Consider the following 72089-nt stretch of genomic DNA (forward strand, 5'->3'; position numbering starts at 1 on the left):
TATTTTCATCTTTTAATTTGTATTTATTAAATACAGTATGCAATCAGACCAATTTGCAAAATATAAAAACATACATAATTCAATTGACTGAAAACAAGCTGAACAACTTCATTTGTCACACTGCATCATTTGAATGCTGCTCCTTCAGGTTTGCCCGCCTTGGCCACCTGAGCGTAGTATAAGACAGACAGACGGACGTACTGTGAGACGCTATTGTGAATCTCGCAATCCTTGCGTCTTTGCAGCAGCCAATCATATTCCAGTGAGTCCTGCCTAGAACAGTGGGATTCATAATATCGTCTCCACCCCGCTCTGAGCTTATCAGTACGGCACTAATATTGGTCATTATACGCAGAAGATAAAGAATACATCACTGTGAGTACTATATTGTCTGTCTACATGTTGTTGCTGAACCTAAGGGACAAAGTATTTCGGGGATGAATAAAGTATCAAGCTATCTGTCTATCAATCATAGATGCTAATTAGCACTAAGCTCTCCAGCCTTTCAGCACTTCAACACTGTTATCCGTTTGAATGATCTCCGTCAGTTAAATGTGGAGAGGGCGCAGGCACGTTGTGTCCCAGTAAAACACATCTGGCTACTTCCTGGAACTTTGCTGGCTATACCGTGCATCTCACTGTGACCCACATTACAACTACTGCTTCCAGTAACAATAAAAAGTATTCCAAGCTTGGAATGCTGTATCTGTGCCTCTATCTTTTCCAGACAATAACCTCTGAGACTGAGAGTGCGGTCGGTCCCCTGTACCGTATATGATGCGTCAAGTAAAAGGCAGTAAAACAGGGAGCCCTCCTCGCTAAGTGGCTTTCGTAAACATGCAGGGCCTCAAGCTGTTTTTGCTGAGAAGAGCTAGTTGGCTTCTTTAACACTTACATAAGCTACTGAAAAAATACTGACAAACTAAACATCAAATTAAGATCATTAAAGGTTGGGTATTTCAAATAACCACATATCTTTGCCTTAAAGTCTAATGACTTAATGTTAACGCATAGTGGGGAACCCAATAGACTAATAGGCTAATGAATAGCATGAGTGTAGCGGTGAAATATCCCTTCAACAAATGGCTATTTAAACACAATCAAACAGAGGGAGCAGCACGATTGAATTGAAGCAAAGAATGTTGCAAAAACTGTTTAATTTCTTTACTTTGTATTCAATTGTCATTAAGTTATGTTTTTTTACAAGTACAATATGAGAGAGTGCTGTTTTTTTGTACAAAGAAAAACACAGGGAGCCTGAAATGGATTAATAGCACGTCACTTCATTTTAAGGGGGAAAGATGATTCGAGTTACTAAAGCCACACAATACAGATCTTTTCAAAATGTATTCATAACCTGTCTAACGCAAATGATTAATCCTTAATCAATGTTTCAGAAAAAAGGTAAAGTAGTTATTTTTTGAATGAGTAAGTTCTACACCAATCATTTATGGATAAAAGCATCCACTCTCAACAGTGATTATTTATTTCCTATTTTAAACAACAGCCATGATGATTATGATATTCTTTCACTGTTGTGAGTTTTCCAGATGACCCTTCAAAGACCAACAGATTCATGTTTCTGGAGAAACCTATGCAAATGTGGTGGAACACAGACAGTTCTCTGGATTGTTTCAAGCCCACTCTTGAACACTGTTACCATTGTCATATGAAAAATACAGTTCACACATTTATGACATGAACAGTTTCAAGATTCCCATACCACCATCTTTTTTTCTTGTCAGAATCAATCCGTCAACTTTTTTTTTCACTTTTTTCCCCACGCCATATGGAGACTTTTGCCCTCTTTTGTACATACCTTTTATATATATATATATATATATATATATATATATATATATATATATATATATATATATATATATATTTTTTTTTATTATTGCTGTCAAATGTCAGAATTAGGGCTGAACGATTAATCAAATTCAAAATGACATTGCAATGAGGCGAATGCAATTTCCAAATCACAGAGTCTGCAATTTGGAAAAAAACGACTTCTGCTTCATTTCGATTGGTTGGTATAGGATTTTTTTTTTTTCTTAAAATATGTGTATTTTATTTATTTGTATACTGTCTAGATAAGTTCAGTGCTGAAGAAATTGAAATCTAATATATTTCATCATGTTTATTGTTATTTACAGATTAATTTATCGCATGTTTGTAAAAATGTGTTTTTAAAAAAAACATGGGAAAAGGACCTTGAAAAAATAATCACATATTAACTCTCGTAATATTGAAGGGAAAACAAAATGCAGTTAGCTTATCCATCAAAATCGTTCAGCCCCAGTCCGAATGGGTCAAATTTTGACCCAAACACGATGTAGGGGTGAAAATAGGTTGATTGGCTGAGAAAGGAGGATTCATGTGGCGTCCCTTCTGAAAGTGTGGATGCTTCCCACATGAGTTGGAGATCAGCACTTTTCAGCTTACATTACGCGGCACGCGCCAAGTGGTGATGTTTCTGCGCACATCTGCTGACAGAGTGGAAAAAAAAGAGGCCGTTTCTGCACATTTATGGAACACAGACCTTGCCGAGCGTGCCGAGCAGCGTCTGTCCAGGGCCCCCCCTTGAATTGCGACGGCTGGCAAAGGATCAAACGTGGGAACACCTCTGCCTCCTCCCCATGAGAGCTTTGCGTTTTAAAGACGCTTCCTGTTCTCCTGAGGTACCAAAGTCTGCCCGCCTATCAGCTAAGAACTTTTGCTAAGAAGACATTTGGACTCCTGATCTTTGATACCTACCATGCAGCATATCATACACTGCTGTGGCTATTCCATTTGATGTAATACTGCAAAGCGGAAGGATATTTAGCCAGCATAGCATCCCAATTTTTTCCATATCGACATAATATGCACTGACTATTGCAGCCTAAATGCAGCCAATCGTCAGTGTTGCTAATTTAGGGTCAAACTCATTGATGCAAGAATATACTTACTGTACAGTGCCTGAAGGACAAAGACAGTCATTGTGCCTTTTATCCTCTTCCTGATCTGACAGCATAGTGCTCTTATTTTTCGGCATATTTTTGTACGCCTCGGGTCAAAATCAGTTAGTTTTCCAAAACAAGCTGGTCATGACCAGCTGTACAAGAAGATGGATTTTTAAAAACACATTTAGCCACATCTGGTACAGGAATGATGATATATGGAAGAATGTCGTGTTGAAGAGCTGCGGTCTCCATGTTGTGTGCTAGTGTCAACATCAGCAGTAGATTTATGAAAATATAAGTTAACAACTGTGGAGCCACAAAGTGTGAAGAGGTCAGCTTTATTATTCAGGAAAAAAAAATGCAGTGATAATGAGTGGCTTGTATAATTGGTAGAATAAATTGACCGCCATGCGCAGGTTCAATGGTGAAATGTTATACCACAGAAGAGATTAAACCGCCAACTGAGCAGAGTACAGGAAATCAAAGCGGTTAGTAATGGCAAGAAGTTGCGTTTTTGTGTATTTATGCTCCTTTGCTGGCTGCAGTGGTGGGACATAAAGTACAACTACGTTTTACTAAAAGAAATTCTGAATGTAGCCTCACTTCGAATCCCCTTCCTCGAGTCTCTGACTAAAGCCGCACCCCTCACTAACGCAGATCAAACATGGCCGTTTATAACGCCAAGCGACTATTAACGTGCATAGTAATGATAAAAAAGTCACAGAGAAAACCCTCGCAATACTAAGTGAGAATATGCCAGAGGGAGGGCTGTGCCACTGTGGGAGTGGTCACAGCTGACCTAAACCGTGGCCAATCAAAGCGGCTCCTATCATTCCCTTTAAATGCAAAACGGTCTATCTGATGGCCTAAAATGGAGTCTGAGGGTGACGTTGGCTGCCCAAAACCAATTTTCATGGCGTCATACAAAGACAGAAAAGGCTTTTTCTATCGTGTTCGCTTCTATTCTTGTCAAGTCAGGTCTACGCATTCAAATGTAAAACCGCATCACCTGCCAAATGATGCCGGTAGTGAAAAAAGGGCAGAGAATTTGGTGAAGGGTGTGATTTTTGGTGATTGACTTGGCGGCTCACATCAGAGAAGCCCCGCTGGGCGGGAGGAAAGGAAGGGAGAGCAGGAACGGGACGAGCGGGAGGAAGGCGGTATAAAGGCAGACACCAACCGCTGTTTGCCGCCCTCTAATCTCTGCCTGCGTAATCAGAAACACATGGCCCCCATAATGGCCACACTGTGTGGTGGTGTAGAGACGTAGAAGCTGACGTCGACGCGAGGCCCCGTCATGTAAATATACAGCACACAATTCCTACCAACAGCGATGGGATGTAATGAAGTACAAATACTTGGTTACTTTCTGCACTTAACTCATTCACTACCATTGACGAATTTACGTGTCTTTTCATAGTCCAGCCATTCAATCCCAAGAATTTATTCATATTTTTTTTTTTTTTTTTTTTGAACGTTAGGGTAAAAGAGGGTCGGAAAATGTCTGGCAGTGAATGAGTTAAGTAGATTATTTTATGAGTGAAGAATGAGTCAAAATAGCACTCATATTATTGTTCTGTATAAAAACATATGGTGGTGTGATTTGAATGGATTTTTTTTAAGAATGATTTTGTCACTGTATGAATTGAATGGTCATAGTGCTGCTCTTTCCGGTGGACGCACCTTGGCCACATGGGGGAAGTATGAGACAGCCAGACGATATACTGTGCATTGAGACGTGTCAAATCCTATCAGTCGTTCTTTGCCGAGGATAAAGAATGTATGACTTATACAGTTATATAGTCTGCTTCTTTTTAACATAAGCATTAAGGTAGCGGAGGCTCAGAGAAGTGTTTTTTTTTTTTTTGAAGCAAACTTCAAATGAGTGTTTCACATACAGTGACTAGGCTTTTCCTTCTTTGGTGATCTCATTTCTGCTCTTCTTCTTTCGGACTTAATGTCGGTTGGTAAAATAGTGCATATTTGCATTTATCATCAACAAATGGGCAAAAGGTGGAGCAGAAGTTTGCCAGTAACAAAAAATATTAAAATATTTCAGAATAATTAAAAAAAAAAAAAACTGTCAAATTTACTGGTTGCACATGTCAAATTTTTGAACAAAATGCAACCATTTAGGGGCAGCCTGGATTCTTGCAGTCTTTTATTGCACAAGTATCTGTAGTTTTACTTTTTGACATGATCCACAAACAATTATAATAAGCGAGCGGGGAAAAAAATAGCTTGTAGCATATTTCTTTGAGAGAGCCTTTTCCTGTTCCATCCGGCAAAGAACGGAAGAAAAAAAAGTTGTGTCAGCCTGTGGGACAATGTGAAAGCTGAAACCTCAAGCCACATTAAGTCGTACGCCTACTTAAGTGTACAGCTAGCAGATGGATGGTGGTGCGAGGAAATAACACACACAAGCACAGGATGGGCAAAGTTGTGAAAGAAAAGAGCAAAAAAAAAAAAAAAAAAAAAGCAAGCATTTTACACAGACACCTAAAAATAACGGTTTGCTGTTACTTTTCTTCCTATTGTTTCATGTACGTACGTTTGGCTGGTGAACCATCCAGGGCGGCGGCGTACATCCATTTTCGATCACGCTTGTCCTCAGGGTCACTAGTGAGCTGGAGCCTACACCAGCTGACTTCGGTTAGACAATTACAGGGCACACCAACCAATACGCTTACATTCACATCTATCGACAACTATTAGAAATCCAACTGTGATCATTCAAGTACCACTAGAGGGATCCCACGTACCAGTAGTGGGACACATTGAGAACAATTGGGTTAAGGTGTTAAAAATCTGTATGTCTGTACCCTGCTTAACATGGCACGATGGAGCCGTCTGCCATTTTAAGGACACATTTTCACCAAGAATTATGTCAATTCAGGATAGTGTGATAGCAAGGCTGTTTGAAGCTAGGCATCTTTTATAGCTTTTACAACACTTACCTTTTTTAAGATCTTTATAGGGGAAACCAACCCAAACAGGCCCACTAGTTGAAACACGGCATTCTGATTAATATTGTGTTTGTGGAATATTATTTAAGCAGCAAATCCACCCCTTTTTAGCCATCTCATGGGTCGGCCATTTTGTCACTTCAGTCGACTGAAAATGACATCACAACTGCTCAGGGCTCAAGTAACGACCAATCACGGCTCAGCTTCAGAAAGCTGAGGCGGCACAGGTAGGCTACTCAAACTGTGAATAGTATTTAAATTGAAGTAAAGTTTTCGAAGTAACATTATTTCATTAAAAATAGTTCCCCTCTTTTATTATCTTAAGGAGTATATGTGCTGAGAAGAAGAAGAAAAAAACAGGAAAACAGGTGGATTAACTCTTGTTCCACAAACGCAATATATATCAGAATGCCTTGTTTCAACTAGTGGGCTTGCATAGAACATATTCTTGAAAAAAAATCTGTTTGGGTTGACTTCTCCTTCAAAGCACTTTCAATACAACAATATTTTCCAAACTAAGAAAGTTGACTTATGATCTCATAATATACACCAATAATCGTGCCAAGAGATATAAATTATAAAATGAAACTAAACCTGTCACTTTCTCTAGGCATAAAAAGCAGGATTACAGAGGACGACGTTTGATAATTTTCTCCAAAAACTAGGTTGTGCTGAAATACTTCCTGTTTTCACTCTTCTTCTTTCAAAGCTACACCACCTCCAACTAAATACTGTGCAATCTAATGGTTGATAGTTGAATTACACCCAAATTAGATGAGAATTAGACCAAAATAGAGTTATGCAAAAAATCTGCAAAATAGTGGGAGGGCAAACCAGGAGCCTATCATGGTGGCGGGGTTACCATGGTAGCAAACACACACGATTCAGCTTCATCTTGGTCAAATGCACTCACAATAGTGCACAGGATAGGAATCTTAGGTTCATCCAGACAGCAATGCAATTCTAACATTAAACAACAAAACCTCAGAGGAAATGTTTAAGCCACAAACTTTTGACCTACAAATGCTTGTAATATACAACAGTAAACATTTCAGTGGTTGCATTTATGCATAAGAAAGGAAAGTCCCAAGCCATCTTTGTGAGACAAACTAAAAGGGACTTTTTTCAGACCTGAATCCAGCCCAAAATGAGGCTCCTTGTGGCCGAGTGTCACTACATCATTACTCGTCTGAGCGCCCGTTTGGGAGGTCGGCCCGCTGTGCGGTTTCCCTTCATTTGTGCCATCAAGTGCAGCCGATTTTAGCCCGCTGCCGCTGCAAGGGGGTTTGGGGTCTACGGTAATGACAGTGTGCAGTAAGTGGATGTGACTGTGAATGTAAATAAACACGCACACATTTATTGCTGGCATCCATTCAGAAGTTTTGGCTTGGGAGAAGAAGTAGCTCCCTTTTCCAGTAAATAACAGTTCAGACTTACTTCATTTCCAGCAGAGGTGGCACAAGTAGTCAAACTGTGAATAGCATTTAAATTGAAGTAAAGTTTTTGAAGTAACATGATTTCATTAAAAATGGTTACCCTCTTTTATTATCTTAAGGAGTATATGTGCTGAGAAGAAGAAGAAAAACAAATCTTAACCAAGATATGCACTCTTGCATGGCTAGACATTTAAGATATCAAAACAGTGTGCTCCTGTAACTTTGCTAATGTTGTTGTTACCAAAAATGCTAAATTAGCTAATGATGACAACTGAAAAAATGCACCTCACTTGTACATTGGTGCCTTTAGGTATGAGACCCAATAAAATGTTTGTAATTTTTTAGAGGTGATGTAGTGGAAGACAAAGGAAATGGTGTTTCGTGCTTAAGCAATAATGTTATTCCATTTTCAAATATGTGAAATGTCTCTATCTCCTCTTAGCACCACACATAGTTATATAGCATCTTTGTACATTATTTAGCGATGTGACGGTGTTATTAAGAGGTGGATTAGGCCACTTACTCACATGTACAAAATTGTAGGTACCCCGCTGTAAATGAAATGAAAAAAAAACAGTGGTCACAGAAATATAAAGCGTCACAGGTGTCGTCAAACTTGTAATCAGTTCACTTATTAAAAGGGGAAGTCAACCCAAACATATTTTTTTCAAGAATATGTTCTATGCAAGCCCACTAGTAGAAACAAGGCATTCTGATAAATATTACGTTTGTGGAATAAGAATGACTCCACCCGTTTTTAGCCATCTCTGGGGGCAGCCATTTTGTCACCTGTCGACTGAAAATGACATCACAACGGCTCAGGGCTCAGGTAACGACCAATGACGGCTGACCTGTTTTCTAAAGCTGAGCCGTGATTAGTCGTTACCTGAGCCCTGAGCAGTAGTGATGTCATTTTCAGTCGACAGGTGACAAAATGGCTGCCCCCGGAGATGGCTAAAAACGTGTGGATTCATTCTTATTCCACAAACGCAATATTTATCAGAATGCCTTGTTTTAAATAGTGGGCATGCTTGGAACATATTCTTGAAAAAAATATGTTTGGGTTGATTTGCTCTTTAAAGGGTGACAAGTAGTCACTGTACTGTTTGGTGACATGGTGTGTACCACACTAAACACGGACCAGAGGAAACTTTATCCTATATTTGTATTTATTACATAAATACGCACTGAAGGCCCAGGTGGGAAACTCACCGCCCGCCACTGGAGATCAGTAACTCAAGACCATGCTTGACTTGACATATCTCCATTTACATCTATTTTACGTGTCCTCTCCACGGAGGTTTGAAAAAAGTAAAAAGTGTTAAGAAAGTAAAGAGTAGATCTAGTATCTGTTCTTCGATACTCCTCACCACTGTGAGAAGATGATCTAAATGTGCGAGGGCTGCAATTAGAGCACATTTATGTCTTTCAAAGACACTGACAGGAGATAAAAACACACCTCCTCTGCTGGTATCTGATCTAAGGACATGACGGCATAGCAGGAAATGACGACGCATTCATATCTGATAGGCAGTCGCATAATCAACAATGAAATCATTCCTACTGTCAGAAAGTGGGAAGAAACTCTTCTGTGAATCTCTAAAGTTTCTTCCGCTTGCACAAGTTTGACTAAAGCCTCATCAATCATCGACTCTCAAACTCAAATGAATATTTTCAACTGCTTTCAAGTGTAACTCGACGCCGCTTTCTTTCTGCTTTGCATTGCAGAAAATATTTGTCTTTTTCCCCCTCGCTCATAAATTTCTTTCTTCCTCTCCTCGCGGGGACTCAAATGGCTGCCAGATGTGGTTGCAATCGACTCCGGTTGCTATGGAAACGCTGGGACTGGAATAGGTTTTTCTGGGTCCGGAGCGTTTTTGGCTGACTCATCGGTGGCTGCGTTTTTTAGGCGCTGCTGTTTCTATAGGCCTGGCGCGCTCCTTGTCATGTTTGGACTGGCAGACAACATGTCACTGAGCCCCCCGTTCCCACATGTCTAACCACAACTGTTTGACCACACTTTGCCTTGCTGCTTATAGTCGCTCCTTTGTGTGCTGTTGGGTTGCAGAGCCAAAACAATTACACAGAGCCTAGTATTAAAAAAAACCTGACAGACGAGATTGATTTGGTGATAATCAAATTCAGAGCTGGGACAGAGAAAGGAAAGATTGTACGTACTGTATGTGCCAGTGGTGGGTGGTCAGGGCCAGTAAGACCCTCTCCACTTGCCTTAACTAAAAGCACTGACCTACATTTACAACTAAAATTCAAATGCAGTGGTGCCTGGACTGGGTTTAATTTGTTCAACAATCTTGATCCATTAAAACTAATGTAAATGTCAATAACGCATTCCAGTTCCCAAATAAGAACCAGCGAAAAAAAAAAAAAAAAGGAAAATGGTTTTTAATACGAAAAAAGAAAAGCACTCTACAGTATTGAAATTAATAAAAACATACTGAAGTGACACAATGAAATATAATTTCAAGAAATAGTTTGTGCATCATCATAATACACTGGGCATTGTGCTGCTCATTCCGGTGTGCACTCCTTGGCCACCGGGGGCATTATAATACGTACGGACATACCACACGTAAATTTGATTATGGGCCACTGAAGGAGACCATCACAAATAAACTGCAATAATATTCATAGTTTCTCGCAGAGGACAAAAAACATATGCCTGTGATTCTTGTTTTGTTGTCTTCAATGTGTTGCTTTTGCTTGCGTTTTTATCCAATCAGATTTCAGCCTCTGTGTTGCCATGTTACTCTAATCCGCCCAGGCCCTTCAGTACCAGCATTGGTGTCTGATGTAACTCAAACTATATTAGCAATGGGACTGTTTCTCTAACCAATCGGATTTCAAAACTGTCCTCACGAGGCCAGCGAACTGCCTCTGAATGATGTCAGCATTTTTCCATCCTCTAATTGGTTGGTTAGAGCAAAACTTGCTAAAGCAAACCTGGACAAGAAAAACACCTCTGTGGCCATTCCACAAATGAATACATTAAATAATCAGCATTTCTGGAGTATTGAATATTTTATTAACTGTTGTAATGTTTTTGTCATATGGAGTTTCATTTCACCAGGCTCACGTCAATGAAGTCGTTTCGCGTGTTAGGTTTAAAAAAAAAGAAGAGAGGAAACATTTTAAATGTGCCTTTCATTAGTGATGTTTCCACTATGTTGTACATGTTCACTCAAGCTTGCCAGTTTTGAAACAGTAGGGAGCCGTTTGCTCAAGAACATTTTTAACTGATGGCTTGATAGTTTTGGCTAGCAGTTTACATGACAACAACATTTTGGACCATGAAACAAACACTTGAAAAATGAAAACAGCGCTCAAACTGGAGGTTTTATTGACATAACAACATTGCGGGCAACACATCAGATCTATGACTGGCCTCATAACACTGTGTCTAAACTGAAATGCAATAAATGTATTTATGTTTCACCCTGCATTGGGTTATGAGAAATTTCAACCAATAAACTAATGGATAAGTAGTTTTAAAATAAGAAGTCAAGTAAAAATAGTGGCACACCAACAAGTGACGCTGACTTGGTTTCCAGGTTGCCTTGAATGGAAAAAAAACAACGTTTTTTTCTTTCTTTCTTGTTTGTCCTTCATAAAAAGTGAAACTGTGTTAAAATGCAGATTTCAAACTATAAACAAGATGACTTGTCAAGTCATGTAGTTCAAGTCGAGCCACTTAAATACCAAGTCAAGTCAAGTGGTTCCCAAGTTTTGGCAAGCAAGGCACAAGAATGTCTATATTTGGCACTGGTTGCTAATGCTAAGCTACAGAACAGGAAGTAGCTTGGTGCCTTTCGCCGCTGGTTTGGATGTGAAGTAGTTACAACAGAAAGGCTTTTTTTGCTTATACTGTAGGAGGAAGGTGAAGCGCTATTTTATTTTAAGATACTGCTACGCTACTATATTTCAATGTTGGTAAGGATGTTAATACTTGAAGACCTAAGTATTTTTTTTTGTGGTGCTTCTTGCTGTAAAAAGTGAGAGAACCACTGCGCTAATGAAACAACAAAATAAAGAACACAACACGGTCACATTGACACTTGGCTATTTATTTGAGATCCTGTGTTTGTTTATCCCATTCCAATCTGTGGAAGTGATAATTTTCAGTCGACCCATCAATAAACAACTTTGCGTACAAAGTGCCAAAGGGTGTAGAGAAATGTTCAGTCCTTAACTGTTAAGTGCCTTGAACAACTTTTGACAGTAAAGATCAAGCAGAAATAAATGCAAACAGTATCGAATTGTTGGTGCAAACAAGCAAAGTTTGGGGAAAAATTCAAACTTTACATAACTGCTATAGTAGCCTTGAAACTCTTGGAAAATTTGTAAAAAGCTGAATCAAAACATGATTTAGATTGGAAAATATGTCTTTAAGCCATAGCGATTAACTCTCTGGGCATTAGTTTTAGTTTTGGGTGTTAAGAAAGACATGCAAAGAGAATAAGAACAACATACACAGGACATAATGTGAGGTATAATTTAAGACGAAGGTACAGTAAGTCTTGTAAGTAAGTCGTTGCGCTCCGCTTAATCAAACAAACAAGCAAACAAACAGAAAATAAAATATTTCTGTGCACGTCGACCGGTGGTTGGGGATCAGTGGTTTAAAACACATCCCATGTAAAATCCCTTTGTTCTATATTTAGTTTGACAGTAAACTTCAACTGGGCATGGCATTAAACAGCTTGAAGTGTCTTTTTGAAAAATGGTTCACTATTTACCAAAGCGAGTGAGTTGACTGCCAGCATTACGGCACAGCTGTATTTCTATTTCGCATTAATTCCTCTGAGGAAAATTGTTTTGCCTTGGTTGGTTCTCAAATTTGCTCGGTTTCATGCATAAAAAAAAAATACAGATAAAGGGTAAACAAAGCCGCTTTGCCTTCTGGCTCCAATTACCAAGCACATGACTTCTGCATCCATTCTTATATGTATCCTCTTCCTTCAGTGTCTTCACAGCCTTGGCTATGTCGCTCTAAGCAGGACATACATGCAGCGCGTGATAGCGTCCCATTACAGACCTTCCACTGTTTCCACTGTGAAAGAAGCTCTTGTCCCCCATTCCGGTGTGATCCAAACTAACAGTTCCCTGGTTTCCTCGGCCTCTTTGAAGGGCCGCCGCCGACCTCGGGACCCCGTGGCCCGGACCCACAGGAAAGGGTCACATATCAAGGATAAAAGACAATCGGACTTTTATTGGATTATGAGTCAATATGTACTTTTTTTTTTCCCCACAGTACAGATGTTCCAGCTGAGTGCTGTTTGTAATAATAGCTGTCTCGAAGCTGAATGTGGGTCACGCATCCATGAGAAGGCCACAATAAATTATCTGATGATTCAAAACGGATTCAATAAGCAGATAATGAAACAGCGACACAGCGTCTATAGGCTGGTCCGCCTCTAATTTTAAACGGCCGTCCGTCGGCGGGTCCGAATAAACTTTCACTCGCGCAAGCTCTGCGTATTAGTAATAAGTAATCTGATATTGTTTGTTCATTAGAAAAAAAAATACATGGGAAGAGGACCTTAAAAAAAATCCCTTATTAAATCGCAATCGCAATGTTGAGGGGAAAAATGACAATTTGATTATTTTTTTTAAAAATCATTCGGCCCTACCTTCTTGAAAGACATCACATGGTTTAGCTATCAAAATATGTTCTCAAATATGTTCCTGTGCTCTACAGAAAGCTCCAGTTGATCTCACAATAGTGACATTGTATTTCTTTTTTGTTTTTATTCCAGGTAAGTAAATGAGAACACCGACTTAATGACCATACACAAATATGCTTAAAAACAAACCACAAAGGACATACACACCCAAAAACAAACACATGGCAGCTGGTAACAGTGTTGAAGCATTTGAGGCCCTTCTGTACACAAATGCAAGCCTGTCAAAAAAACAGGCAGGGGCCAGTCAGATTGAAAAAAAAAACTTGCCACGTCATCATTACACCTCATGGTTTTGTGTATGCAACGGTTAGGTCAGTGGTATCATCGTATTGTACAATCGTTTCTGTAATATGTTCGCTGTATGAAAAAGGGCAAGTTGGGGGTTACAGTTTTCCTGTTCAGCTGTTAATGCCATACAATTGTACTCTACATCATACAGTTACGTGTTTCACAAACAATAACATCAACAGAGCACAACATTGTGAACTTTACAGGATGGAATTAAAAAAAAAAAAAAAGTTTTAAAAAAAAGCAACATAGTACAAAGGAGTATTAGGTCAACACTGAAAAGAAATGGTTGAACTTGGGGCTTCGGGCGCTCATTTGCAGTCTGGACGCAGAGTGGTCAAAAAGTACATCAAAAGTAAAAAGGTAAGCATAGATCAGCTAAAATTAGCTTCCGATAAATAGCGTTTACTTGATTTTTTTTCCCTAACATCTTTTAACGGTTTTAAATTGTTACAAAATTTCTCTTTTATGTTCGCTAAACAATGAAACGTGATTAAATGTGATTGTGCAAACGTTTTTGTGCTTCTGAGAAAGAACGAAACACACTTGAAATCACCTCTTTTCTTGGTTTTCATGAACGAGAAATGTTGTAAGAATATACGCAATGACTCTACACCCATAAAGAAAGCAGCTGTTAGCTTAAGTTTGTGTGGCTACTTTTTCCTCATAAATTTTGCAATGTTTCTTTTCAGCGTGGACCTCATTCTTCGGAGCATACAACATGAAAGCCAGTTCATTGACACACACACATAGAAAAAACACAGAAGGTCATATAAGCACAGCTTACAAAGATAAGTAAAAAGTACACAATGTATACACGTTGAAAAAAGTTGCAAAAGTAACATAGGAACTTGTACCTTAAAAAGACAAACTTTCAACGTAGCTATCCAACAACACCCTGAACAAAGAACCGTTTCCTCTTGAAAAACAAAAATCATTCCAGTTTAAGTACCTGTGATTACACCTTTTTGCTTAAAACCAACACAAACAATGGAGACTAGCTAACAAGCTTCTGTTGCTTAAACTGATCCACAGTTGAGGCACCCTTCAAAACGCTACCGTTAAGTTTCATCCCAAAAAGCAGCTTGTTTCTTCAGCATTAAATTGCAATATGATCCTTGCGGCCAAAACACTTGATTCTTTTTGGATTTTTTAAAGTCTTTATTATAACCTGATGATGACACAAACAGACAACGGAAAAGGTTCTGATCACATTCATTGATCTGTTTTCGAGAAAACAGTCGTTACTTGACACGTGCGTTGGTAGACAAAACATTAGACTGAGGCTATGTTTTATTAAATGCAGCTTGCGCGAACTCCAGATGACTGTGGTTTGGAAAATGGACGGTTTAAAGTGTTTTATAAGCATGATGAAAAGTTCACACAGCCCAACGGTGGCTTAGGATTTCAGCTTAATATGTTGATTTCTGACCCGAGAGCAACATTCTGGTGATTTGGTGCTGATCCAGGCACTCAAAATGGAGAAAATGTGCTCTGGATCTGCTGACGACTTTGTAAACTTGGAGTTTTTTTGTACTTGGTTGGACTTGTTTTCACAGTTAGGAACAAGTGAAACATTATACATCACGAGAAAGCATGCAGGCTTTCTGTTTATAGGTCAGGAGTGTCTGGACGGCAAACATGACTGTAAATTTCGCACAAGTACACAAATCTATGTTTTCTTTTTTTTGCAAACTGATGAGGTTTACTGACCCCATTTATAAAATCTCATTTATTTGGCTATGAAAGGTAAAAAAAAAAAAGTTTTGCTTTTTTCTTAATCGTGGTTTCTGGTCCGCAGAAATGTGAGGATTGTTTGTAATCTTCGAAGGAACACGTACGTTTAGTATCTGTCAAGAGTATTTATCAACGGAATGATACTAGTTTGACTAATGCTGCATTCCAGACAACTAGGAAGTCGCATATTTCTCCAACTCCAGCCAGGAAAAGTGCAACCTTGAGCTTGGGGAACAAGATATATTCAGGCAAGATATTGTCATTTCTCATGTCTGACACTTGTGCTGGAAGAGATGAGAGTGCATCGGATTGAACCGAATCGTTCCACTTTAAAATATAACGATATATGTATTGAATCGTATTTTATTGGAGAGATATAACTTTGAAGGAAATGCCAAATTCATAGGACTGACAAGTTCATTCATACGTATGTATGTAAAATGACAAGAAACGCATTGCATTATACCTACTTGGACTGAGTTGTACCATATCGAATGGAATCGTAATCCCACTGAGTCGAATCGTTCCACTCTAAAATCAAACTGTCCTTGAATCGTATTGCAGCCCATGTATCGAATCGTCTTTCATTGAAGATATGCACACTCCGTCTACTAGTTGATCACAGTCGGCAGCTTTGTTTTTTGACTTTGCCAAGAATGAAGCCGGACCAAGGTCCCAGTTTTCTTAAATGCAGCATTAACCACAGGTTGTGGTTTGAAATCGATACAGATCTTTGGTTGAAAACTTTCTTCACTCTTGGTAGGCCCTGGTGTCAGTTTCCTTGAAATCTATTTTTAGACTTTTCGCATACAAACGCTGCCAATTTGTGAAATAAGCACACTTACTTGACTATCTGGGGTGGCATGATAGCTGTCTTTTGCTGTGGTGTTTTGCTCTCTGGTGTATCCAAAGTAGCCTCCTTGCCTTTCTTCCTCGGAGGCTTTTTAATGGGAGTCTTCTTGGGTGTAGCATCCGCCGCCAGGTCCCCCGCCCTCGAGCCGTTCAAGTCCTGCTTTTCCGGGCTCTTGGTCTCAGGGGTCCCGTGGTCAGTGGTGATGGGTGCCACCATCTTCTGGAGGCTGCTGGAGGTGGGAAGCATTGGCTTAGTGGATCCCTGCTGGCTCAAGCCGGTGGAAGGGGTCCTCTTGGCTTTCTGCGGAGGTGTGGGCCTCTCCCGGGTTCCCTTGGGCGTCGATAGTCCGTTGGTCTTTGTCAGGCCCGACCCCTCGTTCCTGTTGATGCTTTGGGTTTTCTCCTTGAGCTGAGCGGCCAGGAGGGTTGCAGCCTCAGAGTTCATGTGGGGATGGATGACCTTGGGGCTTTTAGGGGGTTCCTTGAGGGTCTCCTTTGAAGTATCGGCACTCTTCTTCTCGGACGAAGAGCTGTGGAAGCTACTAATCTTCCTGAGGGCGTTCTGAACCACGCCGTTGATGTGCTCCATGTGACTGGGACTGCTGCGCTCATCCCCAGACTTCTTGCCTCGCAGAAGTTTGTGTTTACTGGGTGAGCCGTTAGTGTCACCCTCCTGCTTCCTTTGCTGGTCACTGCTCTTCTCACTCTTGGCTGAGACATCACTGGAGCTGCGTTTTTTCTCTTTCGGAACGGCAAGTGCTTTCATGCCTCCCTGCGCTTGCTGGTCCGGTTGGGGAGTGCTTCCGTGGATCCACGATACCTTTGGCTTGGTCGAAGGGTCTGGCGGTCGTGGCTTGGGCTTACCAGGTGACGGTGGTGGTTTTCCATTGCGCTTGTATTCAGGGTTTGGTAAGTCCCCGTCTTTGCCGCTATTTTCGTCCTCCTTGGACTGCTTGGAGAGGCGGGCAATGCGGGCGTAAAGGGTTGCAGCTGCGTACTCAGAACCGCTGGTAGAGCCTTCACTGTCCGAGGACTTCATCGCGGGTTGATCACCACCTTCTGGTTTAATGATACTGCTATCCTTTAAGGAGGTGTACTCTCCTGCATCCTCATCAGTGGGGGCAGTTTCTGGCTTCTCAGTTTCCGGACTGTGGCTGGGCTTCTCCTTGCTTTCATTCACAGATTCTGCGGCACATCAACAGGAATTTGCATTACTTTACTAAACAAACACATTGGTGATGAGATTCTGGGGTGGTGACTTGATCGTGCTCTCTTGAGATGCCATCAATGTCTGATCCTGATGTTTATTTTTAGGGGAGCGTAATTTCATTTCTCATGCAATTACACCTCAGCAAACACAAACTGAAGAAGCTGGATCATGTGCAGAAAAGCAATGATTATAGCTGTTAAATGCTAATATTGTCAGGGTCTTACCCAAACTGGTAATGTTCTTTTTAATTAATTGATACATATTTGTCAATGTTATGGAAATACATGTTGTCTCGAGTAAGTTTGGGTCCTGGGGGAGGAACTAAATATTTTATTTAGGTTGGTTGAATTCTGTTTTAAGATATTCCTGACTTCAACACAAATAATGATTTGTTGCCATGCAGACACATACATACAGATGAGACGTGGAAAAGATTTGACCCGGACAGATATTATCAGTCCTGTAATTCTTCAGAAAACCTTTATGTTGGAAAGAATAAGAAAACTTGAGCGCGCTAAATCCAACAAATCCACCACTTCCTGCATAGAAAGCGATGGAAAGTGTTTTTTTTCCGCCAAAAATCAAGAAGTACTCTTTGGATTTCAGTCACATGCTGACTTGACCAAACTGTTTCCTGTTTAGACTCGTCTTGCTCTCAAAGTAAGACACAGATGGCACATGATGAGAGGCACGGCTCACATAATGAGATTTGCAGAAGTGAATGAGTCACCGCATCCGTGGGGATCTTCACAAACCTTATGTGTCAGCAGCATGTGTGTGTGAGGGAAGACGCTTCTCATGCCAACAACACATTAGGCATGTATACGTGTGTCAGTGCAGATAACCAATGTGTTTGTTTATTCCCCGTGATGACTCACCTTCATGGGGCACGCAGTAAACTGGGCCCTCGTCGCCGCTCTCAAAGGAGGAGAAGGACTCCTGGGAGGACCAGGAGGAGGGGGAGGGCTGCTCGGCCACAGTTGGGGGCTCGATGAAGCTGCAGTTGAAGTTGTGCTCGGGGTCGTGGTGGGCTACTGAGAACACAAAGCAAACGCAGAAGCCCAGAGGTCAGCGAGAGGGTATTGTACCATGTTACAAGAACAACAGTCTGCTCTCCCAACGGCTGCCGAGTTGTAGGAAAGAGACTTGGTATTGGTTTTACATGTCAGTTAACAGAGTGAGTGTGATTTTCAGGATTTGGTGTGTGGGGGGGGGGTTAACGGTGATTGATGCCACATGTCATCAGTACGTTGGCAGATGACTATGAATCAACGACTTTTGGACACAAGAGTGAGACTGAAATATTAAGTGCCACCCAGAACACAAAGACGACCACAAAGACGACACTCTTTGAACTCTTTTTCTTCATTTCTCTTTTTTCCGAGCCCCAAGTCAACGCGAGCATGTCAAATGTGTTGCGTGCTTGTGTTGTGGGGACGTTGTGTGTACTCATTTGTGAGCAGAGGGGAATGAATGTGAGAGATTCCTTGTTCAGGGTCATCACTTAGTAGCCAATCCGCAGGAGCTGAGGAATGCATGCCGAGCAGCTCCTCTATGCAAGCGCCGCATTTATGATAGTCAACAAGACAACACATGGACAATTTGCAACATGATCGAATGCTGCTTCTCTTCAAATGAGGTCACGCACAGTCGCACACCCTCGATCCTGAGGGGCGCATTATTCTGCAGACTGGACACCGTTGGGATCCTTGGTCACATTAAAGGGCATTACTGACACGTCGCAGCTGCAAAGCTCAACCACACAGTTGCTCGGTGGGGGAAGGAGGGGTCAATTTTGCAGACATGGAGCTAAAGCGGGAGTTTAATGCAAGGGTACGCAAACTTTTTGGGTCCAGGAACCCGTTACAGGGGGGAAACTTTTTTTTCTCAAGAATCTCTTAAACACAACCACCCTGTTTACCCCTAAATGGCAAAGGTTTAAAAAAAAGATGATTATTTTCCAGGAGTCTCATATGGTTTTACCTTATCCAGATTCATGCATGGACAGTAAATCTTGAAGTCGTCTAACGTAATCGATAATCACGTGTTTTTGGCACTCACTCTTCCAATCGGAGGTCTTTCGATTTAGCCGCCCGCAACCTTCACCGGACTATAACACACAGTGGAGCAGCGGAATGTCGGACGCTTGCGCGGGTTTGAGAGTAAAATAATAAGCCGTTTGTGGAAGGACATAACGGTTAGCCTAACTAGCTATAGCTATTTCGATTGCTGCTAGTCTTAAAAGATTAATAACAGTGTGGGACAAAGGCAGCGGCGCAACGTGATACGCCATATTGGTCGCCAAAATGGTATTGTATGTCTAATGATGCACAGACGACAACTGTGTGCTAACGAAACTTAGACTAGGACAACATCGCAATACTTCAGTGTATATGGCTGTAGGGACGCTACAAGCGTGTGGAAATATTTTACCGTGGAAATATTTTACCGTAGCAAATCCATCCTGAAATACAATAAAAGCAAAAAGTGAAATAGAACGAGTTGAACAGAGAAGTGCTTCATTTGTTGGGAGCCTGGCTGAAATGTTCCATTTTATAACATGCTACGCTACAGAACACAAAACAGACCTGTTTGTTGAAAAAAAATATGTGGGGCTCCCACTACTTGCTACTACTAACTACAATTAGTGTAATGGTGAGTTGTATTTTTCATTTTTTCATTTGTCTCTATGCCCGTTCATCTCTCTAAGTCAAACTTATCCATCGACCAAAAAAAATGCTGAAAATATATCAGTGACCTCATCGATTCATTGACTTTGACTCAACTTTCATCACATTATAGATGATTACAAAAAGATTTTAGGCGTTCAGCCGTTGGTAGTTATGCATTTTTTTTAACCAATTTTAGAACGACAGTTTTCAAGTCTTTATCTTGGTTTTCAAATATTTCTGATATTTATTCCTTCAATAGCACAACCAACGCCAGTCGAGTCTGAGCATTGACTCGAAAGAGGGAGCACGTCTTAAGGGTGCGAGAATGTTTTCGGCTCAGTTTATTGGCCAATTAAGGGGCTGAATGTGAAGAGGAATGTTGCTAGAAACGCACACATCTGCAATCCCGGTCAAGTGTCCTGGGATTAATCCAGCTGCAGAAAAAAAAAAAAAAAAAGCAACAAAAAAAAAAAAACGGGTGGTGCTCCACTCTAGCACTCATCCGTGAGGAAACATTTGGACGCAAAAGGATGCGAGGAATGCTCCGCAGACGTGAAAGTGGAGGGCGTGGGGTAAATATACTTCCAGTGGAATGCCAAAAAGGAACGCCAACACATGTTTGGTGATGCCAGGCGGGGGCTAGGTGACACGCTGTAGTGTTCCCCTTGCAAGTAAGTAAAACGTCGCCCCTCCACCCTCCCTTTTCCTTTTTCATTCTACATTGCCACATCTGTTGCCACTGGCCCTGGCGGGGATAAATCACAGCTCTGACACGGGCTGGGGTAAATTTGACCACTTCCTGTTTCCAGCCCCGTCGGGCCCCCTCTGGAATGTGTGTGTGTGTGTGTGTGTGTGTGTGTGTGCAGGACTGCGTAGCCTCAGTCAAGAGTTTCTAAATGCTGGCAGCCATGCTGGCCCAAAATTATGCATAGCACAAACCAGGAAGTACAATAAAGTATAATCTTTGCATTTGGTAGCATTTAGGGAGACTGTGCATATTTCTTTAATTGTACTGTAAACGCTACATAGCATTTTTTTGTAGAGAACAGACTACTTGGAGAGGGAATGGGTCTTCTCCTTTTCCTGACTTATATGGTAGAGAGACACGGTCCTCTAAAAACAAGCGTTTTGATATCCAACATTGTGATGACAAAGACATGCCTGTCTCGGCGCAGAACAAGGTCACAATGGAGTCAGACTGGAGCTTAAATAATCAGCTGGATCACTTAGGAAGCACATGCTGCTCAGACGTGGAAAAGAAACCAGGTCAACGTCTTTTAACTCTTTCATCACTCACTTGGAGTTTTTGCGGTATCAAATGTAGGCCACAGTCAGGGAAGCGCTGCACTGACTTTCTGGCTGCTCGATCAACTAGTTGTGAACGCGCAAATGCCGTTCGTTACCATTGTGTCAAGATTATAAATTGGTATATTTTTTCCAAGTAAAAAAGACAAAATAGATTTAGGTTAGGAAGTTGCCACTGAGGTCGTGCAGTCTGGAATTTGACCAATGTTTTCTGGAAACATTCATTCACGGCCAGACCCCCCCCAGTTAGCATGGAAATGTGACATCTATCAATGACGGGGAAAGTCGCACAAACATTCTGAATTTGAACAGCTATCATACTGAATATGATTTTTTTTTTTTTTTAGCACTTTTTACTCAAACGTGAGAAGAGGAGAAGAATATAAACTTGATGTTTTATGAATTAAGAGGACTATCTTTCCAAGCGGTTAGAGTCCAGCCTCACCACACAATCCATCATGTGTCATTGAGGTTAATTTAGAGTGTTTGCTTGTGTTAAAAAGTGAGTTGAGTGAGGTGAACCCGTGATCTGAATCACCTTCGTATTCCAAATTCCTTTTATAAATTTTTTTGATCAGGAAAATGAAAAGAGTTGTCATTTTCTATTTAATCAATACATTTGGGAAAAATTAGGAAATAAGTGACTCCATGAATAACGCCCCTTGTTAATGAGGAGAATGGCCGCTCCCCCTTCCGTTCTATCCTTGTTCGGTCGGAGTCACTGAGTTTCACAGACATACACATATTGGCACGGATAAAAATGTGCATCTTGTGCCGTTGTGGGTGTGAGCACAGCAGACATTGATTTGTCGTCAGTAGAAGCAATTCCATTGGTCGGGCTTTAATAGTAAATGTTTTATTGTGTTTGTTTGGCCATCTCACTGTCCCAGTGATGCTATAGTGACTCAAAAACAGTGATAATAAATTCCGGTATCTTATCCAGATCCTTATTGTGTTTCACTGTATATTTTTTGCATAGTCCTACTGACCTATTGGGACAAAATAAGCATTGTTGATTGTTGAGATGGTGAATTTTGAAAAAGGTCATTAGAATAACAAATAAAAGACATCTGCATGGTTCAGTTCATAGAAACTAACACAGTCAAACACAACCTCCTGCCTTTTGCATACGAGGTGTTTATAATATTTTGATGACCTACTAAGACCATTCATTGTGATACAGTGGTACACTAAACTCGTCTCTGGCACAATACAAGAACATCTTAACTACAAGCTGAACTGCTCGTTAGAGTTGAACAGATCAGCATCTGTTGACATCCTGGAATATCTGAGAACGAGGCCAGAGACGGATCTGTCACAGACCACAAGAACCTCCACATGGACCTGCAGAGTCCACACAAACACTGCGGCCTTTGATGGCTCGTCTCTCAGCACTAAGCACCAGCAGGCATCAACCTCTGCGCGACAACCGCCGGCCTTCTTTTAATAACGCGCACGCAACCTCAGACCCTTTGCTCGGTGAACGACGGATGCAGCGTACAGAAACCGGGAGAAGGGGAGAAAAAAAAGAGCGGCAGTTTGGGGCTGGATTTACACGAACACATGGTCGTTGGAGGGCGCCAAGAACAATAAGGGTCTCTAAAATCGGTGCATTCCTCTTAAATGAAAGCCCATATTTGTCTGGCAGTTAGCACACTTCTCAATCATCATCCGCTAAGACACAATGAGATTGCAAAGAGTACAGGAAAATGAAGTGATTGTACAATGTGGCTGTGCTAAATTGGTGACTTAGGTGGGTGTTCAATCCAGTCTAGCAATAATTGTCTACAGTTGAAAATGTGAATTTCCAACTACAATGTCAGCTCTGAAATCAAACATTCCCTGAATATGTCGCAAAAGTCACGCAAATCTTCAGACTTAAAAAGTTAGCCATGACGTCACCTTTGACGTCAGTTTACCGCACAGAATATGAGTGTAAAACCTCTAAAAAAGCTAACGGGCGTCGCAGGATTGACTCACTGTGTGTGTTTTGCTTTTTCTTTGGCTTTTTTCTTCCATCTAAATATATACAGTATACCCAAAGTTACGGTCAGCAGTAAGACTCCAGTCATATCAAGACTTCAGGACTGCTGAAACGTTACCGAAAACTTTATTTGTACGGTTAATAGAGGTGTAAAAAAACAATTAAAAAAAATAAAAATGTGTAAAAATCGGCCTTGGAATTGTTCTACTTTAAGATGTAGCATCGCACTTTAAGATGTAGCATCGCACACCATGTATTGAGATGCATATCGATTTGACCTTTATTGGAGTGATGCAAACACCTAATGCTGCAACCTAATATATATATATATATATATATATATATATATATATATATATATATTATATATATATATATATATATATATATATATATATATATATATATATATATATATATATATATACATATATTATAATTAATATACATTAACTTAATATATACATATACTGTACATACATACATATACAGACATATATATATATATATATATATATATATATATATATATATATATATAGGTATCGGCACTCAGTACCGGTGAGTACTCCAATAGTGAATACATGTACTGTTATTGGTCTTTATCTTTTTAGCTTTCAAACAGTTGTGTATAACAATTTTTTAATTACATATGTTTCTTTATTTGTAGCTTTACTCTGCACTGCTATAGGATTTGAAGTTCCCCTCTGGGGATAAACTGAGGGGGTTTAAGGATTATCTTATCTTAAATTGGAGATCAACTAGCATCTCGAAACAGACAGCATTTGTGTTTGTTTCCGCTGTACGCCCTAGAAAGGACTAAAAGTAAAACGTAATTTAAAACTCTGCTACTGTTGAAGTCTTCAGTTTTGAACAAAGTAAAAAGATCCAAAAGACGTGAATTTTTAGCACCAGAAAGCATAGTTGCAAAAAGACAGGCAACGTCTGGCGGCTCAGTGTGGGATATGAAAGAAAGTTTTGGGGCTTACCAACTACTTTTGGCAGTTTCTGTCTCCTCAGTGGAATACGGGGAAGTTTAGTGCTGATTCGGCTAAATCGTCCGCACAGGATCCGCTTGGCTTTTTTGCTGTTGGAAGAGTAGCCTGGGTTAGATCTGAAGTAGGATGACAGCATGGAAATCTAAATGAATCATTTAAAAGAGGGTTTATTAGACTTGGCCCTGTGTTGAGGCTTGCTCACACTGCTTCCTACGCAGTATTATCGACACGTAAAACACTTGGATTGCACTTTACATGTATTTAGCCCCTAATAAGCGGCTACCTGGTGAGACAATAACTATCCCAAATCCATTTTCTTTCAAAACTGTTTTAATAACAGGCTACTGGGAGTCAAATTTGAGCTGAAGACACCTATGCGTCACTCACTTGTGGTCGTCTTTGTGTCGACAGAGGCAGCAGCAGCACAGCAGAGAGAGCAGGACGATCAGCAAAAAGGAGACGAGCGTCCCAGCCGCAATCACACCCATTCGCTGGTTAGGCTCTGCAAAAAAACAAAAGTAGATTTTGGGCCAGGTGGTACTCCAGCTTCCTCCAACATCCCCAAAACACACGTTAGATCCACTTAAGACTTTAGCTGTCCAAAGTGGTTGTTTTCCTATGTGACCTATTCCAGGGTATAGACCAAAAGTCAGCTGTGACCCTTTTGAGAACAAGCTCTATCAAAATGAATGGGTGTGGATATATGGACATCAGTGTGTAGATTCAACATATCGCTACATCATCACTCGCCAAAAACTTTTGTTTTATTGACATGGTTTGCCCAATGTCCAAATCGTCGGAATTTCAGCCTCAGTATGTATTCTCAGATTGGTATGGTCATCCATGAAAGGACACTGATGATCTGTTTGTTTTTTTCAAAATATGACATTGACAAAAATCGGATTTTACTGGAAATCTGGAAACAATCATCAAAATGTATGTCATTTCTGACATGTTACAGACCAAACCAGTAACTGAATCATAATGAAATTATGTTTGTGCACTTTCTGCATTGTCAATTTAAAATGATGTCCTGCTTGGGAATAAAGAGACATATATTATTATTATTTAAAAAATCCAATTCACTGAATAATTGACAAAATAATTATCTTTTAAACTAATAATCGTTAGTTGCAGGCAGAATTACCCCTAATGCGAGTGTTACATAACACAACAGGGGAGGTGTCCCATAAGGATGGGCAAAATTGTTGATTGATCAAATAAGCTTTTATTTAGTTTTGATTGTTGCTTACTTGTGTCAGGAGCCTCTCCCCACCCATTAAAATAATACTTGACGGACAGCTAAAGTAACTGATTTGCAGGGCCGCCGTAATGGCAGAGATGCTATTCCGCTAGCACTGCCAGTATACATTGCGATCAAGTTCCACATAGCGGCTTTAATAGCTAACTTGTGCTGTCCCTTGGGCTGTTACATGTCTCATAACGATAAGATGAATTGTTGTGGCGTGTGGTCACTGGTGGTTATTCACATTCGGGGAATAAAGGACAGGAAGAGACTTGAGGGCGTCCACCAGGTCTGAGTTGATCACAGCTAGCTTGCCGCTGCTGCGACTCTTGAGCCTTTTTCAACTGTGTTCTTCCTGGCTTCTGCCATTTTGACTAATTATAAAACTGCCCGCTCATCCTTCTTTTTTCCTCTTCCCTTTTTCCCCCATCCCTTTCCTTCCTATTGCTGTGACTGGACGGGAACGGCGCCAAAAAAACACAGCGCACCGGGACACCAGTCTGGAAAAGCTATCAAGGCCTCTGCTGCGTAACTTCTCCCACTAGTACACAGAAGGCTGCAGAAATTGTTTGTTGGTACTGTGTGTACAGCCAACTGTTAGTCACTTAAGAGTCAGTCAGATCGAGGGGCTTACGGCATTTAGGACATATGAAGGAAATGTGCTTTTTGTCTCAATCACAAAAACACACGCTAGCATGCGGTTGGAAACAAATCACATTTTCTTACGAAGATAGCAGGCACCAGAAACGGGGTCGCAGTTCTTGTCATGGCAAGAGCAGGTTTGGTTGCAGTTCACTCCATATTGTCCAGGTTGACAGGTCATATTGCAGCTGTAGAGGATGTAACACAAGCGTTGTTTGATATTGACTTTTCAGACACCTTTTACTATATCAAGTTCAAGTGTTTTAATCATCAGCAGGAAAAGAGGTTTTTCTTTTTCACGTGTATCTCTATTATTTTGCTGTATTTTATGTCAGAAAAGCAAACTCCTTGTAAAAGGCAGTAGCCGAGCTATGGCAGCATTGTTTTTCTTTCTTCCAATTATGTATTTTACAATGAATACAGAATAGCGATTTAACTGCAAAATGACTATGTTATGATTATCTTAGAATGTTAAAGTGATACATTTGGAGTTGTTTCCAGCCAAGTGAGTGTCACAACCTATGTTTTTCAATGGTAGCTAGCAACAAGCTATATCTAGCTAATCATAAATTAAGAAAACAACATCCCTTGAAAGCAATGATTACACCTAAAGACAAGCAATTTATAACACGTATTTAAAAAAATGTCAGCATTTCTCAAACGTTTAACCCTCCTGACATGTTCTGGGGAAAACTAACCCATTTGAAAGTCAAAGTAAATGTTGAAAGTACAGGGTGACAGCCCCCCCCCCCCAAAAAAAATTCTTTCTTTCGGGGGTCCATTTTTTTGGGTCCCCCCCCCCAAAAAAAATTCTTTCTTTCGGGGGTCCATTTTTTTGGGTCGGGGGGGGGGGTAACCCTGTACTTGGCTTATTATGTAGAATCAACACAATTTTTAAAAATGTGTTTTTCTTACTGTGAGAGAAAATGTTCATTGAATTTTTGGTGATGGTGTTATTGCGAGATTAAAAGCAATGTTGACAATTTTAAAATGTATCAAACTTCTTTGATAATCAAGCAAAACCCAGGTCAAAATGACACTGGAATATTATTGCTGTTCCTGAGAAGCAAGAAAAAATCTTTCATAAGAATGCAAATTAAGTATTGACTTTTGTTAGTTAGCGACATTACACCCGCGAAAAAATACATGTTTTTGATACTTTTGGACAACTACTCATCGGGTCAGATTGACCCAGGATGTTATTACTGTTCTAGACAAACAAATGTAACACGCAGGTTGAACAAACAAATAAAGAGTTTATGACACTTTTGGATAATTAAACAAGCCTCTGGGTCATATTGACGCAGAGACATTATTGCTGTTCCTCAGAAATAAAATAACAAACTGGTTAAAACAAAGTACTGAATTTGGATTACACACTTTTCTGACACATTTTAATGACTAAACACGCCCGGGTCAAGCTGAATCAGGGGCATTATTGCTGTCAAACAAACAGGAGTTTAAAAAAAAAATCTATGAAATCGATCCCCTGTGATTAGATAGATGCTTGGGAATCGTCTCACTCTTTTTGATGATCGCGACTTACTAAATTCCGTAAAATCCTCGGTCACACAGGCACTCTCCGGTGACGCCGTGACAGTTTCCGTTGAAACAGTGACTGCAGTTGTTCTCACAATTCTCACCGTACGTGCCGTTGGGGCATCGCACCTCGCACCTATCACACAAAACAAGAATGCAACCACGGCGGTCATTACCGAGCTCAGCGGCGTGAGTCACAGTGTGTTATCACAGCGTGTACACTAGTATTACTGCAGCTACTAGTTAAAGTCATCGTCTTTATTTGTTTAAACTGTAGTGGGAAGAACTTCTGTACTCAAGCAGATTTTTCAGGTAAGATTTAACTTTTTTTTTGTTTTTCAGTTCACAACGCCAATGCTAGCTAGCTAGCTTTTAACAACATGCGATATGTAATGTGATTTTTTTTCCCTTCTCAATATGAGCACCATGCAAGTTAAGAGGGAATCTATTTTGCATGCAGAAAATGTGTGCAAAAAAAAAGTACATTTCAGAGTCTGTATATTTTTACTTTTAAGTACATTGCATTTTCAACAGAGAAAAAATAGTTCACATAACTAATTGTCCCTTGTATTGTCCCCCAATTTAAAGATATAAGTAAAAACAACTCGGGGTGCACTGATCACCATTTTTTGGCCCATTATTAAATCTCGATCTTTTAAAGGTCTGACCTGCCTACCCAAACCTTTGCCGAAAAACGTTTTTAATTTCTTATAACAATTAAGCAGCATATGTCTTCAATGTTCCAATTTTATTGAACAATACTTGGGAAACAATGCAAATGTTTTTTTAACTGCTTTTGAAGTAGTTTTCTCAAATGAAAATGTAAAGCCTATTAGTTATCCCAACAGAAGAGGACAGTAGCTGACTTTTTCAGACCTCTTAGGAGGGAGATGAGATCAGGAACCGCCAAAATAGGTTTTATTTTAAGGGATCGGCCAATCACCGTTACCCTGAAATGAAGGAAATCGGGGCCGATCTCGATCCCGTCGATCGATCGCTGCAGCCGTCGAGTGACTGTGCTATCTAGTTGGATGATTTCAAATTAGAATAAAAATAATTCAGAAGGTTTCCTTCCACATATTTATGAATAAAATATTGTAAGTCATGCTACCAATGTAGCAGCCGTGGCTAACGTTTGCTTGTTTACAGTGTTTACATCACGCACAGTGCACATCTCATGCTCGTAAGTGAGGGCCGTGGCTTTATTCACAGACTCGATAGGGGGCGGGATCAGCGAAGTAAGGCTACATCCACATCTTACTAAAAAATTCCCAAACTGCAAACATAAGCCACCAAAAAGACAAGGTTGAGAGACCAAGAAAATATCACGTTTTCCTACCTGTCCCCAATCCAGCCGGGGTTACAGTGCGAGCATTTGCCCTGAATGTGGTCACAGTGATGGCCATCCTTACAGACCGGACACACTTCCTGGCAGTTTTCGCCAAAGAAGCCTTTGGAGCAGAGCTGGTCGCAGCGCGTCCCGTTCCAGCCTCTGTCGCACGTGACGCAGCGTCCCTCCGTCACCTTGCACGGCTGCTGACCTTTGCAGTGGCCGCACCTGAGGAACAAGGGTCAACTCTTTAAATTGATTCCTCCTCCGTGTGGGAGTTATAATGATGCAGGGGGCCACGAGGTTGATTCAAAGCCGCGTTGCCCTGATGATCGTTTAATGAGGCGAATAACGTTGAATTGTAACTTGATTCTTTTCGGTTTATAGCATCCGAATCGCGCGAGGTGCGCAGTCCATGAAAGGTAAATCACTTGAGGCTTAAATGTCTCGGCTTAATGGTTACGGGATAATGTGAACACCAATTCCCAAATCTTTACGGCCGCTCCATTAAGTCTGTTTTAAGGGTTATCAGCTGCAGCGTATATCATCACATCTTATTGAAACGATAAAACTGCAAGCAATCATGCAGCACATAAGGTAAGTGAACGTTTAGCATCTGTAAAGCAGCACGTTTCCTGCACTTGATTTAGCCTCTTGGCTGCTGCCACCATACACTTAACTGTATTTGGACTACTCTATATTTTTTAAATTACATGTCTATTTTCAGATTGTTCTTTTCATTACTCAAGTCTGTTTTATGTTTTACGTTGCTACTGCTAATATGAGCTTCTCTGCATTAGTACGGCAACCTATTTTTAGATACGTGCATGTTTACATTGTTCTTTTTATGACTACCTTCTGTGGTGTACATGCTATTTAGCTAATGCATTTTAGAATATGGAAACCGTTGAAATAGAATCATTGCTGCTGCCACTGTGCACTCAACTCTAATTGGATTACTTTACTATTTTTAAATAATATAAACAATTTTACATTGCCCAGGGATGTGCTTTTATGTAGTGTATAATTTAGGCTTCTTTTTAAGGCTCTTAGCAAGGAGAACACTGAATTTATCTTGACTGCTTGCATGCTGCGCTTAGCTGAATTAAAACCACCACTTATTTTTTTGTTCATTTTTTTAGATAGATAGCTGTGTGTGTGTACATATATTTGGGCAACTAACGATTATTTCAATAATCTATTAATCTGTAGATTATTTAACCAATGAATAAAAAATCATGTTTTCATTTCCACCCATTTGTTAAAAAACAGGGCATTATTTCAAATTGCAGTGCAAGAAATGAACAAATGTTAATTATGATTCAGTCATGTTCTGTAACATTCGTCAGAAAATCTGCAATAATGTTGATGATTGTTTTCCAAAGTAAAAGCAGATATGGCAAATGGTTGCCAATGCCTTATTTTACAAAAAAAAAGCACAAACATAATCTGTCTGCTCTAATGGATGAAATATGAGAATATATCCTTTTGAGAGGCTGAAATTCATTGGACACTTTTGTTTAAAAAGGACTCCAAACCATTAATGACAAGAATTATCGCTTCATTTGATTGTCAATGAATCGATTGTTGCACCTCTAACATACCGCATAATGCTATTTTTATTTTATGCTTATGAGGAACAAAGCCCTTTATGACAATAAGGGTATTCTGACTCAAATGTTTCCTTACTTGTTCCTGCAGTTTTGCCCATAGAAACCAGCAGGGCACGGCTCTCTGCAAAACTTCCCACGGTAGCCCGGCGTGCAGGTACACGAGCCGTCCGCCAGGTTGCACTTGCCGTGGACGCACTGGCAGTACCGGTCGCACCTGGGGCCCCACATCCTCTCTCGGCACTGGCAGCGTTGGGTGAACTGGTCACACGGCGAGTTGTTGCAGTTACACTGGATGGCACAGTTCCGCCCCGTCCAGCCGGGGCTGCACAGGCAGCGTCCCGTCATCGGGTCGCACATGGAGTTGACGCTACAGTAGCAGTTGTTGTTGCACTGGGGGCCCCAGACTCCCGGGTGACACGTGCAGAAGCCCGTGTCCTGGTCGCATTTGCCCTTTTGGCACATGCAGGAGTTCTCGCAGTTGGGCCCCCAGCGATTGTGGTTGCACGTGCACTTCCCGGTCAAGTCGTCACACTGGCCGTTGGGGTGACAGTTACATTTACCCTTGCAGTCTGGACCCCAAAACTGGGCGGGGCACTCTGTTTACAGACATAACAGAGACATCAGTGGACAACTAAAATGTCAATTTCTGAAAGGAAGAATGTATTCAATAATTTTCAATAACAACTCAAACATTCAATCTGTGAAATAACACAATATAAAGTTGTACTTTATAAAAACTGAGAACAGGTTCTCATTTACAATGCCGATCAACTGAGCCACAGCTACCACATCCAATGGACGTTTAGCTGCTTCTTTTGTTATGCGTGCCTTGGCCACATGGGGGCAGTATAATAGGGCCATCGAGACACACATCAAGAAGAGTCATTTTTAGTTAGTCATTTTTCAAAAAGGATAAAGAATATATGTCTGTGAGGATTCTTGTCTGCCTGAATGAGTTGCTGCACCATTTGTGTTCAAATACTCTTTGCTTCAAGAATTACCAATGTTATTTGTTAGCCCGTTGAAGCCGTTTTGCATTGTTTGTTAGCATTAAGCTAAACAGAATTTCTCAAGGCAAAGCTCTGTGGTTGTTTTAAATACACAATTCTCTGTTTTATGTTTATTTTAACTGTAAAGTTCCACGGGGAGGGACAATTAACAGATTGAAAACTCTTTTTTTGGAGAATTAATTACATGAGAGTAACTAACTAAGTAACCAACTCGTCATGACAGAATGACTTCAGTTTAAAAGTTAAAACAACAAAGCTAATGGTGGCCTAAGAATTTTGCACAGTCGTGAAGTACATTTAAAATAAATGTGGACAACGCCCGATGCCTTACTTGTGTCACAGCTCGCTCCAAAGTATCCATGGCGACAGCGGCATTCGTTTGGCCTGACACACACCTCGTTTTCCTTGCAGGTGAAGTTGCCTTCACAGAGAGCTTCAAGGAAAACAAGAAGTGGTTGCGTTATTCAACAATTCTGCATTGTATGAATCGTAGAGGTGTTCAAAATTTGGCACAGCTGGGGGGTTATTTGTAGCATGTATCACATTTTTATTGACTCGCCACATATTTTAATAATAAAACTAGAGACAGACATGCGGGGATAAGAAAGTTGCTACAAGTATACCGTAATTCATTTTTCAACTGGGTCTAAGCCTCATTTGACATATTTGACGATTTTTTAATTGTTCAAATATGGCAGGGTTGTTTAAATCACTCTTCTCTCTCTTGTGTCATATATAATTACATATACATATTTATTCTTTACTTTACCGCAACTTTAAATTTGTTTAACTGCTTAGCATAAATTGACCTACAACCAGGCACATACACAAATAGACTCCGAGTGGTGCTCAAGCACCAGCCCCTTTACCCTGGGGAAAAAAAGTGTTCTTTTGCCCAATTTATTATTTGTTCGTCAATTTAAAACAAAATAACAAATACAATTTGAATTGATGAAAGAGATTTTTCTACAATTTCCCCTCAAAGTGTTTTGATATGTGATGAGCGTTTAGCTGAGTCCTTGTGAGAATTGTGCCCCTCACTGGTCTGTGGCACTCTCATCCCTTGTATTCATAGTTTTATTATTGATTGTGTTGATAGCGCTAACAGAAGTTAATATAAAAGTTAAATATATACAATAACATATCTGCACGCGGTTGGAACATAACATGAAGTGACCGCCCCCTCTCCTGTTCATTTTTCTCTCTGTGGCCCTCAGTAGAAAACGTTTGGACATCCCTGGCATGAATGATTTTGTGCTGCATGGTACATACGTGTAAGGCATTCATCCCCTAGCTGAGCCCATCCGCTGCAGCACACCAACCCCGGAGATCTGGAAAAGAATTCCCAAAGTGTAAATAAGAGGAGGGGAGGGTGGGGAGGATTACGGCACCTGTTGTGAAGCACACAGACATTTCAAAGTTGCTGCAACCACACCCAACTCTTTTGGTCACATCTGGGGGGATCAAACACTTCAAGACATTGTCACTCCGATATACACATGCTGAGCACGTGGTGGTCTAATCACATGAATCTTGCTCTAGCTGTAAAAACAGTTAGGTCAAAAATAATCCAAGAGAGGGTAAAAAAAAAAAAAAAAAAATTATATATATATGCTATATGCTATATATATATATTATATATATATATATATATATATATATATATATATTATATATATATATATATATATATATATATATATATATATATATATATGTATAAAACCCAAAAGTTGGGGCAAAATGAATAAACTCCATGAAGAACTCCACAAAGTTGTTTCCCTTGGGTTATTTTTGACCCAAGTATTTTTTAGAGTGTAAGTCTCCACCAGCACTTCGAATTCAAAAGGCCTCACAACTGGAATTCTCTCTACGTTTATCAGCTTCTTTGGCCTTTCCGGGCCCTTTGGAGGGAAAACAGTGGAGAAGTCTAAATATATAACAGTTTGCTGCCAATTTTTATTTTTTTGGGGCTCTGTCAGGAAAGGACAAATTTGTCTCCTCTTCCTCCCACAACCGTGACCTTAGCGGGGCCTCTGCAACACATCAGCTGCCCCCAAAGTGTTTGAAGATGGCAGTTCGCTTCAGAGTCAGCGTGTAGGGAGTGACACTGTTTTTTCTTATACTGACAAATAGGCGCGTGGTAAAGATCAACCTCTACATGCTTTCCGTTGCAATGAAAGAGGAGTTTTTGGAACCATGCGTTTCCAACTTTGTTATGCGTGATGCTGGATTCAACCTATTTTGTGCAATTGCGCCACTCCAAATCATGACTACTGCCGATGTGTACAGAGATGCCCCTTGTTGACCTTTTAATAGACCACCAATCCCTGTCAGCTCTCATGGAGTAAGATTGTGTGTTCACTATATCACCGCTACAGCATAAAAATAGTGCTTGGGAGTGACTAACCATTTTCAAAAGACCACAAGTATTTTTAAGAAGTCATATTTTTATTTGAGTTTTGGCCTTTCATCCACAAGCAACCTTCAAGGTCACTGGGAAGTGACTTTCCGGTAACTTCTGCCTATTAATTTATTTTTTTGCCTTTTTGTCTATGCCAACCATGAGGACTAGACATACTGTTTGTTCATTTGTTAGTTAGTTTATCATTATGTTTCACTAAATATCATGATACTGTGTAGAAGGCTGTCACCGGTACTGAAAAAAAGGTTAAAGATCTAAATTGAGGTTTTGAATATTACAGTTATCTTACATTGGGGAAAAAAAAAAAAGCTATTATCAATTTCCTTGCATGTGCGTGGGGTAGGGATTTCATTGAGGCAACTTGCAATGGGGACAGGTAGGCCAGTGACCAATCCAGAAATGGCCGAGGCAGTTTCACCTACAGGGCTCGAAGAAATATACTTGTTACGTCATTATAATTCAATCACAAAAATCGTGTAGTTCAGAATTGTTTGGCCTTGGGTATTCCATAGTTTCTAGTTTGGGGTGTGTGTTACTGTTACTATATACTAGTATTTGGGAAATTATACATTCAAGGCATTCTGAAATAACCTCTCACCTTCTCCACGATTCACTGCTGTTGTCAAATTACTTTTATAGAAATTACTTTCTTCATTGTTACGTTTTGCTGTTATATCACCCCTTGCTGTTGTGGGATGCACCAGACAGGCTGTATTTTTTGGTGGAAAAATATGGTGTTGATGATTATATATGTTTTTTTTTCCCCCTGGCCCAGAGTAAAAAAGACAATTTCTTAAAATAAACACCCTTGTTGGCTGTTTTAATGATTAAACAAACAAATTTCTTTTCCTGTGTCAGTGTTTCACTCGTCACAAGCATTCCCATATCGAATAAGAGAATATGGTGAGTGCTGAAGGCATTACTGACATTCAACAGTTAACTGTAATGCAAAGACATGCCCCTGGAAATGCTGACATGTGATGATAAACGCTTAACTGCTTCCCCCCATTCATTTGACTGCGGTCAGAGCAAATAAAGTACATACTGTAATGGGCGCAATGGGAAAAATAAGTTAGTGGTGAGTGGCGGGTGCAATGATTGTTGGATATAGAATGAAGGGGCAAGATGACAAACAAAAGAGAAGTGAAGTGGGCCAGACCTGCCCTGAAAACATATACAAAGCAGCCCCAAATAGTGATGACTAAAATATGTGGGCCAAAAAGTCAAACTTGGAGCTACCACAACAAATCTTCCTGTCATTAAACAGCACTATAGTTTTTACAACACTTTTCATTTACTATTACACGCACGTGTCAAATGTTTAGTGAACAAGTCGGAGAGATGTCAAATTTATTGGCATCATTGCAACAGCTGTCGATGTTCAAGGTATTTGTTCCCTTTCAAAATGATATCTTTGGGGAGCTTGTTGGAATTTCAGCTAACGATACATAACGATTATAAGAATGAAGTTTAGGGCGGTGGCCTCGTAATTAGCACGTCTGTCCCACAGTTCGGAGGGTGAACAATTGGCACCCAGTCCAGGGTGTTCTGCGCCTCTCGGTAGTTAGTAAGTTAGCTTGGATTGACTCCAGCTCACCGGCAAACCCTAACATGCAAAAGCATTATAGGAAATAGATGGATGGAAGTTTAGGAATCTATCCGTCTATCTATCTATATCGGTAGCTAGCTAGCTACTTCTGCACGATTCTGAATATCTGGGCATTTCTGGTAATAACCACGATACAACGCGCCTTAGTCGGTGAAAACAACCCATCGTATTGTATTGAGTTTGCCTGTGACAAATGAAGCTTGTAGAAAATCATGTTTAGAAGTTGTTGTTTATGTTGTTGGATCCCATCCATAACATGATGGAAACTAAATTATCACTCCATATTACTGTGTGGACCGTGAGCGTTGAAGAAAGTGGATAAAAGTAGTGAAGAGAGTGGGACTGGATGGTTCGGAATGGAAGCTATAACCATCCAATTATGTCCGATTTCTGTTAAAATCAGACTGTTAAAGTACTCAAACAATATTTCATCACATTTTGAAATCCAAATAATCCTCACAAACCAAATGACAACGACCCAAAGTTCAATGCTTTTCAATGAGCAGAGAGTTTGTTTTCACCGACTTGACCCCATCTTGACTTGTAACGTCATTTGGACGTAGGCTCGTAATTGTCCAAATCTGTCTACCTGGTAGCGCTATCTATCTATCTATCTATCTATCTATCTATCTATCTATCTATCTATCTATCTATCTATCTATCTATCTATCTATCTATCTATCTATCTATCTATCTATCTATCTATCTATACTAAATTGTATTTGCGTTAACAACAGCGCCCCCTGTAGTGCAATGCAAACACTGCTACACACAGATGCACACATCTGTACCGCCGCTGTAACTAACGGACTCCTCCTCCCGCTGCAGCGATGAACTGGACTGTGAAAACACTCCTCGAAATAAACCTCTTCGAATAAATTATAACAAATAATGTGTTACTACGAGTTCTTGGTTTAAAACGAGCGATTGCTTCAACTAAAACTGAAGCTCGCGTTGGAGTTTAAGAAAGTTAAATGACCATGTGCAGCCCAAAAGGCCATTTTGGGCATAAAGTATATACTCTCAGATTTCAATTATTGTGGAAATGGGTACTTTCCGAGGCTATTGCAACACACGAGATTTGAACAGTGAAACAATGTACAGAAAATTAAGATAAACTTCAAAAAGAAGCGTTGTTGTTCTTCAATAAGCATTAAACGTTCATGCGGTGCTCTTACCCAGCTGCTTTGCATACATTTCTGCCTTTGGGACGCAATTTTTGGCTCTCAGCAAAGCTAAAAAGGAGACAAACCACCGCCACAAAAGCAAAAAAGTTCTTCACTTCCATCGTACAAGCAGCAGCATCCTTCTAGACGCCTTTTTGTGTTTATTATTCCACACACAAACTTTGCTTTCGCGCACTTAATCCCAATCTTTCTCCAGATGAAGTGTTACAAAGTCCTACGACATCCACTACGTTTCCAAGCTTGGCAAAATCAAAAAAGGCTGTTTCCCTCATAAAAGTTGTTCTCGTATGCTGCACCGTTACTTCCATGAAATGCTCTTCTTAATGAGGGCAGTGTGCAAAACTGATGAAAGAAAATACACTTCCCTTATGATTAACCGTGGTGGAAAAGTACAATCAAGTACAAAAGTTGAAGGTCCCGCTTTGCTGTACGTGCCTCTCTGAGGAGAACTGCTTCACTTTTGTCCTCTCTTGCGCTCTCAGGAGTGGCAGGAGGGAAATTCCTGATTTGTTACTCTGTCTTTGGCTGTGTGCGCCACCAAATTTACATAGCGTGCGCGCCACGGGGTCTGCCCTCTAACTTATGCACGCCAAACTGCAACACGTGACTCTGAAGTTATACAAGAAAGCTCATGTATTGTAATGTAATATAGCCTGCTCAAAATAGTGATAATAATAATAATTTAAAAAACCCCATTACACTGTTTGACCCATATTATGATGTAGAATAATATCATGTGGAATGAAATGAAAGCATTTTGTAGTTGCAAGTGAAGTGGGTGCTGGTGTGCGTCACTTTCAATGGTCGTTTTGAGTGTGCGTATCAGTGATGCAATACTAGGGTTGCTCTTGGGGGTAGGCAATAGCACCCCCTAGTGATAACACACCGGCAGTGGCTTTCAAACTTTTTTCACGAAAAAAATAAATAAATAAATAGATGAAATAAATTAAAAATGTAGAGCTCTACAAACACCACCATAATGACCAACAGTAAAATACAGTAACATAGTAGGCCCAAGTGCTCATTAAAGGCAAGACAAAGCTGTACTCCTTTTTAAAAGTATTTATCATAGACACTATACGGTGTATTTTTGGCTTAGTAACATAATTGTAAAGTCATTTTTTAACTTACTACCACAATATCAAATACAAAAAATATACATTTGTTTTCTTGTGTGTGGTCAAGATAATCCACAAAGTAATCCACAAAGGTTGAACCAAGGCAATTGGAACTCCTCTTTTTGGTTGAAGTTTTTTTTTTCTTGTTTAAAAAAAAAAAAGTCAATTATGCAGCTCGCAAAGTGCTAATTTATATTTGTAAGTTATGGCAACGTTATGCAGAGTTTGAATATTAATGCAGTGCTTGAATATAGTAAAAGAAAACACTTTAATGAAATAATGATTCAATCTGAATGATTTGTGCATTCAAGTTAAATAACAATTTTATGACAAACAGTTGACAAAGATTACATGCAAATTTATTGTGCTGCAATTGAAAGTTAAATACGGAACTGTACTCAAACAATGTACTGTACTGGATTTAAAAATAAAAAAGTTGGAACCACTATGATATTACAGTAAAACAAACAGTTCATCACGATTAAATGCAAATGTGTTTTATTGTAATTACAAATTAAATACAACCAACTGTACTTGAAAAGCAAAATATGTATTTACTGGATAAAAAACAAACAAACAAACAAACAAACAGACTATATGTATATCTAAAACTTTAGTGCATTACACATTTGACATATTGTATATTTTATTTGTAGTTTTAATTCAGTCATTTACCACAAAAGAGAGATGGGTGCTCAATAGTACCCAAAAGTGGTACTATTTTTGGAATGTACCAGTAGGGGGACTCGTAGCATACTTTTAATCATTGCCCAGTGTTGTCTTCACACAGCCTCACACTTTGTGGCTTTAATAGCCTTTTTTTGGCTCCAGCATCACCCCTCCACCATGAAAACAAGCCTGCAGTGATTCACGTACTTAGTGCTTATAGACACACAACATTACCCTCCTTGGCAGAGGTAATGATCCCACTCAAAATGTCTCAAAACAAGATCAAACTCCCAAATGGATTCTTAAATGTGTTTAAGTGAACCCGTAGCAAAGCATAATGTCATCATATAGTGCGTCATTATGTGCAGTTCGGTGTAAATTAAAGTCTTCGCCACAACCATTGTGAGTACAAATACAATTAGCCAAATGTGATGAACAGCTATATTTCCTGAAGCAGACATTCAATTTACATTCTGTGCATTTTCAACAATGTTTGACACCTGTGATCTAAAGTAATAGTACTCTTACTTGAGTACAATTTTGGACCACTCTACTGTAGCTATGTGAGTGATTACGGGATGTGCGGTCAGGGTAGGCAAGTGAAGCATTGCCGCCCCCTGCCGGCCTTTCTCTGCATGTGTCATTTGTTTCATTATCCACACCGCTTATCCTACAGGGTCGCGGGGAGGTGCTTAGCCTATCCCAGCTGACTATGGGCGAAAGGCGGACTACACCCTGAACTGGTCGCCATCCAGTCGCAGGGCACACACACAGTCAGACAGTCACTGAATGGGCCCGCACACAATCTCTGTATGTGAAGAGAAAAAAAAAAACCATTGATTACGGTACGGTATTAAATTATGTGTCGTTTTAGTTCTAAGATTCATGCTTAACATTGATTTTCTTTTTCAGTCCAATAATTCATCAATTATCAGACATGTGGTTATGACACCAGAGACCTAGGTTATTTTATTATCAGGGTTTTCATAAGTTATTAAATATAAAGGGAAGACTAAATGCTTTATTATTATTATTAAAAAGGGAGAATTGGAAAAATAACAACAACAATAAACTTGACCTATTAGTCACATCACATTGTTAACACTGGATTCAAAAGCATTGAAAACAAATATTAAAAAATTCAATTTTGACCATGTTTTAAACTTCTTTCAATGAAGGTCAAAACTGATATATAGGTGAGTCTTCTATTTTTGGGTTCATATTTTATATCCGACAGTCATGAACCTTACCGCACGTCACTATACTGTACGCACCTTAAACGGATGTGTGTCATCCCAAAGATTTAGCAAAATCATTTGTATCACATAGACACACCCACTGATGCAAATGAGAGCGTGGGCCTTGTCCGTGTAACGCAAGCGCTCCAACGTGCTTCATAACACGCCTGCGCTCGATTCAGTGGTGTGCTCTCATGTTGCGGGCTGCAGCTCTCACGCGAGCCCGGGCCGAGGCGCCCCTCAGGCGGCTACTCATCAGCCGAAGACCGCGGCTCCCCGTTAGCGCCACAGCGGCCAGCCAAGCCCAGCACACGCAGGTGGACGTGGGACCTCAACATGTTGACTCAGAAGGACGTTGCGCAAGTTCAGGACGGGCCAGCAGTGGGATATCTGTGGACTTTGAGCACACCAGGGAGGCTTATAAGAGCAAGGACTCGTTGGAGCTCCTGAGAAGTCTGATGGTTCTCAAGATGTGCTCCTCTGACTTCCTGGTTGATAAGAATCAAGAGGTAACGAAGCCTTTATTAGGTTCCCCTAATGATAGTATGAACTTTTCTTTCTTTATCCGCCCGCCCCCCATCCCCATACCCCCACCGCTTCAAGTTATAGGCACCATTAAACACAAATATTATCATATTATACTTATCATGGTACTGGCACAGTAGTGCTGAAACAGGAAATGGCATTAGGAAACTGTTATAAATCATCCCCAATGAGAACATACTGTACACTTACTTAATATGATATTGAAGATTCAACAAAATATTATATAATATAAAACATGATGTTATGCTAGCTATGCAGTGGGTGCTGTAGTGTAACAAGCAGCATAAGAACCTTCTGTACCCTTACAAGACACTACATTAGGTACACCTGAACAATAGGTACAGAATGTACTGCATCAAGTTAAGCAGCGCTCTAGACGGACATGGTAGAATTTTGCCTCTAAATTTTGACACTCCAGTGTAGCAAGTAATTTATAAAAATAAAATATATTTGAGATATTATAGAATGTAAAAGTCTATCTATCTATCTATCTATCTATCTATCTATCTATCTATCTATCTATCTATCTATCTATCTATCTATCTATCTATCTATCCATCTATGCGTGTGTGTGTAATTACTATTCTTGAATATTGTTTTTGCTCACAAAACCTCTGAGTAATACAGTGAAAGAGTGGTATGAATATTTACTTTTTAAGGTAGTTTACTGTGTTCCCCTACATCTTATAGTTGCACCCCTAAAATTTCATACATAAAATTACATAGATGGGATGATTAGCATCAATGTTGTGCTAATAACATTTACATAACGTCCACCACAGCATTTTATACAGCTCTTGTAATGGCTCTCACTAGATGCTGTGCCTAATAAACAAGCCAACAATAAGTATAATGTACTGTATGTAGGCACCTACAATACAAGACAGTTGCATAATCAATGACATAACAGTTCCTCAGACATGACAACAAAAGATCATCTAATTCAGGGGTGTCGAACTCCGGTCCTCGAATTTTCCATCTCTCCCTGCTGCAACACACCTGTTTAAATGATCAGCAAGTTCTGCAGGAGCCTGATCCTGATCCCGATCGTTTGAATCAGGTGTGTTGGACGAGGAAACCTCTAAAGACATGCACAATTTATCACAGGGCCTTGTTACAATCTAGTTCAGTTTTTTTTTTTTTCCCCAAACCCGAGACGAGTAAAAACAACTCCAGACTGCGTGTGATGCACAGGCTCTAGCATGTAACAACCACCTCTCAAATTACGACTTGTTTTTCCAGGCAAGCCAGCAGCTCTGTTTGTGCACGTGTTGCTTTCATTTGGCTTCACCTTCACGTCAGTGTTATCCAGGCACACTAGCCACAGCACAACATCACTTTGCTTCCATTCATAAGTACCTAGGTTCATCCATTTTCAGACAGTAGAACCTCTAAAAGTATAATGCAATTCAAACACAGGAACGCTCAAATTTAAATTCAAACTTGTAACCTTAGAACTGGCAGATGAGCTACTGTATTAAAGTCAACTTTCAATTCTAATTGCTATTGTGTTAAGTCCCTTTAAAGTGCAAATAAATGTCCTCTAAATTTGGCACACAACAAAGAAGAATTTTGAAACTTCGTCTATGCCTACACAAGTTTGAGCTGAAAAAATATATCAAGTTAAAGCCTCTGGTGGCTGGAATACACCCCACCGGCCACCCCACTGGACTACGGAGGTGCTCAAGTTGTCATATAGTGGGGTGACTCATGCCAGAGCTGAAATGGTCATTTGGTACACCCCAAAAATCAGGAAACCTGAAATGCTAGATCTCCACAATTGAACACTGCTTAGTTTGTGTCTTTTTAGGTTTTCAGGAATTACGTTCAGCATGTCGAACGTATTTAGAAATCATTCTCTGAATTTACTTAAAGGGGGAAATCAACCCAAATTATTTTTTTTTCAAGAACATGTTCCCTGGAGGCCCACTAGTTGAAACACGACATTCTGATTGATATTGCGTTTGTGGAATATGAGTTAAGCAAATAAAATCCGCCCCTTTTTACTCATCTCAGTGGGCCATTTGTCACTTCTGTTGACTGAAAATGACATCACAACTGCTCAGGGCTCAGGTAACGACCAATCATGGCTCAGCTTCAGAAAACAGGTCAGCCGTGATTGGTCGTTACCTGAGCCCTGAGCAGTTGCGATTCTGTCGTTTTCAGTCGACAGAATTGACAAAATGGCCGCCCCTGGAGATGGCTAAAAACATGTGGATTAACTCTTATTTCACAAACGCAATATTTATCAGAATGCCTTGTTTCAACTAGTGGGCTTGCATAGAACATATTCTTGAAAAAAAATATGTTTGGGTTGATTTCCACTTTAAGAGGCACTTGAACAATTTGAGCCAGCCGAGCAGCATCACAGAATGTATTGTGTTTGATTTCGGAGGTGCCGCTGTACCCTTCGATCTGTTCAGGGTCACAGCGAAACTGGAGACTATCCCGAAGGTATTCATTTGTAGGCTATGTTATTCTGCATTCATGAGGTATATATATAATATATTACAGAGCTTTAAAAAGTCTCCCCTTTAGCTCTTCCCGCCTCTCACTTTACTGGATGAGTTAAAGGGGTTACTTTTTTATGTGTCCCTGTTTTAGAGGAATGTCTACCTTGAGACTTGCAAAGAAGCTTCCCTTCCTAATAATGGCGTGTATGGCTGCTTTAAAAGTCTCCCGCAGCCAGTCTTGTCAGGCAAGACTGATGCTTTCAAAACATGCCGAGACACAACCTGCCGCTTCAGGGACATTGTGACTGACGTGGGTGCCGCAGCGTCTTCCATCATCCAAGTGTTGTCAAATACTACTGATGAGTCACTTGCACCACAATGTTTGAATATTCAATTAACTATCAAGCTGAGCGAAAAAAAAAAAAAAAAAATGCAGGATCTGCAGTGGTTCCTTTCAACTCACCAGACTGAATGTGTTTAAATGATTCATGAACGCTCTCAGGTTACATCATCACGTATCTCTGTTCAGATAATGGATTTCGGGAAGAAGGTGTTGGGTCAGAAAGCCTTTGATCAGCTGATGAAAATGACGTTTTACGGCCAGTTTGTGGCCGGCGAGGATCACAAGGCCATCAGGCCGCTCATCCAGAAGAACCTGGCCTTCGGTGTGGGCTCTGTGCTGGACTACAGTGTGGAGGAGGACATCAACCAGGAGGATGATCCACAGACAGTAATGCAGTAAGAAAGTTGCACTATTTTCCAAAAAGAGCAGGTTGTTGTTATTCGACTTGACACAAATGTGATCGGCTGGATTGGATCGGCAGGTATTTAGTACTTTATACTTACTTTTTAGCATAATCGGCGATCGGTTGAAATCATTTGCCGATCAATGACGCAGATCTGTAAAGTAAGACACACACACACATATATATATATATATCCCGGAAGGAAAATGATAACAAGAAAAGTTTTTCGACAGTGTGCACCTGTTGGATTTTGCCTCTAATGCAAAATTGCCCACCGCTTATAGCACAGGCTTTCTGTCAATTGCAACATTTTAATAATCTTTTACCCTTGTTGGCCGCCAAAAACATACAGTCAGAATATCTCTCGTGTGATGGGCCCCTGCATAGAATGTCTCACTTGTTTGGAATTTTGTCACATGAGGAGCGCGTGGCTGATGTGACCTCATATAAAGGCATGTGAGCGCTGCATGCGTCCAGGCAGCAGCAGCAAGGACACCCCATTTGGAGCGATACAAAATCCACGCAAGCACGCCTTTGAAAAAAGAAAATGTGCTTTGGCAGATGAACATGTCCGCTTAATTCTCATTACAACACTGACCTTTTACATTTGAAACATTTTACAAATATTTCGTTTAATGAAGGTCAAAACAAAAGAAAGCCTGCAGTGCGTCTGTGCAAGTGTTCAAGTGACGCTGACGTAGGCTGACAGCTGACTTCAAGTTCAAACTTTCCAACCATTACATTACAACATGGTAGCCCAATGAGGCCTTTACTACGCTACCTCTCTACGCATTATGTTTTACATGATGTCATCCTCAAGTGGGATTGATTGTTGATTCATTGAATGTTAATATTCAGCTGAAACTAGCAGAAGGAGGTTCTGTTGATTCCCTCTCAGCAAGTTTGCAACTAAATGACTTCAGCTTAGTGGTGGGCGATATGGCAAAAATATCAGATCACGATTTTTTAGATATAAAATCACGATCATGATTCTTTTTTTACATCTTTAGACTAATTTGCACATTTTTGACCATTTTCCTCATGTTAAACATAAAACATATTCAAAATGTATATAAAACTCTAAAAGGAAAAAAAATAGACATTTTAAGCCAGCTAAGATTTCTGAACAGGTTTTAATTTGAATAGTGCCATTTTTCCTCAAAATGTGCAGTAAATGTAAACATAAAAGGTAACATAACGTAAACATAAAAACACAGATCGTAACACAGCTAGTACTTTGAAGAGTCTTTTAAACCCCTCGTTTTCCACAGTTATGGGAATCGTGTCTTCAGCTCGGTAATACGTCACTGCCTCAGTTACTTCTTTACACTGCTTGCTTTTTTTTTTCCATACGAAGTGCCCTTGCTAAATGACTGTGTTACTGTGGGTTTTGTAAGCTTGGAGCTAGCGGCTGCCTCTGGCTACCATGTGTCTGATCTCTGTTTGTTTTGGCTGTCGGCATAGTTTTTTGGGTGCTGTCTCTATGTCTCCGCAACTGATTAAACAGGTTTGTCGTGTTGCCATCTGACGTCCGAACCGAGTCGCTGCAAACTTTGCAAACAACTGCTTTGCGCTTTCTCCTCCGAGGAAAAGCCAAACCAAATCGACACTGTGGATGTGGAGTTTCGTTTCGGGACCAACTCTGCTTTGTGGTGACTTTCCGCTATAGCTCCCCGCTATACAAACAAACAGGGAGGCGGGGAGTGTCACGTACTGTGCACTGTGCGTGCTGTGATTGGTTGGTCGGACATGCGTCGGCGGCTTTGAGCCGCCATAGAGCTAAACTGTATAGAATGTGCAAAGTAGACAATCAAACGATATTTCGGCTTTATGAGATTGTCAACACGTTAAACCCCTTAATGATCTAATATCATCATATCGCCCACCCCTACTTCAGCTATGGGAAGTCGAGCTGCATCCATTGCCATTATTGCACTGAATACTTAAAATACGAAAGAAAAATATAGCGTACCTCACCGCTAGAGGTGGGCGATATATATCGTCATCGATATCATCGTCAATCTTGCTTTCACGATGTGTAATTTTACATTATTGAGTATTAATTTTTTTTTTTTTTTGCCCATATCGCCCACCCCTACTCACCGCCCATCAAAATACACACACACAGCTGTACAAATGCCTTGACCAAACAGCTAGAACTTGCCAGAAATTCCTGCAGCTCCTTCAATGTTGCTGTCGGCCTCTTGCATGCAGCCTCCCTGCATAACATTTTTTCTTTTCGTTTTTTTAATCAATTTTCGATTTTTTTTTTTTTTACAATTTTGTAATTCTTGGTAATGACAACATTTTGCTATATTTTTCCCATTATTATATATTTTCACTATTATAATATTATCTACTGTAAATGTGCAGCGAAAACTCAGACATTGTACAATGTGTGAACTTAATTTAGTAAAATATTTAATACACTAACAAATACACACCTCCAGAACATACTGTACCTCCATTTTGTCATAAGGATTGATGCGAATGTACTTGCAATCTTTACAATGGTATAAAAAAAATAACCCTGGACCTTGCCCTTTTCCTTCTGGATCCCTACAAAGTTGCATGGAAATTGGTTGCATACGTTTTGTGTGATCCTGCTAACACACAAATAAGGTGATGAAAACATAACGGAAGCAATGTAAATAAGATGCGTGTTAAACTTTACTCATGTAAGTGGTTAATTTACTCTTGTTTCTTTTTAGTTCAAGCGCATCCAGTGCAGAGAAAGGTCAGTCACCTCACTTGATTGTCTTGCACACAATACAGTTACAGTCTTTATTAGGTACACTTGCTTTAAAATGACATCCAATAAATAGCACATACTGTGTCTCCTACATTTTATTGTTTCTTTTGAGCTGCTCCCGTGAGCTTATTTTTCATCAGAAAAAATACAGACAAAAATCATTTTTTTGGAATGATAAAATTATTTTGAGAAAATCTAAACAGGCAGCCTTCATCATATGATACTAATACTAACGGTTGATTGATAAAAATCATGCCCTTTTTTTTTTTTTTTTTGCCACCGGCAGGCGAGGACAACAGCGACGCGTTTGGTGGATCCCAAACATATTTCTACGCGGATGAGAGCAAATGCGACCAACATATGGAAACATTCATTAAATGTATACAGGCATCTGGTAAGCAAACTGAGGTGCCGTACCTGTCAGAAAACAGAAATGTAAAATGTACAAACTGACCAATCAGTGCACAAAACACAGACAGCTGATACTACACATCACAGAATACAAAGTAGTAGCGAATGTGTTATCACGTAGCTCCTCTGCTCTCCAGGCAGTATATCTCTCATTTAAATCAATTTCAGGTTGTAATTTTATGACACAATAAGTGTGTCTGTCAAAACACAAGCTGGTTTGACAGAGGTTATTTTAACCTCAATTTCCGATATAATCAAAATTTTCTGTTTATCTATCTGTTTTAGCTCCAGGGACTTGTGCGTGTCTCAACCTGGATGTAGCATTGCTTTTCAGCAACAACTTGGCAATACTTTCAATCATGTTGTTGAACTTACGTATTAAGCGTTTAAAGTCTGTGATTATTCATTCTGAATCATTTTCGACACTACAGTATAGACTGTTAGGTTAACTTAAAAAAAAAAAAAAAAAAGCATGCATATCGAACTGGATGTCTGTTTAAAAGTTAAGGTAAGATGTGTTTTTGGTAATGAGAATATAGTACAGACACAGACACAGTAAGTTGCAGTACTGTTAGTCATTTTTTGCAAAGGATAAAGATTACATGCGTGTGGGTATTGCTATACTGTCTGTCTTTGAGTGTGTTCAAATATGCGTTGCTTTAAAGGGTTTTAACACCGCAAGACCGATGCTAATCATTAGCCCATTTATGGCATTTTGCTTTGTTTTTTAGCATTAAGCTAAGCGGACTTTCAAAGCTATGGGATTGTTTTAAATAAAATGCTGTGAAAATTCTCAAATGAAGTCTATCCAACATCTGCAATAGGTGGCAGTTCAATGGACGGCTTCTCTGCCATCAAAATGACCGCCTTGGGCCGACCTCAGTTCCTGGTAAGATCGTTTCAACTCCCAGACATAAAACCGCATGTCTCGTTGTGGCATTATGCTGACCTGTCACCTTTTTCCTTTAAGCTCCAGTTCTCTGAGGTCCTCGTGAAATGGCGGCGGTTTTTCAGCTTCCTGGCATCCAAGCAGGACAAAGATGGCATCGATGTCTTGGAGCAAAAGTTGGATCTTAAACAGATGCAGGTGCCTTGCTTCTTCTCATATTCAGCTTGTTTTATGCACAGTGTTGATAAATATTTACGTACTTTTCAATGTATCCGTTAAGGAATTTTTGAGCAGTGTGGGTGCAAAAGATGACTTCTACAGTGCGTTGACTGCACGGAGGGAGGAAACTTCAGGGTGAGTAAGAGTGTAGTGAGGAAGAACATGTCTCACATGAAAAGTTAGCATTTTTATAGCATCTGTTGTGCTGTAGAACTAAATGTGAATTCTTAATTTGTATCACAAATTGCTTCACTTTTTAATTCTATTTGTGATATATGATCCATATGATACTGTGTATGTTTATGTACTACAAATGACATTCAGATTCCATCAATAAAGTCAAGCTCAAATGAAACTGTCAACTGATCATCAGATTTGAACACGGCATCAGTGACGCTATAAAAAATGATGATCCTTAACATCGCCCGTTCAAATGTCATAAAATTGCCACAATCAACATTGTAAATAATTTGTTGAATTTTTTTAAATGACATAAGGTGGTCTTTAAAAAGAAACCCTTCAGCTACCATGAAGAGGTACCATTTTTGGACCTTGGTGAGAGCTCAACAACAGTTATAAACACAACATTTTAATGGGATCTAATAGAATGTGCTATTTTGTTCAGCACGCAAACAAATGTTTGTGGATTAAGTCAAATCGAATGTTTCCTGGGATACAGTGGTAGCTAAACCATGAAGTTTTTTTTTTTAAATTTATGCTAGCCATATTTTTGATTTTCTATTTTGTCAGAACGATTGACTTCCTCGATTGGGACAGCGTCTTTGACGACAGAGCAAACCTGGCAGAACTGCTTGTTGTCCCGAATGTTCAGGTCAGTCAAGCTGAACTACAGATCTCAAAACTCCTCTGCTAAGGCCATTCTTGTCATTGTTTGTCTACCCGTCTGTTAGTTAGCAAGCTGCTTCCTCATTCATGGAGAATGACATGCGACACTTGGAATGGATAATTCTGGGCGTCATGAGTAGTGACTCATATTGAAAAGAAGCATATTTATCTAGATTCTTGCCAAGATATATTGGGTGCTTCAATAGGCCATTCACCGACACGACACAGTTTTTCAAAGTCATGGTGGTGGGCTGCCGTTTCCATGTGTGCCAAATGAAGTGAACTGAGAGGGACCATTTTCACTGGCTCCAGGGACTGTACAATGAAGAGTCACATATTCATGATTCGGAATCTGCGAATTTGCTGTTGTTTTTTTGGAACCCGTCCTCCGTTATTCAGTAAAAACCTCTGCTATTTGCTGTATTCACGCTCAGGCTAAAGCAACTAAAGTGTGTGATGTCACATCAGTTTATGCTAGCGCATTATTTGGGCTAGTATGCTAGCGAATACTATTGATGAGCTTAATGTTAAGGTGGTTTGTTTGTGTTGAGTAGTTTAACTACTGAATACAGTCGTTTATGTAGTGTGGGTTTATGATTGTGTAAATGCTAGGTGCATGGTGTTGTTGCTTTCTCATCCTCTCCATGTTGCCATCTTGTGACATGTATAATTGTAAACCACTTTTCTTGTGTACTATTCGTATATTTTTCATATTTGTGGTAGGGCTCGGTGGCTTAAAGAAGATGTTCTATGCAGGCCCACTAGTTGAAACACGGCATTCAGATTAATATTGCATTTGTGGAATATGAGTTAAGCAGCAAAATCCACCCATTTTTAGCTATCTCAAGGGGCGGCAAAATGACATCGCTGGGCTCAGACAATGACCAATCATGGCTCAGCTTCAGAAAACAGGTGAGCTGTGATTGGTCGTTACCAGAGCCGTGAGTAATTGTGATGTCATTTTCAGTCGACAGAAGTAACAAAATGGCCGCCCCCTGAGATGGCTAAAAACAGGTGGATTTTGCTGCTTAACCCATTAAGCCCGGGAGTGCATAACCGCATTTCTACCACTAGAGCCGGGAGCGCTCTTGCGTCATTCTACCTTTCAAGCCGGCGCAGTGGATACGTCACTGTCCTTTTTTAATCCAATCCTCCGTCTCTTAGCCAACTTAATGCATCAGCATATACACGTGACGATGTCGCGAGACCGCGGAGGATGTCGTGGAATTTTTCGAGCCGTAGGCAGGCTAATAGTGGACGTCGTCGATCGCCGGGAGCTCTGATTAAAGTAAGTAAAGTAACGGCAGTGTTATACAGACAACGTGCATGACCAGTGGAACCAGTCGAACGTGATAGGAGATGGTTTGTAGACAATGACGATATTTACGTCTTTGTAACAGATGGTAAACACCACTCGATTTAAAAAAAAAATTAAAATAGTGCTTCTCTTGCACGGACACGTTATTTATTTATTATCTTCGATTGAAACAGTAAATAAGAATAAATTCTGCCTGTGTGAAAGCCACATGTCTAAGCTCTTTAATTCTTTTGGAATCATGTTTCTGTCTGCTACAGCGGCTGAGATATTAATCATTTTGTAAGTGTTGAATTTCTGGGAGAACTTCAGGTTTTCAAGGGTAATTCCAAAGGCGACCTTAGGTTTTGGGGAGCTGTTGAGACAGGCGCTTTAGGCCTTAATGGGTTAACTCATATTTCATATTAGTCATATTGCCTTGTTTCAACTAGTGGGCCTGCTTAAAACATATTCTCGAAAAAAAATGTTTGGGTTGACTTCCCCCTTTAAAACGGAATTGTGAGAAAATTAGACCGAAACCTTTATTTAGATTCTCAGCAAAACGTTTTATGGAAATCAGCTGTGTGTTTTTTGCGTGATCCTGACAAACCAGTCGATAAAATAACACCTGTTGCCTTTGTGCCTTTGGCGCAGGTAATTATACAAACCAAATCACACTTTCTGTTAGTGAATGATAAGGAGTTCAATTGCTACCGTGTCTTTGTCTTTCCATTAGGGCCCATTAGTATATAATAGTCTTCTTGCTTGTTTGCTCAGCTTGGTGAACTGGAGCCTCTGCTGAAAGACTTCACCGCAGAGGAGGAGGGGCAAATGAAGAGGATATTGCAGCGCTTGGATACCTTAGCCAAGGTAATCTTTCCGAGCCTGATTACATAGTGTCAGTATTTGACAAACAGGGGTGATAAGTAGTGACTTTATTTATTTTTATTTTTTTAATGCAGCATGCTGTAAAGAATGGTGTCCGCCTGATGGTGGATGCAGAACAGACCTACATGCAGCCGGCCATCAACAAACTAACACTGGAAATGCAGAAGGTTTACAACAAAGACAAACCGGTCATCTTCAACACCTACCAATGCTACCTGAAGGTCCGAAAGCGTTATCACTGTTAAAATATTATGCTGTTCTAAAGGTGCTGTGAGGTCTTGATTTGGTCATCTTCAGTGTTTCTTCACAGGACGCGTTTGACAACGTAACGTTGGATGTTGAGTTATCGCGACGGGAGGGCTGGAATTTTGCCGCCAAACTGGTGCGAGGGGCCTACATGCACCAGGAGCGGGAGAGGGCATTAGAATTTGACTATGAGGACCCCATCAACCCTGACTATGAGACTACCAATGCAATGTACCACAGGTAAGCGTGAGAGTTGGTTACATTTTGTGAAACTGCATTAAAAGTGTAAAGAGTTCTTTCTTAAATGATGTTATGCTGCACACTGGAATAAGCTGCCCCAAAAATTGAAGTCAGTCCCAAGTGTATGTGCTTTTAAATTCATATTAAAAACTATGCTGCCTTCTTGGGCAGCGTGGCAATTTATTCTTACTGCTGCACAAACTAGTTCATTACCCATCATTCGTAACCTCAAAATTACGGCTGAACGATTATGAATAAAATATTAATCTTTTCTTTGAATTGAAATTGAAATCACGATTATTCAAACGATCACTTATTTTTTGGTACAAAACAAGAAATTGTTTAAACGTATAAAATATAAGGACAAATACATTTCTTTGAAACACTATGTAAGATCCTTTCGGACCAAACAAAATTGATCAAATTAGTTATTGTACAATAAAAAAGGGGCAATGTATAAACTCAAGTATGATTTCCTTGTGTAAACAAACATAGTAAATAATAAATGCATATTATTAATCTTTTTTTTTTTTTAAACAATTATGACAATTTTGCAATCGTGGAGTGTAATAATCGTAATTGTACTTGAATTTCGATTAATTGCACAGCCCTACTCAGAATACCAGCATTATAGTCAACATTTGTAGGAAAATCACTTTTAGATCATAATTACAAAACAATTAAATAAACAACAGTCGGTACAGTGGTTACTGAGCCTTCCTTCTATGCTGCCTGTGGTTTATAACCTTGAAATATTGGGGCTGTTTCAAGCCAAACATGTATGGTGCGCCAAACAAAAAACTATCAAATGTGACATTTGTACTTTTCTCATCTTACATTTATTGCAACTTTACCTGTGTGTGTTTGTATCCAGATGTTTGGATTACGTTCTGGATGAGCTTGCCCTTCACAGGAAGGCCAATATTATGGTGGCTTCCCATAATGAGGACACAGTGAAACACACATTGCAGAGGTACATTTCCGCTTCTCCTCGTCATTCTTATGTGAATCTTTAAATGTTTACCTCCTATATATATATATATTTTTTTTTTTTATTTGGCCGGCAGAATGAACGAGCTAGCGCTGTTGCCCAGGGAAAACAAAGTGTTCTTTGGCCAGCTTCTGGGCATGTGTGATCAGATCAGCTTCCCACTGGGTGAGCAAAACACATACCTGGAGTCACAGTGAACCTTATGATGCCCTCCAAACCCTTAATGTGATTGTAAAGTTGAAGTCCAAACTCTGCCTTGTGAGAATTGGCTGTCTGACCACAGACTGCAGTCCTACGGGGTGACATATAAAGTGAGGCACCTCAGCATTGACGAGTTGTCTCTGTGAGCCGCCGCTGTCGGTTCTCGCCCTGTTGTTTGTCAATCACACGCAAGCGGCGGGCGGGAGCAGGAAGTTGTCTGTTCCACTTGAAACGGTCTTGCTTTCGTGTAAGACGTGGGGTTCTTTGTGGTTTTTTGAAGGGACAGAGCAACTGTTGCGGTCAGCCTATAAATGTTCTATGCGCCTGCACTAGTCTAAAAACAGTATTCTGATTAAAATTGCGTTTGTTGTTATGAATTAAGCGGTGAAATCCTTGCTGTTCTTATCGATCTCAGGGGGCAGCCATTTTGCCTTGTAATGCTACTTGTTGTGAACTGAATCATAGGATATGGCCGTCACGTTCACAAGCTGAGCCCTGAAAGCGGCAGTCAACCCAAAGATATTTCTTCTAAGAATATGTTCTACGCAGACCCACTAGTTGAAACACAGCATTCTGATCAATTTTGTGTTTGCGGAATATGAGTTAAGCAACAAAATCCACCTGTTTTTAGCCATGACGTCAGTTGCTCAGGGCTCAGATAACGACCAATCATGGCTCAGCTTCAGAAAACAGCTGAGCCGAGATTGGTCGTTATCCGAGCCCTGAGTGTGTGTGACGTCATTTTCAGTCGACAGAAGTGACAAAATGGCCGCCCCCTGAGATGGCCAAGAAACGGGTAAATTTTGCTGCTTAACTCATATTTCATATTAATCATAACAACAACATGAACTAGTAAAACATATTCACGCATGATCTACCAATGGCGTCAACCGACGCCGTCACTCAACACGTAGTAGCTAACGGATTAGCCAGCCAAGTTTACGCTCTCATTCGCTGACTCCCACATCCCTCAGCAGGCCAAGCCTTGCCCTTTGAAGTCACACGCATGCAGTCACAGATCCTACAGTGCAGTAGCACATGAGGAGGGTGACCTCAAGTGGACAAAAATACTACCCGCACTTTACATTTTCCCCTGTTGTCTCCCTTCACTTGACATGCAACCCCAGGCCAAGCAGGCTTCCCAGTCTACAAGTATGTCCCCTATGGCCCAGTGAATAAGGTGATGCCCTACCTGAGTCGGAGAGCCCAGGAGAACCGAGGCTTCATGAAGGGCGCCCAAAAGGAAAGAGAGCTGTTGTGGAAGGAACTGAAACGCAGATTGGCCTCCAGGGAGCTTCTCTATAGACCGGCCTACTGAAAGCAGTTGAAGAGAGCTAGTGTCAATTTTTCTTCTGTTGCTGTCTCCTTCCTGTCTTTATGTTTCTTCTTTGTGCGTTTCTCTCTTTTATTTCTCCCAATGCTGTTACAGCCCCACACCGCATCACTTGTTGATGTTTCCCACATGCTTTATCCCACTTTACATTTATGTCCATTCTTCAATTCGCCCTCCTTTTGTCTGCAAAGCACTCGTATCAATCAAGTGGGCATCTTAAGTGCTCCAACAGGACTCGTGAAAATGTCAACAAGTCCCCGGCAGTCGTTCCTTTTCATGCACCTATTCATCACGCACAAGGACACCAACACGCACATCTAAGATGCTTTATTTAAATGCTAATAAATGCATTATTTGTATTGTTCATCCTTTTTTTTTGGGGGGGGGGGGGGGGGTTAATAATGGACAACCACTTGTGTATTTGTGTTTTAAGTCTGTTCACGAGCCAATGCGTCCTCATTGCAGTGCTTATGTTGTTATTGTGCTTTGTGCTCAGGACTCAGGGAAGGGAATCTTTTTATATAAATGCCTGCAAGTCTGTGTGCTTGTTGTTTTTTTTTGTCTTAATACTCACCGGTGCACCTACACAATTTAGCGAGATCCAATCGTGTACCAATCCTGTTTTATTATTGTTCATGCATTTATTATTGTAGTTAGCAATGGTTACAATACAATACAATTTTATTTATACAGCACATTTCATAACAGCTGGAGCTGTAACAAAGCACTTTACAAACATTCAGTTTCACATTCTGTCATTGTTTTCCAAAGTAAAAGCAGATGTTTACAAATGTCTTCTTTTGACTGAACAGAAAAGAACATGAAGGATGACAGAAATCAAGAGAATAATTACTGTTGAGTGGCTGGAACATGAACATTTGGACTATTAATCGATTATTAAAATAGTTGTCGATTCTCTTGATAGTCGATTCATTTTTCCACCTCTAGTTACCCTGACAACGATAACCTCTCCCTTCAATGTTAATGAGCACAATCATTAAGGACCCACATAGCCTTGAACGTACAGTACCAATATATATTCACCCTTAGTCAGTATTTGAGGGAAAACCATCCTAACAATAATTACGTCCTTGGATTTGGGCCATCTGCATTCTGTAGAATTTCGTTTTATTTCAGTCGACACTTTTCTCAACATACATCACAGATGTCTGATGCATTAATCATCATTCAGAAGAAACTTGTGAAGCCGTTAAGTTTTACGGCGGAGAGGTGCCACTGAGCTGCCAGTCCCGCTGAATTCTTTCGGTTTAATTAAGAATCGTGTACTTTTGATGCAAGACGCGCCTGTTGGCAATTCATTTGCCAACAAATTCCTTCTTCCAGACAGCTGCAGTTTTCAGTTAAGAAGATAAATTTGTGCGGAAAAGGCCAGAAGTCAGTAAACTAGTCAAAGCAGCGTGGGCTCAGCAAATTCTCCCCACATTACAGCACACGAGTCAGTAATGGAGGCAGCCAGAGCTAATTTACTTTACATAATGAATGCCGTCGACCTTGTGTTATGCAAGATTTTCTTTTGGGTTCCTTTAGTTGAAAATTGCATGGTTCCACAAAGTTGTGTTTGTTCAACTGTTTGTTGGACCCTTGGCATTATGCAAAGCTGTCTATAGCATTTTTCTTTCCTTTTTTTTTTTTTTTTTTTATTCACACGTGGCTTGATCTGCCAAAACCGCCTCAATGTGAAATGGAATGAACAATTGAAAAGACCAAAGCAAATCTGATGGATTTACGTGCCGCCATTTGGATTCCACAGGCCAGTAAATCCTGGACTTGTTTTGTATGCTCATGCAGAGATAGAAAACACTAACAATAACAACAATGCAGGCAATGTTTGCCATTTTCTCTTGGCAGTAAAACGGGATGAATGAGATGACATTTTACATTTATTGACTCTATTTGGAACGGTGAGTAGTGGCTAGCACATCTGCCTCACAGCTCTCAGGTTCTGGGTTCGTATCTCCACTCTGGCCATCCTGTAATGGAGTTCGCATGTCTTTCCTGAGGCAAATGTTTGATTAATTTGGGTCACTGGAGGCTCTAAATTGTCTATTATTGTTTGTGAATATGCGCCCTGTGCTCTCACCCACTCAGTCAGCTGGGATAGGCTCAAGATCACCCACAACGCTGACAAGGAAAAAATGGATAGAAAATGGATGGAAATTGATTTTTGGACTGTGAATGGATTTTTATTATCATGGTACTCAGTGGTGCCTTGGGATAAGAACTGAATTCAGTTCGTGATCACAAGTCATTTTTCGTAATATTTTTGTGGTTGACTAAGCATATTCAGTCCATTTTTTTTTTATTTTTATAAAACCTTATTCTTTTCCTCTCATTCAGGTCTGATATTATTACGTAATTTAAGAAACGTAATTAAGGTGTAGTTCATTGAAGCTATTAATGACAAATGATGAATCACTGGGCCAAATGAGAGGACATGACCACATCTGTACCCAAGGAATCCCCTGGCCACGCGGCAATCAGATGAGAGCCGGCGAGTAAACAAATGAGTCCTGGGAGTAAACACAACAGATGGGACAGACGATGACTAATCTCACCGGCCTAAGCCGAGAGGCGCAGCGTACCACGGATAATAAAACGCAATGGAAATGCAATGGAGGGGTGGAATGCAAAGTGTGTGACTGAAAATGTGTATATTTCACACAGTGGGACTCAATCATATTCACAGCTTCAAAGTTATTCAAATCATCTGCATACTTTGGTTCTTTTCCAGGCAGTCATCATTACTGAAAAGTTGGTTTTAAAGCAACCACTTTTGTAGAGTGAAGCTGACAAGGGGCAATACAGCGCTAAAGTCATGGGCGACCCCTAACTTTGTTGTTTTAATGAGTTTGGATGCAATATAAAAGGTAATAATTAGCGGGACAGACGACAGTCTGGGCTCCATCTCCTTTAAGTGCAACAAGGGAAGACTCTTGCTATTGCTCAACTATCGATGAGGTCACACTAAATATTTTCCTTTTTTCAGATACACAAAAATATACCGTAAAACTTGAATGAGCCAAAAAATAATAATAAAATAGAGTAACGGGGCGTCAACCCAAATATTAATTTCCTAACTCAATTTTATTTCTAAAGCACTTTCAAAGCACCTTTGAACATCAAACACCAGGGATGTGGAAATCTCTCTGGTGATTGGTGAAGTAGAATGGGGGTTGGATTTGTGTATTTTGGTTGGAGACGCACACATTTTGGTGACAATGCTACAAATTTATCTTTGGGGAATTTGTCAGAGGTCTTAAACATGCCAAATTTTTCTCCAACAAAAATAAGAACTTAAGTCACAGTTTCCTTTTGTTGACAAAGGCAGTTTAATTCTTAATTTTGATGGTTTGCATTAATAACTTGTGCTACCCCTGCAAGTTACAATCATTGGAAAAAAGGTCATTATTTCACCTTGAGTAGAAAATATAACTGATTAAATATTAAGCCTAGTGGTTGTATTTGTTGAATGAGAGCTGTTAAATTTAATTAAACTGAACATAAACAGTTGGTGATGTATAAAAGTCAACAAGGAAAAAGTATCTATGGTAATTGTAGAAACCAACAAATCTAATGGGGATCTGCCCAGTTCGTTAAACTGAGACAAGAGAGTCCACATTAAAGGTTGAGTTTAATGCCATTGGTCGGCAAGGTGGAAAACACTGGCAATGTTAGCTCAACAAAATGGCCTTTCAAGACAAATACCTCCTATATGGCCACAATTTATTTTGAACTAGATCGTTTTATGCTAGTTGGCATAAAGAAACCGGATGGTTAGCACAGCAGTTTTGCTAACTTGGCTACATCTGAACTATGACCAAAGCTTTTGTAGTGATGTTTAAAGAAGTTCAAGACGGTGACATGTTAGCCAAGCAGTATTCTCATGTAATTGAAGATTTTTGTTAATGTTTGTAAACAATAGGCACCAGGGTAGGTCGGTACCTACTTGACAGTGGTAAAAACTGATTGACTTCCACTGACTTAAACTTAAAAAGACAAAAGTTGTGTTTGAAGTGGAGCTGCATGATATACTTCAGTGACAGCTTGGAGTTGGAAACACCCCTTTTAAAACGACAGACTGGGAACCAAATCTCCATTCTTGGATTTGTAGAAGGCATATTTTCACAGGTATGTATAAAATGTTTGGTTGGGATGTCTTTGAGTAATTCAGCCAAACATGATAGCAAGCCTGCTAGTAAGAGACCGTATGCATTCCCTTTAAAAGCAACCAAAAAGTCAGTTAACTAGCTAGTCCCTCAATGATCATGTTAACTATGTCAGCATTTCCCATACAGCTATGTTTTTAATCAACTTGCTTGTTGAAATGTAAATTACAGTCGTGCCACTTAGCTATGCCTCTTAGCCTGCAGTTAGCATGGTTTGCCAACTGAGCCCGACAACTCAAATTGGTGACAAGTTGTTTTGATTTTTAGAGTGTAAAGACTATGATTTGCTTCATGAAAGTACACAATATATGTTGAGGTAAATCTGCATTTTAAACAAATTATTAGGAATACATGTTAGCAGTGTTAAATAGTTACTTCATTCTTATGGTACAGAAATGACAAACTCTACCGCCACACGCTGTCTCCCACCCCCCGACACCCAAGCCTTTTTTTTTCTGTGCCAATGAGTAACATCCATGTATTATAGATCATTAGACCACTTTCATCTTCTCTCTTTGAGACGCATGCTGTTTTCGCCTTTGAAAGCAATCGGCATGGCTCAGCACGAATTAGCCTCGAACGGACAAAAGAACAGCTCATGTGTAGTTGAGGAAACGTGTAGAAAAGAAGCAATCTCAATCCAACCCATTTCCCACCTAAGTCCTGAAACAAACAGACACGGGTGCATACTGGATAGCATACATTTTCTTCTGTTAGAAAAATATTTTTTATGAAATGTAGGTACAGTATTCTATTCTGTTAATGATAACATTATATGAACTCTGCTGTGGGAAGACAAAAAAGGTCACCTTGCTATCCGTCTTCCTGATATCGCAGTATTACAAAAGACGAAACATGATGTTTGGTGGACTCCAGTTGCGTCAGCGTGGAATTCAAACTACCTTCTCATTTTTGCATTTCTGACTGCGCTTTTGAAAAATAGACACACATATATATATGTATATATGGATATTTCCTACATTTCGCCCACGGAAAAGGTGTGCATTCGTAAAGTCCGCACTGATCTGGAGCTTCAAACACATTCATTGATTCTTCTGTCATTTATCATGTCCGTCTCTTGGGGGTGAGGGATGATTTGGAGTGGCTCAGTGTTTTGGTCATTAGTTGGGACTCATGGAGTGCTGCAGTGGTGAAATATGACTCTGCTATATGATGGCCACCTGTAGTTTTAAGAAGAGAAATAACGACACCCCACAACTGGACGCCTTGGCTAATTGATTGATTGATTGACGACGTCCAGGCACTTGTATACTTGTGAATTAAAGCTCAAAACGTGTTTGTGGAAGAGAAATAAGGTTGCCAGCTAAACTGGAAGTGGATAACTCACTGACTCACACGGATGTTGCACAAACAAAAACAGGGAGGAACAAGGAGCTGATTGATTGATGAGACAATCGGACGGGAAATACAAAAGACAAAGGGAATATTTTACCTAAAGAATCCTTCAATAGCCACCCTAATTTGTCTTTTTTTGAATAAACTTTGACGGTTTCATTTTGAATCTGTAAGCCTTATCCTGTTTGTCATTGTAAATGTTTTTATTCCTGAATCTACTGACAAAAAGCTACTGTACAATAAAATTTGCCCTTTTCAATATTGGAAAAAAATTGCATCATATTTAATATCCGTGCACCGAGTAGAATACAATTACATTCACGCTCTTGTGACCGTCTACATTTATTTGCATAAAGGAGTCTTTCAAATGCAGGAAGAAAGAGAACCGGTCAAAAAATCGTGGAAGGTCAATAAAGTAGACCGTAGTTCATCAGTTCAGATTTATTCAACAACAAAGGTATTTTGTCTGACTTTTACTTCTTGGTTTTGGGCAATCAAATGCCTCCAAATTTATGGGAAGACTTTGGGGAAGGCCCCAGTATGCACGGTCACGCATAAGTGAGGAAGGTGAAGATCTCTCACATTTACTGTAATACAGAATCAAGAGTTCATAAAAAAGGATTGTTTCAGCACAATCACTTTTTATGAACTCTTAAGATTTCTTTCAATGTAACCAAATCTATACTGAAGCACTAAGCGCCAATCCCAGCTGAGTTTGGCAAGGTACATCCTGGACTGTTGCCAAACAATCTCAGGGCACAGATTGTCAAACAAGCATTCACACGTGGACATCTAAGAGCGGGGTCACCCAACTCTTTGAAACTACGTCACTTTGCCTTCCCCCTAAAAGAACAAAACGAGTAAATTCTAATCCCGTTCATGATGGCGACAATTGCACAAATAGATTCAAAGGATTTTTTTTGAAATCGGAACAATTTGGAAATCGAACAGCGTGACAGAATTGATTGCGTTTGGCCTTTTAAACTGCTGTGCTGCCGTCAGGTCACTGCACCTCAATACAGAAGCAACGAATGGGAAATGAATCTGAATCTGATCATTCAAACACCCCGAACAACGCAGCTCATGCAAAATACAATTAGACAGACGTGACGTATGAACGAATCCAATCCGACCCTTTCATGACCTGTCCAGTTATGGGAATCCGTCCGAGTGGAGAGTCGAACAATAAAGAACCTTCAGCTGATGTATTTAATAGAGTGGAGAATAGGTGAGAGGCGAAGGGAGAGCAGGGTCAGCAGTCTTAACTTATTTGATCCGCCTCCAAACAGGCTAGAAATAATTTCATGTTCTGTTTGCGGGAATGTGAATCACAGAGCGCCTCCTCCCTATTCCTACACAACCTCGTGCTGAACGTGAGGCGTCAGCTTAGAGCTGCAACGATGCTCCAGATAAGACAGCGAGAGAGCCCAGTGTGGCATGTCTTCATTGATTCCTCCTTCTCGCTTGTGTTTGTGGAGGATTACTGCACTGGCTGGTATGCAGAGAAGGCATGCGTGGGGGAGAAGGGTCACCGCCGTATCCGCTTCACGTTTTTGGAAGCCCGCATCTCTGAAGCCGCCGTCGTGACGACTATGTGAGGAAAGAGAACCCACACGATTGTTGATTGAATTATCTGGATGGGAGTCCAAGCGGGAAGATTATGCAATGCCAGTCCTAAACATCGGGGGGCAGTAGTAATCTTCAGTGCCTTCTTTGTACAGTTTGCCTTCGCTTTCTGTGTGTGTGAGAGATCCACAGCGGCGCTTCTCCACCACAATCCTCAGTCCTAAAAAGCATTTCTTTTAAAAAGGCTGTATGAAAATTCATTGCGCTTTCAAACTGACCTATTTCGAGGGGATTGCTGGCTTGGCTCAGTGCATTCCTTCTGTTATAGTTTCCCCTCCTTCCGTATTCTCTGTTATCATAATCAGGATTTTGAGAAAGCGGGATAAATAAATATTGGCACAAGTTTCAAGGGCAGATTTAAACACAAGGAAAGGTTTTTGAAGGCTAAAAATAGAATTGTACTTTCTGACTTCTTATTTCCTGTAAAGAGGACGTGGCAGCTGTACAGCAACACATTCGGGGTGTGAGACATTCACATTCACACATTTCTTGCTGCTCACATAACAGGTTTGTTAAACTTGTTTTTTTGTTCCAGCAACATGCTTATAACTCAAACCAACTGTAAATCATATTCCCATAATGTAATGTGTGGAAATGCCATATACACCCCTCGCCAACTGATTTAATGTATTTTTTAATAAGAAAAATAGCACTCTACAATAATGTACTTTACAAAAACTTTACAGTAATAATGACATAATTAAATAGAATGAAGCAGATTTTTGCCACATTTTTTTCCTATAATTTAGTGGACATTGTGTTGCTCCTTAGTGCATTGGGCACCTGGGAGCAGTATAATACAGCCAGTGAGACACACACAAAGACTAGTTTCACTACTGACCCAGTAAGTTGCAGTAATATTAGTCATTTTTCATAACTAACTAAATATACATGGAGCCAGCTGCAGTAATAGTATTCATTCTTTGCAGAGGATAAATAATACATGCCTGTGAGTATTTTTACAATATCTTTTGTGTTGAGTTACAATACTGTGAGACGGTTATTAAAAGGGTAGAAAATTTGAAATTTGGGCATGGATTTAAGCAAGAAAAAATTAAGTAGAGGCACATAATTAGCTTTGTGGGCCACATATATTGAGGTGACAGGCCGGATCTGCCCCCTGAGCCTTGAGTTTCATACAAAAAAAAGCTGGTATCGCCACTGCCAGATCACACGGTTCCCGGCGTATACATGCACACTTGTAAACACAGTAATCCCCTCCCCCACGTTTGAGGGATTACTATCAGATTTATTCATAGCCGGAAGTGTGCTGCTGTGCATATAATGGGACACACATAGGCTCACATCTAAGCATCACGGCTGGACCGCACGCGGGCACGTTCGCACCATCATCTGTGGGCTGCAAATTGATTTGGTCCGAGGAGAGAGAAACAATCATATCAAAGAGGAAGTGAGAGAATAAGCAGAAGGGGGAGGGGACCCCCACCATTTGACGTGATGAATTTAGTTCTGGAAGGGACACACGTGTGACACTTGGGAGGGAGACTTCCATTCCTTTTATCTGCAGAAGAACTAGAGTCCCCTCTCTAAGTGTGGCTGTATAAACACTCCACTGTAGGCGTGACACAAAAAAAAAATGTGATACAGTACATCACATTGTTATGATTCCTGGTATAGTATCAAGTGATACTGCAACAAACGGTATTGATACTGTCACTATCTAAGCAGTTACTGACATATTGTACATATATGTCTTGAGATACCGCTCATTCACTCTAAAAACAGTTGGATTAAAAATAACACAATTTTGGGTCAAAAATGGGCCGATCCACAACTTGGGTCAATTTGACCCAACTTTCTTGATTGTTTTTGCAGAAAACAACCCAAAAAATGGGTAGTTTTGTACAAAACAACCCAAAAATGGGCAGTTTTGAACAAAACAATGCAAGAAAGTGGGTCAAATTGACCCAATTTGTGTATCAGTCCATTTTTGACCCCAAATTGTGTTATATTTAACCCAACTGTTTTTAGAGTGTTGGTTCAGTGACCACTGCTCTTTTCCCATTGGCAGAAGTGACAAAATGGCCGCTCCCTGAGATGGCTAAAAGTGGGTGCATTTTGCTGCTTAACTTCTATTTCCCAAACGCAACATTAATCAGAATACCGTATTTAAACCAGTGGGCCTGCATAGGACTTATTCTGGAAAAAAATATGTTTGGGTTGACCTCCCTTTAAGAAAATGCCTGTGACTAACAAGCGTTGGGCTTTTGGGCTCCATTAGTGAGGTCTTGGCTCCAAAGTCCCCGATACTGCCATGACAGGAAAGGTTTCAAAACATTGCTATCTGGCTGATTTCTCATGTGATAACAGAACAAAGTAGTTAGGAGCGGAGGTCCAAGAGGAGCAGTGCAGGAGGTGTGCATCATCATAACAGCCTTTGAGGGGCCGCGAGTTCAGCTCCCGAGTGGGGGCGAGATCGTTCAGCTCTGATTTCCCTACGTTCTCGGACTGATAAGACACAGGCGGAGTGCAGAAGGGAGGCTGCTCTCTGTTTGTGTGTATGTGCCTCCTTGGTGGCATTTGCTTCATTTGTTAGCTGTGTGCACGGTCGCAGGCGAGGATTACCTGAGCGCTTATAAACAATCACGGCGAAGTTCATCGTTATAGCCTAGCCTCACCGTCCCTCCCTCCTTGCGGAAACCCACCGCTAATACCCATGCAGCTCGGAGACACGCTGCTGTACCTTTAAGGCCCACAAACGGTGCATAAACATGAGACTGGCTTACAACGCTTTTCCCCCATTAGATACTAAGCAAGATTACACGGGATAGCAGCTAGCGTTCGCGTTTACCCGCAGGGAGAGTGTGTCTCTTGAGCCGGGTTGTTTGTTATCGTTTGGTCCGAGCGCGAGCTGCTTACAAGATGCTCCAGCGGTTTACAAATCTTGGAAAAGCATTTCACTTCCACACACCTGCCATTGCTCTCCCTCTACTCGGTCCCATATGGCCATTACAGCCCGTTCACCACTTGATCTACTTGCTCGCACTGAATTCGTCGCCACCCGAGGGAAGCTGTGCAGTTGCCATTTGTGATGCAAATCCTGTACTTGCTGGATTTACTCTGCATATTAATAAACAGCTGCATTATTGTTGCGTTATCCCATCGTTTGATGAGTGGTAATGAAAACGAGCCAGTTTTGAAAACTTTCCTTAAGCCAGTCAAAAGTTGAAAGGCAAAAGGCAAGGTATTTTGTCAGCAAAACTTGGGTCGCCTCTCAAATAGAAGCTTGCAGGTTCAATCCCACAGCCCCGTCAAATCATACTTTCACAAGACGCTGATCCACCATTTGCTCCCCGATGCTGTGGTATCCATGCGAATGAACTTGAATTTTTACGTTAACTTTTTTACGATACCATTTTCTACCATTTAACTTCTTAACATGCAAACGAGGTAACATTGCGTACCTCGAAATTGGAAAGTTCATTTATCTCAAATTGTTCAAATCCCATCCATTTCCCGTCACTTGTGGTGTTCCACTGGGTTCCCCTTTTGAGCCTCGATTTATTACATTTTTTTTTCTGACCTATCTTATGTAAATTCAGCATAATTTGTCATTGCTATGCAGATGACATACACCTTATACTGTATGTACCTCGTTCACTAACTGATTACAGTGAACCCCCGTTAATGGCAGGTGACACCCCAGACTTAAATACTATTGGTGACTGTGCTATATAAAAATCACATTATTGTTATCCCTCCCACATGCTTTAAACGATGTAAACTTCTTAAAACACACATTTTAAACACATTGTAAACATATGTTAACACATATAGGAAATACATACTGTAGTTGTGTGTTTTAATCATATACGTACCTTTAAGAGGCGGGGCCTGGTGGTGCGGCAAAGTTTTATCAGAACTGGACAACATGTCTTTATCGAAAGAACACCACTGAAGTGTTTTTCTGATGGAAAGAATGTTTTCACTCCTTTTCTTCAGCAAAGGACTGGCAGCTTGTCAAGCTACTGCTATGTGGTTTACTCTACTACCTGATGATCTGATTGGACCTTAATGGATGTGACAGTCACCCGTCACGGTCGCCTTCCTATTGAAAGTGTTTTAGCTGTCCAGCTTTTGAGTTGCTCTGTAACGAATGGTGACATATGGGTGGTCAGAATAAAAAGTCTGCACACCTTACCAGGAGGTGCTAGGCATCAAATCATTTCTTAGAAAGGCCACACACTCACACAGAGATGAACAAGTAGAGAAAAGGCTGTAAAGTCGTGAGAATAAAGTTGTAAAAATACGAGGATGTTGTAACGTCAAGACAGTAAAGTAGTTGTTATAATGATGAGTGGAGGTCATCATCAGTCTGAGACCAGCAGGTGCTGTCTTTTTGTAGCGACGTGACATTTATTAATTGTGTAATATCATGAAATATTTAATGCTTTTGGTCAGATGATGAAACCAAGCCAACAATAAAGGTGATTTCAGCACATTGTAGTAACATATTTCTCTGATTCCTACACACTTGTATGATCACATTATACAGATTGTATTGATGGTGTTGACAAATTATTGACTACTGTATTTGTTTGTCCCATCTACACCCAAGCGTGTATGCACACTCAACACCTACGACAGTCTTCGTCTGAAATGCGGAGGTGGACATTTGACTAAAGTTTCCCGTTCCGTCATTCATCATCCGTCTGCAGCCTGGGTACCCGTCCCTCATCCGTCAATCCGTCATTTTTTTCAAGTCGAACTAAACTGTAATCCTCTGTCGGTCAGGGCGTCATGTTATTTTTACTGCACTTTCATCAGTAAACATCAAAGGTTCTGCCAGTCTGTCAATCGTCAATCGGGGAAAAAAAGGTCCAACAGATGAAAAATCCATCCATCCATTATCTGAACCGATTTGATTAAAATGGTACTGTAAATGGAGTGCACTTTGTACGTCATAATGTGCCATCTTGCTGCTGAAACGGCTTTACACTCACATATATTTGACATTTCACATAGCCCACAATCTATTTAACTGTTAAGTGGGAGCCTGCTGCTGCTTTAACTCTTAAAAGTGTTACTTTAAATTTTTCCTTACCTTAACCAGAATCCCGTGTCACAATGCTGCTAAAGGTACAATTCTGGTGGATTAAAAAGCTTCCTAGTCCTTGTGGAAACCGAAATCACGTTGGCATTACAATAAATGAATGTTTTCTTTCTTCAAATTCATCTTCTTCTGTCTTTTAGCGATTGGCAAACAACTTTTGATGCATTAATGCCACATTCTGAAATGGTGTGTGCACCTGCAAAGTACCATTTTACAACCTCTTAACCCCACTCTTTCCAAATATAAAAATAGAAGTGTAAAATTTGACTCACAAGAAATTCTCTATAAAACCGCCTTTGTATTCAGAGCTACTTTATTACTTCTTAGCTCATTAATAGTCAGCCAGAGTAACTCGTGATTCTCTGTTTGGTGCATAACGCCATATAGAGTCAATGCAGTCTGGGTCACGTTTCCGTCTCTTGTCAGCAAAACAGCCGTGATGAATGATGGACATGTCTGGAGGTAATCAGGCTTGGGTGTGGTCGGTGAAAATGAACTGAAAAATGTGATTAGCCACAGTAAATTCATGATTTAACAAGTAGGGCAAGTACTTAGCTTTGAATATTTTTTTTCTACTTAATATATCAAATCACCATTTAAAAATTGTACTTTATGTTTACTTGGGTTAGCTTTGTCTCATATTTGTTTGATGATCTTAATTATTAAGTGGTGAAATGCAAAAAAGTAAGAATTTGGGAAAGGGGCTGAATACTAATACTACGCTAACAGTTAGTAGAACCAACTCACATTTTTAAAGTTAAGCTGTAAAATGTAGTGTCATAGTCTTTATGCATCTGCATTAATCATCATCCTGCATTTTAGACATCTTAAATAGTTAGTTGGACAAGGACACATTCCTCATGATTTCAACCGTGTCTTCATCAATTCAGCTCATTTTTTGTTACTCTCTGGCTGGCAACCGGTTAAACTTTTAGACCTCCTTATGCAGCAATGAAAGACATTTGATGGATGAACTTCAATCATTCATTCATACACTCCGGGGATAATTTCTTGGAGCTGATTCTCCCTTCCTTTCATGAACAGCCAAAGAAAACAGATAAAAGCCTTTAAATGCATGTTAACTCATGCTGTCGAGCACGTAAGAATGATAGAAAGCCACGGTAGCTCTTATCGCTGTTCATTTGACAACCATATATCAAGACAGTCCAAGGCGGGATGTCTTTGAAGCTTTTTTTTTTTTCAAATGTGTTTTCCCGCCTTGACAATGAAACAAAGACAGGCGTTCGTTGCGATGTTGAGACGCAGGGCGGAATGAAGTGTGGGCGAGGCGCGCGAGACAATTTCAAAATGTAAACAGAGGCATTCACGAGCGTCCATGCACATCTGTCTCCATCTGCAGATCTTTCTCGGCGGCTTTTTCCAGCACACACAGCCTTCAAATACTGCAAGCATGCCCGCACATAAATTAATCTCGCTGGCCATGATCATCTGTGAATTTACGCTCCCCGCCTGGGATGATGATTGTGGAAGTTGTGTCGAGGTGCTAGAGAAGAGCTGAGAAAGTTGAATCACACCATTGGACTAAGCAGCCCTGACCTTCGATCATCAAAGGTGGGCAATTTACACAATTTTGCCAGTCCATCATTCGTCAGTGGCCTGCGTCCATCATTTTTTCAAACCAAACCAAACTGTAATCATCAGTCGGTCAGTCCGTCATGTTCTTTGAACTGCGCTTGTGTCATTGCTTCCGTCAGTAAATTTCACCGGTCCGCCAGTTTGTCTATCATAAATCCATCAGTCCGTACACCCCCCCCCCCCCCCGCCCCAACAACAACACCAACAAAACACATGATAGTCCAACAGATGAAAATGCAACTTAATTAAATTTATAAATGGAGTGCACTATATATCAGTGTATCTACATCATACGGTGGCTACCCAAAGAGCTTTACACACAGATACACTCACATACACTTATTTGCCATCCATTGAAATATTGCCCACTGTGGGATCAATAAAGGCATTCTTATTCTTATTCTTATTCTTATTCTTATCATCCACTCCATCAAAGAAGCTGACCAGCAGCAGTTACTTAGCTTTGAATAGGTTTTTTCTGTGTTGAAGGTTGATTGAATCAATGTGCAGATTATCTGTTTTCATTACGGACATAAATGAACGCACATGCGCGATGGAGCAAAATTGTATCATCACAACAAGGGCAGCGTCAAACTCACCTATGGACATCATAGCGCTAGCGTCAAACTCATCAAAGTACACTGGCTGCCGGAATGTCTTAGTTACCATAAATGACGTAGGCTACTAGCTTTAAAATTGCAAAAGTAACAGCGAAGCAATCTCAGGATCCACATCTGATGAGCCATTTGTAGTTTCACCGTCTAGATTCGTGTGTACTTAAACTTGCACGAGTTCATCTTTGAGACACTTAACTCAACTTTATTAATGAAACACTTGCAAAAACAGCTGTAACAACATGCGCCGCATAAAGACTGAACATAGAATAGAAGAGAATACAATAAAAAAAAACGTTATTGTCATTGTATGGTGCAGATACAATGAAAATGGCTTATGAAAACATAAAAACCAACAAATGTTATGGATCACTTGGAAATGTTTTTACATCTCAGCTCTCTCTTCATCTTTCAAAGGAAAAACTTTTCATACCAATTGAGCTTGAAAGAATCTCCTTGAAGGAGGTTATTTTGCTGTCAGATAGCATCCCAGTAGCTTGAAACTGTTACGCCACCTGACCTTTCCAAAGTGCATGCGTAATGTGTTGCCGTGCATATGGTCCATTAAGTGTCCATTTTTTGCATGTTTGTTAGCACCAATCCATTTAAGATGATACAATCATTTTCATAATCCATGCAGATTCCATCCAAACAACCACTGACTGTTGATGTAGGTCAAATTATAACAGTTGAGATTGAGAACACCTGTGAGGCAGAATGAAGTTAAAAGAGTGTTGTTGTACTATATGACAGCACTCATGGAATGACTCTTGTCCAATAAAATCGATTGGTCAGAACTAACTTAAATAAATGCCTATAAACTGCTGACAAAAACAGTTAAGGAAATTGGAGTTTTGGGCGAAATTTCATAAAACGTCTTTAATTTTACCTTCTCTAAGCTTTGAATGTCCGACTGTTCCAATTTTGCACAATTTGGTGTTCTTTAACAAGGAGCAGAACAACACAATTAACAAATTCATGTATTCGAGCCATGGATCAACTATAAGCTGCTGTATCGTCCGTTTCTGAAAAAAGAAAAAGAAAAAGTTTTGGGGTAAATACTGATACAAAAAAAAAAACAATCCAATGTAGCCTGCAGTCCACGATTGGGTTCTCATTCCATTGTCAGAGAAATGTTTTGGTGCTTCAGAATTAGGTCAATCGCAGCCCAGACAGTCATTATCTGTGTCCACCTGCTTCCAGCACATCTTAACCATTCCTGCTTCCTTTATAGCCCACGCGTCATCACGTTATAATCCACCCTGGAATCCAATTCTCTTCGGTGGTGCATTATCAGTAGAAATCCTGTTAAATATAGTTCCTAAATATTCACGTTACTGGGCCCTATTTGTGTCTAGACTCTAATGAGACTATTTTTCACAAGAGACTGAGGGTTGAATTGCGGTCAGCGGATTAAAAGGTCATCTGGTGTTTCATTTTTCCACGCAAAAGTAGCAGCATCGGCGCTGTGGAACATGATAAGTCTAGGAGACGACAGGATTGTGTGTGTGTGAGTGTGTGTGTGTGTTCATGAATGGCACATCTGTATATGCCCTCTAGAAGCAACAGTGAAAGGTGTGACATTTAAGGTTTAGACACTATCAGTGCGATTAAGCGCTAGGAGTGTTTGGATGGGAAGAGGAAGGGGGGGAGGAGGACGGTGGGCAACGTAAGAAGGTGCATGGCTCATGCGGGGGCTGGTGGTTGCGGGGCTGTCAGGGATTTCCAGATGGTGCAGATGAGTGGGCGATCTCAATCTCGGCAAGGGCAGGTTTATTCAGCAGCCGGGTGGAAATCCACGGATTCATCTGTACCTCGCTCTCCGTTGAGAATTGCGGCGCTTAGCAGCTCATTATCAGGCTTTGGCCAAGCGGCGAACATTTGTATTTATAAGCGCGACTGGCGCGGTATCAAGCCACATAGTGTGGCTGAGTTCTGCTCGCTGGAAGAAGACTGGGCATTTTTGTTCAGAAGACAACAAGCAAGCACATGCTGGAGAGTGTTTAGCATTTAGGAAAGAAATTTACTTCAAGAGAACACATTTGTCAAAACAAGAACGACAAGTGACAGTGTGAATGTAAGTGGTTGTTCTGTCCAATTTGCCTCTGTTTTTTATTTTTGTCGCTTCCTCACTGTGTGAATCATTGCCTTCACGGTTCACGTATTGTTTGTGTCGTGAGGCTATGTTCAAATCTTGCACACAGTTTTAAAACTACAAACCTCCCCTTTAAGTTGACAGTGCGAGTACAGTTGAACAGGATAGGGATGGCCGACCCATGAATAGCGAACGTTTGCGTATAATTGATGCCCAGTGAAATGCATTGAAGGAAAAAAAAAGACAAATAATTAATCCCCAAAAATTCCTCAGAAAAAAACAAACGTTCATAATTTCTCCATGAACTATGTGGGGAAATGGGGGAAGCCCACAGACCTATATGTGAATGGACTAACAACTGGCCCCTTGCAGGTGAAACCAGAGGGCAGCCATCTTACTTTATCATCTCTGTTACTGACAACTTGGTTCGTTTTTCACTAAAAAGTGTGTTTTACTGGAGAGCCTCTCAAAGAATGAACTTAACTGTTTGCATCGACCATTCAGAGTATATTAGTGTAGTATCGTTTACATTTTGCGGATTTTATTTTTCCTGATGGCTTTGCCTTCATTTCATTGTTCATGGTTCTGACATGATGCAGATGACTCTAAGTGGCACTCGGGGATCCACCTTATAAGAAAAACCTTTAAAATTGATTGGCTAACACAAGGGACTGGGATGACAAGCAAAGGTGGACTCAATTGACCTAACTAGACGGACACAGACAAAAGGAGAAAAGAAAAACAGGAATCTAAATACTAAACCAAAAGCAAAACCAAAACCAACCAAGACAGATCATGACATGACGTTTAAAACGCACCAAAGGACGTAATAGTCTGATAGACTCCAGCTCACTCACATCCCAGATAAGGCATAAAAATGTCTTGTTTATTTTCGACACATTTATCATGGAATGATCTTTATGAATAAAGCCTTTTAAATTTTTTTTTTTTTTTTAACCAAGACCTACTTGATGATAGCACAGAATAGAGAAAATAAAAGCGCAATGGGTAGTGATGGAGAGAAGATTTAGAGCTAAAGCTGTATGTGGTGAAGTTCACACACAGTACTGGACTGATTTTTTTTTCTTTTGTTGAATTCCCTAGCGAGTCCTGGTGCGATGATTTTGACTATTTGCAGAGCTCACGCAGCTATTGTTGTACCACCTACACACTCGCGTTAGAAACACCAACCAATCAGGCTATTCCTCAGCGGTGTCAAGTGTCAAGGTGTGATGTTACTAACATCTCATCCACTTCCATAAGCGTCAGTCAGGCAGTTTATTCCAACATGTGCGTTACCATCTGCCTTGGCATTACATCATTATCGTCATTTAAAGTGAGAGTCCAAACCGCAGCAAACGATTCATTTTCCCCCCTAGAATCCATCACCTCCGCCATCAACTAAGAGTCATTAAAATGAGCCGTGAACATGTACCCTTGTGGCACGCCTAAACAGGTAACCAAGCAGAAGGAAAAAACTGCGGGTGCGGCACATGATTTTCCTCCCTGCAGGGCAGCCAGCGGGTAAGGTTCATCATTATTCCCATGCTCTCAAATGATTCCACAGTGCTATGTGTGCAACACATGGGTGTCGCTTTTCAACCCCCCCCTAAATGTGAGGCATCAATTATCGAGAGGATGCAACACGGCAGGAGTAATGCACGCCAGCACGAAGAACAATATGTCCACGCACAGAAGGACGTGACATTTGGAATGCTCGTGACATTTATCATGCTTTACTGACCTTTGTGCATTGAGGCCG

General features: G+C 40.3%; 2 protein-coding genes across 2 annotated transcripts; one reads left to right on the plus strand and one right to left on the minus strand.

Annotated features, from left to right (window-relative positions):
- Nucleotides 1-11411: 11411 nt before the first annotated feature.
- scarf2 (scavenger receptor class F, member 2) lies at nucleotides 11412-37191 on the minus strand. Its single transcript, XM_086031680.1, has 11 exons — nucleotides 36691-37191; nucleotides 32751-32809; nucleotides 31810-31911; nucleotides 30545-31064; nucleotides 28865-29083; nucleotides 27533-27661; nucleotides 26071-26174; nucleotides 24486-24600; nucleotides 24090-24187; nucleotides 18018-18173; nucleotides 11412-17114 (listed from the first exon to the last, which is right to left on the minus strand). The coding sequence occupies exons 1-11, from the start codon at nucleotides 36798-36800 to the stop codon at nucleotides 15919-15921; spliced, it is 2808 nt and encodes a 935-aa protein (XP_085887806.1). The 5' UTR covers nucleotides 36801-37191; the 3' UTR covers nucleotides 11412-15918.
- Nucleotides 37192-39835: 2644 nt separating this feature from the next.
- On the plus strand, nucleotides 39836-54138 carry prodhb (proline dehydrogenase (oxidase) 1b). Its single transcript, XM_086032025.1, has 14 exons — nucleotides 39836-40233; nucleotides 43253-43461; nucleotides 46181-46206; nucleotides 46508-46615; nucleotides 47457-47521; nucleotides 47603-47719; nucleotides 47802-47875; nucleotides 48491-48572; nucleotides 50658-50750; nucleotides 50843-50989; nucleotides 51079-51254; nucleotides 52129-52227; nucleotides 52322-52410; nucleotides 53574-54138. The coding sequence occupies exons 1-14, from the start codon at nucleotides 39919-39921 to the stop codon at nucleotides 53762-53764; spliced, it is 1791 nt and encodes a 596-aa protein (XP_085888151.1). The 5' UTR covers nucleotides 39836-39918; the 3' UTR covers nucleotides 53765-54138.
- Nucleotides 54139-72089: the final 17951 nt, after the last annotated feature.

This window comes from Filicampus tigris, chromosome 5 (assembly GCF_054856515.1).
Source record: "Filicampus tigris isolate MCC_2025a chromosome 5, RoL_Ftig_1.0, whole genome shotgun sequence".
Taxonomy (NCBI): domain Eukaryota; kingdom Metazoa; phylum Chordata; class Actinopteri; order Syngnathiformes; family Syngnathidae; genus Filicampus; species Filicampus tigris.

Coding starts and splice junctions, on each gene's coding strand:
- prodhb (XM_086032025.1), top strand. CDS start 39,919: ATGTTGCGGGCTGCAGCTCTCACGCGAGCCCGGGCCGAGGCGCCCCTC. Junction 40,234..43,252: donor TGGTTGATAAGAATCAAGAG/GTAACGAAGCCT, acceptor ATCTCTGTTCAG/ATAATGGATTTCGGGAAGAA. Junction 51,255..52,128: donor ACCAATGCAATGTACCACAG/GTAAGCGTGAGA, acceptor GTTTGTATCCAG/ATGTTTGGATTACGTTCTGG.
- scarf2 (XM_086031680.1), bottom strand. CDS start 36,800: ATGGAAGTGAAGAACTTTTTTGCTTTTGTGGCGGTGGTTTGTCTCCTT. Junction 26,175..27,532: donor CGAGGATTTTACGGAATTTA/GTAAGTCGCGAT, acceptor CATCCTCTACAG/CTGCAATATGACCTGTCAAC. Junction 24,601..26,070: donor TTCTGGTGCCTGCTATCTTC/GTAAGAAAATGT, acceptor GTTTTTTTGCAG/AGCCTAACCAGCGAATGGGT.